The sequence below is a fragment of the Phycodurus eques genome, chromosome 11 (assembly GCF_024500275.1).
Source record: "Phycodurus eques isolate BA_2022a chromosome 11, UOR_Pequ_1.1, whole genome shotgun sequence".
NCBI lineage: Eukaryota > Metazoa > Chordata > Actinopteri > Syngnathiformes > Syngnathidae > Phycodurus > Phycodurus eques.
The window spans coordinates 20,656,878-20,728,966 of record NC_084535.1 but is presented as its reverse complement, the minus strand read 5'-3'; the positions used below and the strand labels follow the sequence as shown (position 1 = coordinate 20,728,966).

At 41.4% G+C, this 72,089-nt stretch overlaps 2 protein-coding genes and 1 long non-coding RNA gene across 6 annotated transcripts; 2 read left to right on the top strand and 1 right to left on the bottom strand.

Moving 5' to 3' along the window:
* Nucleotides 1–3,185: 3,185 nt before the first annotated feature.
* cdc42ep3 (CDC42 effector protein (Rho GTPase binding) 3) lies at nucleotides 3,186–11,263 on the bottom strand. The gene is made up of 2 exons (XM_061690150.1): nucleotides 11,082–11,263; nucleotides 3,186–4,856 (listed from the first exon to the last, which is right to left on the bottom strand). The coding sequence occupies exon 2, from the start codon at nucleotides 4,683–4,685 to the stop codon at nucleotides 3,615–3,617; it is 1,071 nt and encodes a 356-aa protein (XP_061546134.1). The 5' UTR covers nucleotides 4,686–4,856; nucleotides 11,082–11,263; the 3' UTR covers nucleotides 3,186–3,614.
* Nucleotides 11,264–24,457: 13,194 nt separating this feature from the next.
* On the top strand, nucleotides 24,458–65,163 carry LOC133409499 (regulator of microtubule dynamics protein 2). 4 transcript variants are annotated; one of them, XM_061689590.1, is made up of 11 exons: nucleotides 24,458–24,510; nucleotides 26,104–26,565; nucleotides 46,378–46,558; nucleotides 46,630–46,732; nucleotides 49,195–49,255; nucleotides 52,379–52,454; nucleotides 54,113–54,190; nucleotides 56,669–56,767; nucleotides 58,550–58,603; nucleotides 62,867–62,947; nucleotides 64,644–65,163. In XM_061689590.1, exons 2-11 carry the CDS (start codon nucleotides 26,114–26,116, stop codon nucleotides 64,722–64,724), a joined length of 1,266 nt encoding a protein of 421 aa, XP_061545574.1. In that variant the 5' UTR covers nucleotides 24,458–24,510; nucleotides 26,104–26,113; the 3' UTR covers nucleotides 64,725–65,163. The 4 variants fall into 4 exon arrangements, with proteins under 4 accessions (XP_061545574.1, XP_061545573.1, XP_061545572.1 ...); XM_061689589.1 differs by lacking the exon at nucleotides 24,458–24,510 and adding an exon at nucleotides 25,019–25,250; XM_061689588.1 differs by lacking the exon at nucleotides 24,458–24,510 and adding an exon at nucleotides 25,019–25,254.
* LOC133409500 (uncharacterized) lies at nucleotides 35,381–38,448 on the top strand. Its single transcript, XR_009769414.1, has 3 exons — nucleotides 35,381–36,966; nucleotides 37,310–37,366; nucleotides 37,443–38,448. It is a non-coding gene; the product is annotated as an uncharacterized LOC133409500 (long non-coding RNA).
* Nucleotides 65,164–72,089: the final 6,926 nt, after the last annotated feature.

Below are 72,089 nucleotides of genomic sequence, written 5' to 3'. Positions count from 1 at the left end.
CAGATGGCAGGTGAGACGCTGAGCTGGAGAAGCTTGGTTGAAAGGAGTTCAGGGATGATGGTGTTGAACGCTGAGCTGAAGTCCACGAACAGGATCCTCGCATAGGTCCCTGCACTGTCGAGGTGTTCTAGGATGAAGTGCAGTCCCATGTTGACTGCATCATCCGCAGACCTGTTCGCTTGGTAGGCAAACTGCAGGGGATCCAGCAGGGGACCTGTGACACTCTTGAGGTGGTCCAGCACGAGACGTTCAAAGGACTTCATGACCGCAGATGTCAAAGCGACAGGCCTGCAGTCATTCAGACCAGAGATTGCAGGTTTCTTGGGGACTGGAATGATGGTGGAGCGTTTGAAACAGGATGGAACTTCGCACATTTCCAAAGATCTGTTGAAGATCTGAGTGAAGACTGGAGCGAGCTGGTCCGCGCAGACTTTGAGCCAGGATGGGGACACATGGTCCGGTCCTGCCGCTTTGTTAATCTTCTGTTGCTTGACGATGCGTCTCACATACTGTTCATGGATGGTTAACGCAGAAGTCAGAGGTGTGGTTGTGGTCGCGGGTGCGGCCGGGTGGGTGTGTGGTGTGAAACTGTCCTTTTCAAATCTGCAGTAGAAGGTATTCAAGTCGTTGGCTAGTGTGCTATTGTTCTCAGCTTGGGGGGATCGTTGCTTGTAATTAGTCAGCGATTGGAATGCATGCCAGACTGATTTAGAGTTGTTCGCGCTAAACTGTTTTTCCAACTTTGCTGCATAGATCCTCTTTGCAATGTTAATTTCTTTAGTAAGCTGGTTTCTAGCTCGATTGTACAGTATGTGAATGTGTCTTTACACAATTCCAAATTTTTTTTGTGTGTAGTGTACATCAGGGACTTGTCACTCCAGCACGCCCGTGACCCAATTGAGGATAAACGGTATAGAGAATGGATGAATTAATACACAGAAAGTAAGAAAGACGATTCATCAGTGTTTTATTGACAAATCATTGATCCAGGAAATATCTTGGCAATTCTTTCATTACATGGCGCCATAGACGGCACTCATTTTGTCTGAGCTTATTTGAGGAGAAGAACATGTGGTACGTTGATGATTGAAACGTAACTTTTAAAATCCATAAAAACACCTTAATCTGACTGTGTTAGACTTTTCCTAAAACTGAATTGACACCCAGACTATTTGATTGGAAGCCAAATTCCTCTAGCACAAAGGTGTCAAACAATGCGGCCCGTGGGACACCCACCATCATCATTTTATGTGGCCCAAGAAAGCAAATCATGTGTCATCTTAATGTTTTTTTTTGCTAAAATACCATATTGCAAATTGTCTTCACTTTTAATAACATTGAGATATTGCATGCATGTTTGTTTTGTTACCAATCCCCCTTTCAAAATAAACTGTATAATAGTTGGAACAAACAACTTTTTACTGGCTTCTGATTACAAAAGTAGTTGTCCATAAATGTTTTTGTGTATATGTAAAAATATGAGGCGATTATATATTTATATGGATTCACTTCACAGTCACAACAGCCCTGCGATGGGAACCATAACTATGATGTGGCCCGCGTGTGCATGTACAGTATACACTTCCATTGAGAGCAGGTGAATAAAAGAGGGACTTTATGCCACATTTTGTGTCTCTGGCCAATGTGCAGGGAAACATCTTATTAAATGTTCCCCTCTCAACAGTCATTCACAGTTCAGCTCTACATGAAGGACTCCTTCACTAACGCCTCCATGTGAAAAACAGTGTGCACACTATGCACCTCTGTTCTAAGACTTGAGTGGAAATATTTGCTGTATGCTTTCTTTGGCTCTGGTGGCCCTTGGCCTGCAGCTTGTTCATCTGTGAAGTGACAACTTCACCTCAGACCGGGAAACTTAGGCACTGGATCTGTGGTGTGCTTGACAAACAGTAAATACAGTGTTTTTATTTGTGGAAGGTAATTCATTGGTTGGAAAATTTCGGGGTCAGAGGTAATAGTGACGTGCTTGTCTCCTGACATACTCTTTGACTAATGTGTAAAAGCTGCAGTCACTTCCTTGATTTAAGTTAAATTGGGGGGAAATTATACTAACATTTAATGACTAAATGAAGTATTTATTGACTCAAATGAAGTACACAAGGATTATTTTGTTGATGGACACTACAAGCAGTTAGTCACAGTTTCCTATCCTGTGTTGAAATGTGAAAATAGCCCATTATTGTTGAATAAACAGGCATAAAACAGGGACACGGTGTTCAGAGTCAAACATCAAATATTTGTACTGGATTTCATAAAACACTGGTATTTCCTGGAAGTTTGTGTCCAAAGATCTCTGACATACCCGCAGAAATTCTTCTGAAATGTTACACAACACACTACAGAGTTGTGGTGATGGCTTCTTTTTGAAACCAAAGGCAGCTTCCTTGGGGTCCATCTGAAGAAGGCTGTCATCAAGTCAGTGATGTACCATTGCCGGTGTAAAAATAGTAATTACATTGACAGCAAAGGTTTTCATTCCTCAAGCATGAAAGTTGTATGCCTGCTCAAACGTTTTTGCACTAATGCTGGGATTTTCCAATGACTTCGCCTGTGGTCTGTGATGACATCTCTAACGTCTGCTTCTATAACTGATTCAGATACCTTTAGTGTACTGATTGTAGTTGTTATAGAAACATGTCTTTATTGTGCGTGACCAAAGGAAAGGATGCATTTATCGCTCAGCACTGAACAAAATTAGCTTTTTAGGTTGTATTTGTGTTATTTACTACCCCCATGGCTCTACATTTTGCTGATGGATAGTGTGACTAGACCAAGCATTGAAACAGCTGATTTATGTCTGGTCCAGGGCACTTGTGCTCTGTGGCTGGAATGCAGAGAATGTCAAAGACCCCTCCTCTGCATGTCCCCTCTATGCGCAAACAAATGGTGCAGGCGCTAGCTGAAGACCCACCGGTGCTCCCACTGCAGGGCAAGGAGGCAGAATGTAAGGAATGTTAGAGGACAGAAAATAAATCCATTCTGTCCTTTCAGTCAATCTCTGCTTCTTTCCCAACTCAGTATGTTTCTAATTTTCCTTGTACGAGTCTTGTTTTTCAATTTCTAATTTGTATTCTAGTTTTCAGCCTCGTAGTTGTCTTGTATTCTCAAATATGCATCAATAAAGGGGGCATGATCAGACAAAACAATTTTATTTGTTTGTTTGTTTTCAATTCAAAAACACAATATGCATAATTTTCTGTCATAAAAAAGGCAGCTCAATGAAGAGACAAAATCAAATAGTGCTTTGTTAAACCCAATAAAAACAAACAACAGTGTTTGACACTCAAATCTGAAAAACACTGAGTATTGCATGGAAGAACTATGTAGAATATATTTTAAAAAAATCTGAAGATAAAAGGCACAATACTGTAACTTAGTACTACATGCATATGAACATGCCAGCATGGCCAAGAAGAAGAAGAAGAAGAACAAGAAAAAGAGAACACTCCACAGAAGCCAGAATAGTTATATGTTTTGATAATGAAAACATAGGCAGCTCTGTCCAACGGAGCCCAAATAGTCTTTTGTCTCCTAGCTAGAGGTTGTTCATTTGATCATTCCCTTTCTCCTCCGAGGGCCTCCCTCAGTGCAACTCAAGGCCTGCTTTTCACTGCAGGTTTATCCATTATGTTAAGGACATCATCCAGGATGGATGGGCCCAGATCAAGTTCAAGGGAGAGCAGTGACCCTGTAATTCGGGTGAGGGACTCCTGTGATGTGCTTTTCTCTTTGGAAAACTCAAAGTCAAAATCACTGATGCGGCCCTCCTCCACCCCACTGTCTCTGTCTACCCACTCTCCATTGCACTTGGAGACCTCCTGCTTGAATTCCAGGTTAATGTTGTTGTGAAAATGTCCTAAGCCATTGCTTTTGTCATTGAGACTACTGCTGCCATTGTAAATGTTGGTCTTGTAGTCCTCTTTTGCATAACTTTCAGAGCTGTCACTGCTTGTATTGCTGTGAAGGCTTCCATTAGCTTTGTAGCTGTTGTTGCTATGACCACTGATGTAATACGTAGATTTCTTCTCAATCCTGCTCTCTTTTTTGTTTGCTATGTTTTCCTTGATAAGTGCTTTAGAGTTGGGCTTTTTCATGTTCTCCAGGAGATCCAGAATGACATCAGGCTTTGAGTGGATGTCTCGAGAGGGAGGTGAGGGCTTGCTACTGAAGTTGTCCATTGAGTGCAACAAAGCATCCATCTGCAGGATCTCTACATCCTCAATACTGTCAGGGTTTACTGGGGATGTGGGCCCCATTATGTCTCCCAGCGGCTCTCGAGGCATGGAGAATACAGTAGAGGAGATCAGTGGTAGGGTAAGTGCCTGACAGCCACCAATGGTCGGGAGGGAGATGGCATTCTTGAGAACGGGAGATGGGGTCTCCGCAAAGGAGGCATCGCCTGTACTGTTTGCTCGCAGAAACTCACTTTGGACTCCATACTGGGGTTGGAAATCTCCCTTCCCAGGTAAGAGCTCATACTTCCCTTGGAGGAAGGACATATCTCCAAAGGCATCTCTCTCTCCACCTCGGCCAATATGAATGGTGTGCCGAAAATCGCCAAGTGGCGGACTGATCATGTCTGGTGACAAAATATCGCGCAGCCGACATTTTTTCCCTTTCTTACTGTTGGTGGGTTTCAGGTATATGGGTGCTTTTGCTGGCATGGCTGCAACGTTGGGGCTCAGATAATAGTAGTAGTTGCTCTATAATTTCTGGATTGCAGGTCCCCAAGGAGAATGTTGAGTTACATTGTCAGTTTTATGTTGTCCATGCAGGTATCATAAGTCTTCCAACAGGTGTAGCACAGTTCACGGGACTTCAATGAACACTGTTGTCTGAAATCACACACAAGAAAGAGAATGTCAGCATTTTTTGTCAGTTGTGAACGAATTTCTGACAATTTCAGGTTTCTTATAGAACTTGTTGCTACTTATACACAGCGTTTTAAAGTCTCTCAATGTTATATTTAATACAGAGAAAGCATTAAATAGCTAGGTCATTTGCATACATAAACCATCTAGTATTGCTTTGAAGCAATTTGATTTTGATGTGTCTGGCTGATGTTCTAGTCACTGATGGTGTAGTGGTACACTCGCCTGACTTTGGTGCAGGCAGCGTGGGTACAGTTCCCACTCAGTGACGGGGTGAATATGAGTGCGAATGGTTGTCCGTATCTATATGTGCCCTGCGACTGACTGGCGACCAGTTCAAGGTATAGTCCACCTTTCGCCCGAAGTCAGCTGGGATAGGCTCCAGCGTCCCACGACCCTAACCAGGATAAGCGGTGTTGAAAATGAATGGAAATGGATGGATGGATGTCTGATGTTCTTTTCCTGTACACTCTGTTCAGGGGCACAAAAAGTTAAGAAAGCACGAATATGTTGATCTACTATATTTTCTGAACATTACAGACAGTAATAATAACAATAACAACGTATAATCAAAGAAATATACTTGGGATCCTGAAAGAAAGAATATTCATGTCATTGCTCAACTTGAATCTACTGATCTTAAAACCCTGAAGAACAGAGGAGGATGAGTCTGCTTCTCTTTTCACGTGAGTCTCCTTTGGTCTACACCATTGTGGATGTGCTAATGTGGAACAGCTGGCCCACAGATTGGGAGAGGGGTAGTAAATGGGGACTTTAATAGGATCAGTGGAGGGCACCCTGCTTTAGGGAAAGCACCACTGCGCATGCACGCACAAGATGGACCAGAGCTGAGAAAAAAGGTTAAAGGGTTTAAGGGGGATTGGCGAGAGCCATATAATAAGGGCAAGTGAATTTTAAGAAAGAAGATGATGCAGATTGTGAAGTGATTTGGCTTTGATAAGCACAAGATTGACTTTAAATAAAAAGGCGCAAAGCCCATCAGAATCAGTAAACAATATTAAGGGGTACTAAAGTTGATGAAGGTACTGATTGCTTTCTGCCCTTTTGAGTCTTTTCCATTACAAACAAACCAGAGAATGTCACCACAAGCTTGGTGTGGAATGAACTCTGTCAAAGGGCTCAGAGCTCATTTGGTTTGGCCGATAGATTGAGACATTGTTAAGATGAAACACTGGAGCAGAGAAAGGGGCATATTCTATCTCTAGCTCTTGCTCTCTTTGCGTGTATGTGTGCATGTGATGAGTGGCAATACGGAGAGCTTGCCCATTTATAGACATTTACTTATGAGGTCTGTCAGCAGTGACCATCTGACAGTATATCACTGAAAACAGGTCTAGTCCAACAGAAACAAAACACAAGGTAATGAAAAAAAAACATCCACATTCCTGCTGCATTGCACGCCACAGACATGCTGCATCAACCTTTCAAAGACACTTTAAGTAGACCATGTTTATTCAGCATAGACATTAGTGTGGAGCCAGCAAGACCGTCTCTCGCTGGGACTCAAAACGTCTTGGTTTCCAGTGTTTCCTAGAAGTACTGTTGAAAGTGTGTCTATCATGTACAAGGTACGAAGTTTGCTCTTTGGGGAAGACCATTTTGACTCAATGCTTTACCAAACAGGGGCTATACTGTGGAGAGTCAAAACAAAAACGCTAAGTGTGGTGAACAACAAATCTGTGCTCAATGGTTTCTGTGTCTTGGAGTGCTTGTGTGATATGCATGACTGCACTTGTGACTGATAGCGGTTTTGAATGTACGCCATGTGTGAGAGGTAGCGTGTGTTTGTTTCTCCATAGTTACAAAGCAAAAAAGAAGAGGGAGGCACAAGAGGAAAGAGGCATTGTTTAATGAAGAGGTGAGCATGATCCGTAACTTGTTCAGTAAATACTTTCCTTTAAGATTTTCTTTCTCATTCTCACCCACCCACCATCCCTGTTCATTCTCTGCTGTGTAAACACATAAAGATAATCGGGCTGTTGTCTCGATTTTGTCCCTTCCAGACCTAGGACATCAAACTCCAGATTACATGAATACCCTTTAAGATTATCCTGTGGTCTGAGGTGTGTTGACAATGAATTTGTCCCGATAATAGAGTCTGAAACTGTGTTGCCATAGTTAGCCTTGAAAAAAGTAACTTAGTTACTTTACCGATTGCATGATTTAAAATGTAACTAAGTTAGAAAAAAGTAACTTTTTAGTTACTTTTAGCAGCTGCCAAGTGGCAGGAATATCACTTATCCACAGTACAAAAAAAAGTATTAGCTTAACCGTACCCATTACTTGGTAATGTACGCTGCACAAGTTACAGAATCATGCCATCAACATGAAGCAATATCTTAAATATTAGTGTACTTGAAGCCACATTAAATCAGCAACTTAGTGCAGACTTGACATGCCAACACAATACAGTAAGTTCCTAAATCTAAACAAGTTCACCATTCTCAGTACACGGCTGATTGTGGTCCATGAAAGCAACGGCGTGTGTGTGCATGCCTTTGTGCGTGCGTCTTCGTAAATGTGAAAGTGAGTGACACACACACCATTGCTGCCACCACAGTAATTTTGATGCGAAGAACGAGAAAAAGTTTTTTCTTACTACGTGACGTCAGCCGTGCAGCGCATTCAAACAGGTCACAGCCAAAGTTGAGAGTTCTCTCACTTCCCAATCACTATTTGTTGGAAAAAAGGGTGCTTTCTGTTTGAATCACCAGCTACAAATTACTGTTTGGTGAGAGACATTGATGATGCAAAAGTAACTATTGATGGATTGAAGTAACTGTAGTTTAATTACTCTCCCGGGAAAAGTAACGCATTACTTCGCTCGTTACTCAAAATGGCGGATTTCTTGAGTAACACGTTACTCAAAAAGCCCGTTACTTTGTAACGCGTTACTGGCATCACTGGTCTGAGACAGGTTGGGACCGTCAATCTTAAAAGTTAAACATGTTCAATATTTACAACCAAAAATCTTCATGTGTGCGGGGAAAGCTGACGACCCCCGAGTCATAACTCTGCGGATTGTGACTATGTTCCTGACTTTCTGGAAAAAAGGTTCGTTACAGGCATTTCCATCCTTTTGGCAAAGTCCACCATCAGTCCCTCTACGTTCCTTTCCTGAACACCAAACTTACCCATCACTTCTTCATCACTCCATGTATCATTCACCAACATGTCCATCTCTCTCTGCCTGGTATGAACTGAACATTTCCATCTAGCTCCTTCCAGAATGTCTCTTTCTAGTTTCTAGTATACATTTTACTTGTGGGGCATAAATCACTAATTACATTCTGTATAACACCTTTGATTTCATGTTTCAGCAATAACAAAACATCAATGATGTCATCGGTTAATCGACTTCAACTCTAATTTCATTGTGTTATAGTCGAGTGAAAAATCTTTAGTCGTTCAACCCCTACTCTTGGTGTATTATATTGCCAAAGATAAGCAAGAACTCAGAAAAAGCAAGCAGACAATAATTGAGACATTTTTTTCTTGATATACAGTATAGCCGAGGTTGATATTTTGTGCCCTAAAATTTTAATGTATATCTCAAAGCGCAACTGCGCCTCAATCCTTTCCAACCCTGACAGCTCAGTGCAGTTCAAGCCCAGGAGGCTAAACAAATCCTACAATCCAAAAACGGCTGTCTGTGGGCTAACTCTGGTTGTATGTTTCTCTCCATTCTGTATTCTCTCCATTCTCCTCCTGCAAGGTTTCAATCATAAAAGGTCAAGGTTAGCTTTTAAACTTAACTAGCCTGCAAAGAACCCTGACCTCAACCCCAGGAAACACCTGAAATAGAGCAGTAAGTAAAGCCATGCATTCCACTTCAACAGCAGAGACTTCCTACCTCACAAATGTTTAACACACATTTTGTCTTTCTGGAAGACCAGAAGCTGTTCTACTTGTATCGGGGGAACCAACTCCATATGTTCTCCCTGTTTTTGTTGTGTAATGAGCAGGTGTACCAGTAACTTAGTCTTTACAGCATACCTATGGATTATTGGTTAACCAGATGAAATGGCAAAATGCTTTGGCTTGCATGGACCTAACATGGTACTCTCACAGGGGAGAGCATCCCTTGTGCATCCCAGCCAAGGTCAACATTTGTGGTCTGTAAGAAGTCAGCTGGTGCTGTGTGGTGAAAGCCAGAGGCTCTGACCTTCACATCAGACATCCTGCTGGTAGCTCACTTTGGCTTATACGGCAAACATGAGAGGAATTCCTGAGGCCACACGCAATGTAATGGGAAAACAATCATGCTGCTTTTGGCTACTGCTGCCAATACACACCACACCTCAGTGTGGTGAGGTTAAACTGAACTCCCTGGAGATGATTCACACATTCAGAGAATCTCAAGAATCATAGCAATGCTCGTCAGGCTCGTTCGTGGTGAACGATAGGCTTAACGACAACAGATCATGGTACACAGAACTGGTAAAAATTTGCATATCAAATTAATCTAAATGATAAATTACTGCTGTCTTATTTTAGAGCAGTGCATCTCAAAGTGTGTTACCACTAGTGGAATATGAAAAAATCACTGCCTAGGTTGGGTTCAGTTGTGTTTAACATTTTAGTAGAATATTTAAGAAGTGTTTGTATTTAAAAGTTGTATTTAGTTAAAAAAAAAATTTTTTGCAATACATTTTAATGAAATCATTTTTTTAAAGAAAAGGTTTTAGTTTTCTTATATTTAAGTGAAAATTGTGCATAATGTGCAGTAAAAGTGGATGACAATAATATTAACTCTACTTTTAGGAATAAAACCTGTCTAATGTTTTACACTTAGGCCTACTATGCTCCTGTATTTTATTGTAAGCTTGGGAAGCTTAGTATTTTTTTTAATGTGGTACTTGGTGTAAAACACTCTGAAAAGGCACAAAGCCAAGCCCAGATTTGCACCCTGCTTTTAGCACTGGTTCCTACAGGGCTAGCGTGGCAGGTGTCGACCAGTCCGAGCCAAGCAGCGCCGCCACAATAGAATGCGGTCACGGTTTTCACTTATAGCTCTAGGGAAGTGGGGATATGATGGCCCCCTTCCTAAATATACTTGCCTGAGCATTCATCCAGCATGATAAACCACAGTGTCATTGGGTCAGCAACAGCTATCTGTGGGCATGGAGTCATCTGGAGCTGCTCCAGCCTCTTTAAATACTGAGCATTGCTTCATCAGTCCCTGCACAGGGACTTAGTTATTAGTGTCAGGGCAGCATAAGGAGCAAGGTGTTGAAAGATTTTGGCATCTGGCATTCAACGTGTGGCTCGTGATTCGTGTGGGCATTCCGGGGGCAAGTCACGTGCAATACAAATGGGTCAGTGTATTATTAGTGGTGGAACCCTAAGACAACATTGCATATTCCTGGTGGCACCACATCGAGCAAGAAGAGCAGCTGTTCAAAATGTGACCTGCATGTGACTTCCTGATTTGTCCAAAATAGAAGTTATGTACCCACTAAATATTCCTCTTGAAGATAGGATTGAGGTGCTGACACTGTATTTGTCTTGTTTAAAATGGATCTTGTTTGACATTTATGGTTAATTATCAGCATAAAAAGACCAGTTTAAATGACTGCCTTTGGTTTGATGCCTTTGAAAGGTTGAAAGAGCTCCTTCTCCCTCAAGTGAAATGGTAGCCTTAGAGTAGTCTGCAGTGTTTGTTTCATAAAAAGGCTCAATTATAGGCAAAGGGGCCTGGTGGCAATCTGAATAGCAGAGTGAAGTATTTTTTACTACCTGCATCATGTCAGCAATATCCTTGGCGTGTGATGAGCAGGCAACCCAAATCAAAGCACACAAAACGTGAAAAGAATTCCCACACGCACTGGTTAAAAATGCGTTATTTCTCTCCATTTGCCTGTTGAATATCACCGAACCAGTGCGTGTAGATTTATAGTGCTGATATTTATTGTAGATGTACATGCCTTTATATGTGTAGCTGGACTACTCTTGAGGGAACATATCATGTTGCCCTTGGCAGTCAAGTGTCTGACTTCAAGAACCTGCTTTAAACTGCTTGCTTGCATGCATTCATACGTGTCAAGTCAGCAATCTGCTTGAGAGATTTGTTGAAACATACACCTACAGCCTGCACACCCCAACTACATGATGACATTCAGCAGTTCAAATCATAGCTTAAAAGCAAATACTTTTGTGCTCACTCACCTTCCCAGTAAAGCTTGATCCTCCCCTGGTAGAGCGCTCTCATCGCGCTTCTGTTTGTGTGCGTGTTCAGTGGCTTCTCTTATGTCTTCTTGTTACTGCTTTGCCTCCGGTCTCTGCCTCGGCGCTCCACTTATTTCAACTGGGACGTAGGCTGGACAGCTGTTTTTGAATTGCTCTTCGGCTCCTATTCCTCTCTGAAGTAAGTCAAGTCTCCTCCTATATCTCCCTCACCCCATCCTCCCTCCTCTTCCTCTCTTACTCGTCTCATCACCCTCCCTTTCTCTCTCTCTCGCTCTCTCTCAATCTCTCTCGCCCTCTCTCTCTTTCTGTCTCTCTCTCTCTCTCTCTCTCTCTTTTTTCTCTCTCACCTGTGCATGTCTGTTGTCTCTCTCCTATCCACTCCTCTGTTTTACTTTATTGCTTCCTTGTGACATATTGGAACTGCAGTAATCACAAGCCTTAGCACTGCAACCAGCAGCGTGTGGATGTCTGGCTACCTCATTTTGTCTGTCTGACCGCTCACATCTGATAAGAGCTATTCTGTAAATTTAGCGGGCAGCCTGCAGACATTTGACTGGACCGGACATTTCTTAGCGTCTTTATCCTTATCTGTCTGTCGCATGCATTCTTTCCACAAACACCACCTCCCACTTTCTGTTGGAATCCAGTATTTGGCTGAATAAACTATATACATGCCTCGCACGGAAGCCTTTTCCTTGAAAGTTTCAGCAGGCTGAAGCGACACTGTGAGTGGACTAATTGCTGCAGAACACTGCAGCAATGCAGTATCTGCAGAGGGCAGTGTAGGTCATAGGACAGTGCTTAAGCCAAATAAAATACACCTGCTGTTTTCTTGCCACATGCATCGAAGTAAAGAACAATATGAATCTGTGTCTAATTTTAACCCTCAACCATAAAATCTCAACACCTTAATAACCAGTGTATCTCACAGATAATGTCACAAGCTTCAGTGCTGAGTACCCCAATGAGCCATTTTTTTTGCTTTGTAAAGTGGTGTGCAGCAGCTGAGACTAGACTATAAATATCAAGGGACATCTACTGCGTCTGTACAAACCCATAAACTAAAACGCCCCAAAATTGAAATCTGACTAGCAGTTAAAACTGAGCTTTTTTTTTTCCGTTTGTTTTGTTTTGTTTTGTTTTTTTTACATGGCAAAGGCACAATTTTCGATTTGATTTCTTTTTCATTAGACTGTACAAGTGTACCTAATAATTTGGCCAGTGATGCAAATGTACCTGAGAGATGGGTGAATACATGTACTCGCAAGTACTCGCATGTACTTGAACAATAATGCTTCAAAGTCTTACACATGATGAAGTACATCCTTATGCAAACACACTCACTCACCTCCCCGGTGATAGATTTTATCATTCTTTTCCTCCCCACTCTATCTTCTATATTACCCTTCGCAAAGTCTAATATGAATGACAATGAGACACCCAATAAAACCTTTGCAGGCCTTGTGACAGACAAGAGTTGTGAATGAAACCCTTTACTGCGGAGTTGCTATTCCTCCCCCGAAAGTAGTACCCATGGCCGGCACATGATCTGTAGGTGGAACACTCAACACTGCCTTCTCATTCAAACCATTTTACGGTACCATCAAAACTGATAACTCTCGATCACTCTCTTTTCAAATGTTTGGTTTGTTTGTTTCTCAGGCCTAATACTAAAACAGTTCAAAATCGAGTTCAAAGTAGAAAATTGATTGCATGTTGCAGTTGCATGAAATGATTTTTACGCCCCCCCCCCCCCAAAATAAAACTAATTAAAAGATCAATGGGGCGGCATGGTGCCTGACTGGTTAGCACATCTGCTTCACAGTTCTGATGACCCAGGTTAGAATCCAGCCTCACCTGTATGGAGTTTGCATGTGTGCGTGGGTTTTCTCTGGGTAATCCGGTTTCCTCCCACGTCCCAAAAACATGCATGGTAGGTTCATTTTAGACTTTAAATTGCCTGTAGGTAAAAACGTGAGTGCGAATGGTCGTTTGCCTATATGTGCCCTGCGATTGACTGGCGACCAGTTCAGGTTGTACCTCGCCTCTCGCCCAGAGTTAGGTGAGATAGGTGCCAGCACGGCCGCGACCCGAGTGAGGATAAGCGGTACGGAAAATGGACGGATGGAAAAGGTCAATGGGCTTCATCTTCCTCTTTCTTCCTCTCGTAGTTTGTTTCGCCAAATTTGTTGTTGTAACAAACATTGGAAGTGTCTCCTCAAGGTGCATTAAAAGCAAAAAACTATTTACAGATTTTGTGGCATCATACACCTCTAATATTGATTTCATCTCGGTGATATATATTGTATATTATCAGTAGACCATGTGATCTTAGAATTGGTGTCATGTTATTACACTCCAAGTTACAATTTATCTTTTGGCTGGAAATACAATGAATGATGATAAAAAAAATACTAAAAACATACAAAAAATGTTTAGCATTTTGAAAACTATTTCTATGCCTGGCAATTTTGAGAATACAGAAACTTTTGCAGCATTGTAAAAGATCCCAGTAACTTCAGCTATAAATTTAGAACATTGGATATGCATGCATTGAGAAATCATTTTGCCATAAATTAATATCTCTTAAAACAACTTCCCAGTGGCTTGTTACAGCCTTATCACACAACAACAAACCAATTCAACACATAATCAAGATCACATTAACTCTAAGGTTTGCCAGGGTATGAACATTCATCTATTTTTTAGTATTATCTTTTTTTTTTTTTTGTACTACTTATTTTGTCCAGGGTCACAGGGACCTGGGGCCTATCTAAGTGAAAGGTGGGGTACACCGTTGACTGCCATAACACCATGAACCAATAAATACAAAAGAATCTCTTCAAATTATAATAATTGATGATTACTAATAAATCAGTCAGTCCAGACTCCATTAATTGAGGACACTTATTGGCAAGTACACAAAAAAACTGCATGTTTTTACATTATGTTGTGTAGGCTACTAGCAACTAGCATGCTAGCAACAATGCTAAACAAGCTAATGATGTGTTTTTGGAAGGCATTTGACTCACTTATCCCTCTCGTTCAAGAGAATTCAACAATGAAGCTCTCTGTGAGGCTTTATGTCTAAATTGTTCCGCTGAAGTCATTTCTCCACACAACATACTGACTCAGGTCGAATAAGTCTATGGAAGTATGTAACTAAACAAAATATTCTTGTTTTTCTTTCAGTAACTAAGGTGAGCTGAAAAGGTATGGCAATAAATGCGGTTGATGACACGGTAACAGATTTAATTTGAATCATGTTAACGCCTGCCTCAGTTGACACATCAGCCCACTACACCCTTCCTCCTCCAGTTGCTACCATACTCGTTGACAACCAGCAAGCTTCATCAGTTTCCTTTCCTGTCTGAGGGAAGCCATGTGGGTGAGGTGTGGCGTTTTCTCACATTGGAAGTGGGGGAAAAAAAGGCTGTTGTTGGCTTTCCAATGTCAGATATTTGGAGGTATGTCCGGTCTTATTGTTAGGCGATAGTAAGTCATTTATCACATGAAGTACTGACAGACGGACAGACAAATATAATATATACAGTTTTGGTGCTTTGGCGGGAGCTATTTTCTAGGCCAAGTTTGGATACTGTAATATCATCTCATAAATTATCATGTTTAAAGGTAAGAGTTATTTTCCAAAGGGAGTTACTTTGAAATGATAAAAAAATATATACATCTTGCATTAGTGACACACTTCCCCATACTGCTTCATGAATGGGAGGCTCACTGCATTTGTCAACATGCGCGTACTGTATGCTATTTTAAAACGTGACGCCACATGCCGACGGTTTTGTCTGTAACTGCTCCATTTACGTTCTTATCAAGACGTTCTCCTTTTCTCATTGACAACGTTAGCATGCTCTGAGAATTTTGATACGGAGAGCATTGGACAGAGCCTGAGTGGATGAGTTGCCGTGTGGAGAGGATGACACTGTGGAAAGTCTAAACACCGTCTTTCTCTGTGGCTATATCCTAAAATTTATATATGTGCGTTGTGTGTGTTCATGGGAGTCATTGCAGTAGACCACACGCAGCAAAGTTACCGCTTTCATTTGAGTGTCTATTTTGGAAACTAGGAACTTGGCCAAAGGTGAAAAGGTGGAGTTCAACGGAAAGAACATTTTCATTCATGGTAATTATTTTCCAGGCAAACTTACTCAGCTAGATGGTTTGCTATACATTTTGAAATATTTTTTTAAGTACAGACCTTCATTAGCATGATACACTTTTGACAAATTCAACAAACCCCTCCAACTATTTTCAATACTGCTTATCTTATTCAGGGTCACAGGAAAGCTGTCAAATCTCTCTCTATGTAAATTCCTGGCGAACACAAATCAGGTGAACTAATCCATTTAGCTATTTTTGACTGCAGAGCTATGTCATTTCATCAGTCTCTGTTTCCAATGGCAACCTTTATACTGTAGGGCAGGGCAGGTATGCCTTGATAGAAAGATACATATTGCGTAGTGTTACTGCACCCTAAGGGCGTGTAGGTGTTTTTTCCAGGACTTTGTCCAATGAAGACTGAAAACACTTAACAATTGACAAAATGCAAGTACTGTTTGTTCCCCTCTCAAAGAGTAAATGTATGTATTTATTTAGTCTACATCATGTTTTGACTGAGTTGGTTGTTGGACATTATGCAACAGCTCAAATTTAATAATACAGATTAATACTTGGAATGCCTGACACATCACAGTCTGATGATAGTGTAAGAGAACACTTAGGGATTTTTGTATTTTTCAAAATCCTGCTGGAAAAAAAAACCCCTCACTTGTCTACAATTAAGCTGCCCAACCACATTTAGGCCGTCAATGTCTGTCATGCATCCTTAGAAAGATAAATGAGAGTCAAGTGACACATAACTTGGTAGCTTTCCCACTAGAATTTTGGTCCATGTGTTTCAGGCAACTGCGCAGCAATCAACATGTGGTTGTGGCCATTTTCAACAGCCTACATCCTGCTCAATCCCCAACCAAAGTGTTATTATGTCCTTGAGAATTAGCAGACCACCTTGCTCGCCTATATCACAGATGGACTGACCACAGTAGAAACCCATCTTGCCTCACCCTGACCACCTGGAGGCACGCAACAGAATTTTTCTACACATTAGCTTTCAGCATTTTATCATTAATTTTGCATTTCCATAATATACGTAAATATCCGGCGGCACGGTGGCCGACTGGTTAGAGCGTCAGCCTCACAGTTCTGAGGAGCGGGGTTCAATCCCCGGCCCCGCCTGTGTGGAGTTTGCATGTTCTCCCCGTGCCTGTGTGGGTTTTCTCCGAGCACTCCGGTTTCCTCCCACATCCCAAAAAAAATGCATTAATTGGGGACTCTAAATTGCCCGTAGGTGTGAATGTGAGTGTGAATGTTGTTTGTTTGTATGTGCCCTGCGATTGGCTGGCAACCAGTTAAGGGTGTACCCCGCCTCCTGCCCGATGATAGCTGGGATAGGCTCCAGCACGCCTGTGACCCTAGTGAGGAGAAGTGGCTCAGAAAATGGATGGATGGATGGATGTAAATATCCATAATGTGTAATTTATTTCTATTGAAAATAGGAAAAATTAAAACATCAGACAATTAGTGACAGTTCTGTAATTTTTCCTGTTAATTTAAAAATGCCGCTCTGGTGAGTTTAACAGATTGAGACTTTTTGCCCCCGGGCAATGTCTGTTCTTCCTTACTAAAGTATCTCACTCTCTTGGAAAATAATCTACCATGATGGAATTTGGAGAATGTATACAACAGACGTTATATAATGCTCCTTTCGTGTGGGAGAGATGTCTGTTATCAATGTTTGGATATAAATATAAAACAATTGCAACGCTCACAAAACTTTCAATGTTATAAAAGCAATGAAGGAGAAACACTAATGAATGCTAGAAGTGCAGTACAAAAGTGAAGAGCAACATGCTCCATATTACACAGCAATTGAATGCATGTTTGCATGGGAAATAACCACAACACAAAACACGTTGGTGTCAGTTTCCCCATAATCTTCCCAAATGATCACTTCCTGTTTTTTTTTTTACTTAGCTTAGGCATGGGGCGATAGTCCAAATGCGAGGTAGCTCTCATTTGAGCTAAAACTAATTATTTCCCCAGAATAATTTGTCTTAATAAGAATAACTCCGAAATACATATTTGATACATTTGCGATGCTAATTGATCTGCCCACATCAGTCTACTTCCAGCAGCTCCCCCTATTCAGCTAATGATTTCATGTAATGTTTTACTCACCTGCGATTGGCTGGCGACCAGTTCAGGGTGCACCGCGCCTCTCGCACAAAGATAGCTGGGATAGGCTCCAGCACACCCGCGACCCTAGTGAGGATAAACTGGACAGAAAATGGATGGATGGATGGATGGATGTTTTACTCAAAAAATTTTACTCGTGAGGGATGAGATTAAAGGCACTCTGCCTCTAACCTGGATAAAAATTTTAAACAGCCCTGACGAAACTGGTTAAAGGCCCACTAAACTGACTAAAAAAAATGTAAACCTGACACACCACAGAGAAGAGTATTGTTAACAAGCCGGATTGAATGAAAAAAAAATATGTGAAATCAGGCTTCATAATGGTCAAGAATTGAGATGTTCTTTCAACTTCCAGACGGTGTGGCGGTGTTGCTGAATGCTCTGAAAACCCCGCCCATTGGAACGTCAGCTGTCATTCAAATACGTGGCTTCACGCTTAAACTGGGAGAGGAGAATTCCCAGCAATGCACACTGCACATGTTCTCACCGGCCGCAGAGAGGCACTATGTGGCAACCAGGCAAATCTATTCTATTAAATGATGTTGATGGATTTTTTAGTTTGACAGTAAACTCCAATCGGTTGTGACAATCAATAGCTTGATGCCTCTTTTTTAAGAATATTTACTAATCATATCAGCCAAACCGTGAGTGGAGCCGCTCGCTAATAGAGCACTCGGATCTCAAGTTTGGGCTGGCAAGTCAAAGCAATAAGAATGGCTCGTATCTCGATAACGAATACATACAAATTGCTGTTTTATACTTTATCTGTCAACAGTATTATTCACTGTAGCTACTGGGATTACCCTTTGCACGCATCTGTAAATCTCCTCGCTGAAATCAGAATCAGAATCATTTTTATTTGCCAAGTGTGGCAGAAACACACAAAGAATTTGTTTCCGGTAGTTGGAGCCACTCTAGAAGGACAACAGACAATGCAGCAATCATAGCTTTAGATTATATTACTAATTGTTTGAATAAGAATTCCACTGGACATAGCATTAGATTTTATTCTCATTTAAATTTGTGGTCTTGTTTTCAGTCTTTTGTCTGTGATTTGTTGCTATTGGTTGGCAAAAAAAAAAAAAAAGGAAGTCTTATGTTAAAAATCTACACGGCTAAGGTAGATTCTGAGCCTTGCACCCTCATATTTTGGGTTGCTAGCTTTGCCTGATGTCAGCGTGTGCTCAGGTTTTGTTGTACCTAATATTGAGAGTGTTTTAAGCATTTTCTTAATTCTTTATCGTCATCATTGTTGTTACTTTCCCAGCAAGGACTTTCTTTAACCTTCTGATTGTCTAACATTGAATTGTATTATAATTTCATGTGGACATTGTTTTTGAACCACATTGCTAAGGACAAAGCTTTGTTTTGACTTTAGAGTGGGGTAAAATATTTATTTTTAAAATACCCACGAGGAGAAAAAGAAACATTAATAAAATGGTAGTCAGTTGCAGTTCAGCCAGTGGTCAGATATGGAATTAAATTCATCAACAAATCGTCTACCATCCATCCATTTTCTACCGCTTATCCAGACTCTGGAATTCGTTTCCCAGCGAGTGGAGGCCAGAGACTAATCTTAAATGTTTTTGTCAGGGAACTAAAAAATGGCTTAAGTCTGGCCAGAGCTGCTAAATATGGACTAATTGACTTGTCTGTACTCTACCAACAGTCCTGTATTTTATCTACTTTATATTATTTTTACCTTTTTAAAAGCCTCATGTGGACAAATGCTGAGAAATAGCGCTCATGGTAAAACACTTAAAGCAATTTATCTGGTTTGTCCACCGCTTATCCTGGTTAGGGTCGCGAGGTGCTGGAGCCTATTCCAGCTGACTTCGGGCGAAAGGCGGACTACACCCTGAACTGGTCGCCAGTCAGTCGCAAGGCAGTCGTTAAACTAAAAAAAGTTAAACTTCTCCTGACCATTCATTTTTTAATTAAGTATTAACATTTCAGGAAATCCCTATGTCTATCCGTCAGCTCTTTGTGTCAACTATATAATTGAATATACACCAATTCAGTGAGGAGCTAGAGGTCCAGAGCACACAAAACACTGCTCTCGATATCCTGATTCACTCAGCAGGTAGATCAAAAAGATCTACTTTCTCATGTGGTGATGCACACATACGTGTGTGTGTGTGTGTGTGTGTGTGTGTGCGTGTGTATGTGATGTGTAAAGAAGTTGGGGGGATTTTATCCGTTTTTCCACACCAAGGGTTAAATCATGTGGCCAGACACACCCGGCTGCTGATCTTTCTTTTTTGGGAGCTCCAACTGACTGTCAATCAGAGCCTTCAACTACTGATACTGGATCAAGTGTCACGGAAGGACAAGACACCAGGGACCATGATGAATGTCAAAGCAATTTTTACATTTCGGAGTGGAACCACATGTGTTGGTCACTTAAATATATGAAGTGAAGCTTGTAGCTTACACAGTTGTTAGTGTGCATGTGTCCAGTGGCTGTGAAGGAGAGGGAGGGAGGTAAAGGGAGTGAAGGCATGTGAGTCAGAGATAAGGAAAGAGTTTAAGTTTAAATTGATACATTCTTTACCACCAAGTAGTTTTTATGCTCGTGCAATAGCTGGGTAAAAAAGCCACATTATGGCCACACTCTTATGGCCCTTTGTGGTGAGCACTGCATATTTATTCAACACAGAAAAACTGAAGAAAGGTTAAATTAGGCTTGTGCTGAGCAATTTCAGTTTGTGCAGCTGAGGAATTCCCATGACCCTGATTAAATTGTTTTGAATTTGTATTTACCGTTGGGGGGGTTCTAAAACATGTAGATGTTAGACTTGAGGAATGCTTTATATATTTCTGCAACCAGAAACACAACCAGCAACACTCATTATGGCTTTAGTCTTAATCAGCTCCACATAATCTTGTGATAAGCAACAGTAAAACCACAGGAATGTCAGTGTTATCCTTAAAAGTCAATTTCTCTCTGATGACTGATGCCTTGTATGCATTTTATAATTTGTCCAAGAATAGCTAAAACATTACTCATCTTTTACTTTGATGACATTACTTGATCCACAAGGTTGCCTAAAATAATTTATAGCCTGCAATAAGTGGAAGGAACACAATAAAACTTTTCTTCCAAAGATGTGCCTCCTTTGAATGAGTATTTTATCATGCTTATAGGTGGCTGTGTGTGTGTGTGTGTGTGTGTGTGTGTGTGTGTGTGTGTGTGTGTGTAAGACAAAGGGAGTGAGAGAAAATGAAAGAAGACAGAAATAGTTGAGGGTGTGTAGGCATGGCTCTGACCACCGGCATGCATATGAGGAAGCAGCCTCCACTCCACAGACCAACGGACGGTTGAAAGACACTCCTCAACGCCGCACTCAGCAGGCCAAATGCAAGTCTACTAGCCCTCCCCACCCTCAGCTATTCTAGGCACTGTACTGGCTTTCAGTTAGCAACCACATGCAAAGAGGCAGGGATGGAGCAACAGGAGAAATTGCAGCTTTTGCAAACGAGGGGAGCGCTGGATTGTTGCGTGTTGTTTTTGTCGCGTGACTTTTTGGAAATTTAGATTTTTGTGTTCTGATCAAATTTTGGTGATTAGTTTATTATGATATAGAATTATGTTAAAACTACATAGAATTCACTGTATTTTGAAGAAGGGTAGCACACGAGGCAAATAATATGCTAAATTTAAGTGCGGATTCAGATGAAGGTGCCGATCAAAGGTTTTTCACTGTTGTAGTTTGCTTGTGTTCGGACAAACTGACTTTTCTATAAGAAAAGCTTCCACCAAGGAACAAACCCCACCCTGGACAAATATGATACAATTTCTAATAAAACAAAATTCAGAATGGTGTGCAGTATGCCTTTAAAGGTTTCATCCACTATTTCAAACTGACTCAAGAAAATAATGGAAAACAATGCATCAGGGGACGGTATTACAATCAATTCATTCATCCATTTTTTATACCACTTGTCCTCATTAGGCATGCGTTACGCTTGACTGGTTGCCAGCCCCTTGTAGGAGGTCTGTACAAACACTGCAATCAGTAGCTAGCTAAGGTTTTTTTTTTAAAAAAAAATATTTTTATTTTTTAATAGCAACACGTTAGTAGCATAATGCTAGTATTCTGACTAGCAACCGAATACTATTAATTTTTGGGATAATACATGTTATGCAGGTTATCCAAATACATTGTTCAAACATAATTACAGTACCTTTTAAAAGAGTAAAAAAATATTTGAAAAATGTTTATACTGCTCGGAAAGTGTCACACATCAGTATTCTGTCCTGTACTGTAATTGTAAGACTGAATCACCAAGCCACAAATTTAACTTATCAACAAGTGTGCAGATTGTTGACTCACAGTTCTGAGGTCCCGGGTTCAAATCCAGCCTCGCCTGTGTGGAGTTTGCATGTTCTCCCTGTACCTGCATGGGTTTTCTCCAAGTAGCAGGCCCAGAGTCAGCTGGGATAGGCTGCAGCACGCCCGCGAACCTAGTGAGGATAAGCGATACGGAAAATGGACGGATGGATGGTTTTGTCATACTAGTGTCTACAAAATTCCCCTCTGACAGGTACTTTTGTTTGACGGAGTTTTGTATCCGCTTTGTCCATGTTTGGCTAAGCCCCCTTTCCTCTGATTGGTTGCCTCTGTGTAGAAGACCCAAACCTCACTACTTGTGAGAGCACGCGTGTTGTGTTGACAGCCCTGGCTCGGGGCGGAGAGGTAGGTGGAGATCTTCACTAGTGACGTAGATAAGTGCGAGAAATTCAAATTACCTGATTTCAGGCCTCTCGGCAGAAAAATGTCTGTGACTCAGAAATGAGTGGATGATTTTAATTCATATTTCACATGTTTACTGAGGCACCCAAGAGCCAATATAACATCCCAAATACCAGAAAAAGTTGGTTTGGGAAAATATGGGACCTTTAACTGTTTGATCACTGCAATTTGACTAACGTATGGGCCAACAGAACTGACCTCTCATGTTTTGTTTGGTTCAACAGTGTTGTTGTCTTTCCACTGGCTGAAATGTTTCCACAATGATGACCCACTTTTACCTCCACCCCCCCCCCCCCTTTTTTAAGATGTTTTAAATACTGATATAATTTTGGTCTTGTCCAAATGTCCAACTGAGAATATAATTTATTTCCATCCATCCATTTTCTGTACCGCTTATCCTCACGAGGGTCGCGAGCGTGCTGGAACCTATCCCAGCTATCTTTGGGCGAGAGGCGGGGTACACCCTGAATTGGTCGTCAGCCAATCGCAGAGCAAATACTGTACAAACAAACACCCATGCACACTCACATTCACACCTATGGGCAATTTAGTCTTCAATTAACCTACCATTCATGTTTTTGGAATGTGGGAGGAAACCGGAGTATCCGGAGCAAACCTACGCAGGCACAGGGAGAACAGGCAAACTCCACACAGGTGACGCCGGGTTTGAACCCAGGTTCTCAGAACTGTGAGGCAGATGTACTAACGAGTGCCGTCAGATATAATTTATTTATTGTTATTATAGCACACTAGGAAGTAACAAATTATTGTTCTAATATTCCTAGCAGTATGAGTTATACTTTTTTAAAATCATGTTATAGCAAGCATCTTGGGGATCAGACCTGCTATTCATACTGAGACCACTGTGCCTATATTATCTCACATTTATTGGTTCGTTCATAGTTTGGTGATGCCTTGGAATTTACAATGATTGCAGACACAAGGCACAAAAATAGTGCGTAGTTTTCTAAATCACTTTCAATTTGAATTATACAACTAACCACTAAAACACTAAGAATTCCATTTTTAAATCAGGAGCAAAAAAACTCCTTTATTATTATATAAATTACTATTAAGTCACTAGGAGTAATTTATGAAATGACCTATATATGAAACAGATATTATTGGTTTTGATGAGTATTCATGACACCTTCCTTCTGAACTCTCTGCAATAGAAGCTAGGCTTGAGTTATTATGCAGAAATACAGTATGTCTTTGGGACAGAGTTATCATGGATGTTTGGTTGTTGCATATGATTATGTTTTGGTCTACTTGAGACAAGCGAGACATGATGAAAGTGCCCAAACAGATGCGATTAAGTCTTTCCTCACCTTTGCAGGCAAAGACACATATGGGCCCACTTGTGAATGGAGCTGTGGACATAAATCACAGGTGGGTGAGTCAGGAGTGTATGACCTACATCTTTGGCATATTCCACTCATAACCACAATTGGTTGTTGTGTGCTTGTTCAAAATCTTGACACTGCATCTTATTTCGTATATAAGCAGAGCCCTTGACACAAGATTTCTTGAAGGCTATACTTGTGAACAGGCTGTATAAGCAGGAAGAGTTCAAAATGTGTAATTTTGGTGCCCCCTGTTGGTCAAGTTACGTCATAGCAAGTATTTGGCACCAGTTTAAATCTTACGTTTAGAAGACTGATTCTAATACATTAGACTAGTCGATATCTGTACACTGCTTCTCTCTCTCTCTCTCTCTCTCTCTCTCTCTCTCTCTATATATATATATATATATATATATATGTACTAGGATAGATAAAAAACCCAAGAAATTATAACATTCACCACCAGCCAGTTGCTTACAAGTGATTATAATTACATAATAAAAACTTCAAATCAGTTACGATTTATTTTCATTGGGACACATGCGAAATTATAGTAAATCATCTTAGCGGCTTTGGTTTAAGTGGAAAAAGTGTAGGCCCATTGTTCCCTGTTGGCAGAATGCAAGTTGTGGGCAAAGGAACAAGACAGTGTTCAAAGTGCATGGGAGAAACGGCACATAGAGTACATCATTATGACATAAAGTAACTTCATGCTACATTGCAATCAGTATTGTCATCTCAAACATTTATATTTAAATCATTAAGTGCTTTTGGCACCCAAAATATACAGTGTACAGTATAACCTTTTACCTTGTAAAGTTACACATCTTGTGTGCTTTTTGTTTTTGATGAAAAAGCTCCTAAACAGGAAAATTTATTTTCCGCCAAGCCCTCTGTGCCATGGAAGCTATTTATAACTCTTAAATAAACCTCATTGAGGATAGCACTGACCACAGGTCCAAGGTTGATGTGATGAGTTTTTAGTCAGAACAGTCTCTGAAGAGAAAGTGCGAGGAGCAAATTCCGGAGGTAAGTTCCAGTGTTTTATGCTATCGATTAATCAACCTCAAATTCATGATGTTAATATTTGAAGATTGTCAATAACTCTTAAAAGTACATGCAGCCAGAAGCATAAAATGGTAAAAAAAATAAAATGTATTTAAACTGAAATGAGTAATAGTGATAATTTCATCTGCAAGCTGTGTTGTTGGTCTTGATAGTTGGCTTTGTACTTAATGGTTATATCCTCACATCTCCTGCTGTGAATTTCGGACAGATTCTTCTGTTACGGGATCACAACAAACTAAGACAATTCAAAGGCTCTCCATCAACGGATGACAAATAAATAATTTCATTAATAAATTTAATGAAATGGGATTTCTGACTTGAACAATTCCTCCCAAAAACAAACAAAACAAAACAAACCCCCCCCCCCCCCCCCCCCCCCAAAAAAAAAAGAAAAACTGTTGGGAAGGCGGAACTCTGCATTACTGCCGTTGAAACCGCACGGACTGTTTTGCTCGATACACTAGAGAGCTGTTAGAACCGCCTCCAGCCAGGCTTCTCTTTAATCTTCAGCAACAATAAGTTCCACAATAACGTCGACATTTGTTGTGCATTTGAAATCAGGCGCTATGTATTGAAATCGAATTGTAATCATGCTTCGTGTTCAACACAGCGGTACAGTATTATTGTATAACCTCGGCCAGCAACTTCGTTTAGGTCGTTGACTGGGAACGAAGCTAACAGCAACACGACTCATTGCAACTGTAGGTAAATAACAAGAGTGTATTTTTCTTTTTCTTTTTTTTACTACAAAGCTATAATACTGTCGCAGACAGACAGGCGGTTTGTTCAGGCTTCGTCGAACTGCTGTCTGCTGGTACGTGCTCCCTTGAGTGGTCAGTGTTTGGATTCAGAGTTTCATTCGTAACGCTGATATTATGCTGCAAGTGTGTGTCGTGCGCCTTCTCCTTTGCTAGTGACTTATTGACCTATTTGGATTTACTTCATTTGTGATGTTTTACTGTTACAGCCGTAATACTTAGATGTGTCTGCCAAGAGAGGTTAGACGTTCAACATTGATCTACCCCTGAAACTTTACTATGTCACCAGTTTAGGTTCTGCTCTTGGCATCCAAACTTGCAATGATAATGATAACCACACTAGCTTTGTTTCTGTTTTTATCAAAATGTTGAATTATTGATTGATTCCAGGTTCTTCAACAAAATATTAAATGTATGGTGCGCATGCTGATTAGTGTTCTTTTACCTCTAATATACTGTATTTGTTTTCTGTTTGAGCTGTTATAGGTGGTTATATAATTAAAAAGAAAAGCAATTTATGATGAATCTGAAAAACCTCATATTTGCATATATATGTATATATATGTACATGCATGGCTTTCCACTTTCTATATCTACTGTATTTGGCCACTGTTAATTTCAAATGCTGCAGTTGTATTGCAGTTTATAATGTTTTTACCAGATGTGTGGGGCTAACTAAGGTGGTTGCACATGGATTTCGATCCACATTACAACAATTAAACTTGCCATTCATTGATTTGATGTCAGTTCACCCCAACCCACACACAAATAACCTGAAGATTTCCTGTCTGTGCAGGCCTTCAAGGATGGCCCAAACAAACAGCAAAGTCCTGATTCTGGGCGCATTGGCTGGAGTGGCTGGCATTGGCTTGGCTGTGGCATGTTACCAGGGCTATAAGATGAGACGGAGAGCCTCATTGCCAGCGCGTTACCTCTGCACTAATAACGAACCTACACTGGGCATGACGTTAATGAATAGTCCCGGTCTACCTGGGGACCAGATTGAGGTGTTGGACCGCCTTGAGGCGCTACTTCAATGTGTGTCAGAGCTGAAGGATGAGATGAAAGCATTGAAGAATGCCTTGCCGATGCGGCATGGTCAAGTTGGCGAAGAGCTTGCGGGAGGTGATAGGACAGAGGCACATCGAGCTGCTTCTCTCCATAGGACCACACCAACACGGAGGAAAAGGGCTGGAGGCAGCATCGCTGGGGCCATACCAGGGGGGCGAAGCTCTGAAGAAGCGGAGAGTGAGGGAGGGTGAGTATTAACATATTGGGACATGATCCTTAACCCCATGTTAATTTTGTGCAAAGCTTAAAGCATAGAATTGTCCAAGAAGCCTTATTATTGGTGTGCCCTTATACTTTTGCCCATATAGTACACAGTATAGTACACGTTTTAGCAGTAATAGAAGATAATTCCAGTAATACCCTGCGAATGGGTATCCGGATTGCGCCCTATAGTAATATGATAGTGAAAATATGCAAGTAATTGACACCCCCCTAACATGTTTTTAATTGTCTATATTAAGAGTTTAAACCATACATATACAACAAACTATGATACCAAAACACTTTTTCATTTCAAACTCTTGCAAACATCCTACCACATTGCTGAACTCTTAAATATAAACGTCTTTCAGCTAAGCACGTATAATAAAGCATATGTACTTGCCTACAATTCTTTCAAATTTGTTAAAATTGCTGTAAAGAGAAGTTTAAAATTATGTTGTGATCAATGATGACGAATTGGCGGTACATGATGATGAAGATAATGACTGCAAACCAGAGAAGTTACATCTCCTTCCTTCTCAGGCACTAGGAGGCGCTATATGTTTTGACGCAATTTTCTTGAGGAAAATGATGCTAGGCAGCTACTTTTGCTGCTTGTCCATGCTGACAGAGGCTTTTATACATCTCTTCGACACTATCAGAGTAAATACGTGGGCGGTGTGACTTAGAGGGAAAGAGTATGCCCTGCAACCGTACGGTCACCGGTTCGTATCCCCACCCAAGTGCATGTCGTCGTCGTGTCCCCAAGGCAAGACACTTAACCCACATTGCCCATGAATGAATTTGGTGGGATGTTTGCTGGTGCTCGGAGGGGCCGTAGGTGGAGAATCGCAGCCACGCTTCCGTCAGACTGCACCCTGCAGGGCAGCTCTTGCTACACAAGTAGCTCACCACAAGCAGGTATGACTGTGGAGTGAATAAATAATGCGTACAATTGTAAAGCGTCTTTGAGTACCTAGAAGAGTGCTATGTAAGTGTAATGCATTGTTATTATTAATAGCAATATAAAATATAACATAATACAAGGTAATTTGTTAGTATAAAATGTTTATTACAAATGAAATTATTTTCATGACTGTGTTTGCAGAATAATGTAAGAAAAAAGTAGTTTTTACTTTGAGGCTGGAAGGGCATACAGTAATATTTTTAATTCACTTTTTGGTAGTATTGTGAGCTATTTTCCTTACGGATGGTGGGAACTGCACTCAATAGTCAATATACTCAATAAATAGTAAAGCCTGGGTTCAAATCCGGCCTCACCTGTGTGGAGTTTGCATGTTCTCCCTGTGCCTGCGTGGGTTTTCTCCGGGTACTCCGGTTTCCTCCCGCATCCCAAAAACATGCATGGTAGGTCGATTGAAGACTCTAAATTGCCCGTAGAGGTGAATGTGAGTGCGAATGGTTGGTTGTTTATGTGTGCCCTACGATTGCCTGGCAACCAGTTCCCCGCCTCTCACCCAAAGATAGCTGGGATAGGCTACAGCATGCCCGCGACCCTAGTGAGGATAAGCGGTACAGAAAATGGATGGATGGATATGGTGCGAAAACCATTTGCTTTCTCCACGTGTGGCAACTTCTTGATGCAACTGGGGTATAGTTTAGTTTTATTGACGATCGCTGTTACTCTGTGCACTATTGTTATATTTCCTGTTTGTATGTAATTTGTATGTAGTTAAACAGAATTTGTGTACCAATATTCATTATTTTTTAATTTTTTCTTTTATTTTTGAGAGATAAGTGATGCGCTTTCAATGCAAATGTTCGTTAGCTCGTCAATGGTGTTTTCATTCATTGTGTGTTAGCTTTGAGCTAGTGATTTTTGAGAACAAAAATGAAGAAAGAAACAAAGTCTGTGATGTACAGTCCCCTCCAAAAGTATTGGAAAGGAAAGGTCAATTCATTTGTTTTTGTTGTGTACTGAAGACATTTGTGTTTCAGATCAAAAGATGAATATGAGACAAAAGGTCAGAGTTCCAGCTTTTATTTCATGGTATTTACGTCAAGATGTGTTAAACAACTCAGGAAAGAGCACCTTTTGTTTGAACCCACCCACTTTTCAAGTGAGCAAAATTATTGGAACATGTGACTGATGGGTGCTTCTAGTTGCTCGTTTAGATTGATTGCTTAAACATTAGACATTAGTGCTTGTTTGGTGTTGGGTTTCACCTGTGAAAACTGCATTTGCTGTTAAGCAAACATGAAGACCAGAGACCTGTCTATGGGAGTAAAGCAAACAGTTTTGAAGCTAAGAGAAGAGGGGAAACCCCATCAGAGGTGTTACACAAATATTGTGCATAACCAATACAACAATTTGGAATCCGCTGAAAAAGAAAGAAACTACTGGTGTGCTGAGAAACAGACATCAAACAGGTCGGCCAAGGGTATCAACAGCAGTTACTGACAGAAACATTGTCAGAGCTGTGAAGAAACACCCAAAGACAACAGTCAGTGACATCACTGCCAAACTCCACAGGGCAGGGGGGAAGGTATCACAATCCACTGTTCGAAGAAGAGTTTGAGAGGAGGAATATCTACAGGCCATACCACAAGAGGCAAACCACTGGATTTTGAACGTAAGTACAGTAAGTACAAAGAAGAGCCACAAAGGTTTTGGAACAAAGTTTTATGGACTGATGGAACCAAGATTAACCTCTACCAAAGTGATGGAAAGACCAAAGTATGGGAAAGAAAGGATCTGCTTGTGATCCAAAACACACATGCTCATTTGTGAAGCATGGTTGAGGTAATGCCATGGCTTGGGCTTGCATGCCTGCTTCTGGAATGGGCTCACGAGTCTTTATTGATGAGGTAACTCATGATGATAGCAGCAGAATGAATTCTGAAGTCTACAAAAGTCTACAGAGGGGGATGGGAAGACATCTTATGAACTCAAAGGGATATATTTTAATATTAAGGCCAACAATTTCTATCTTGGTCTCATCGGACAAGAGAATCTTATTTCTCACCATCTTGGAGTCGTTCAGGTGTTTTTTTTTTTAGCAAACTCCATGCGGGCTTTCATGTGTCTTGCACTGAGGAGATGCTTCCGTCGAGCCACTCTGCCATGAAGACCCGACTGGTGGAGGGCTGCAGTGATGGTTGACTTTCTAGAACTTTCTCCCATCTCCCGACTGCATCTCTGGAGCTTAGCCACAGTGATCTTTGGGTTCTTCTTTACCTCTCTCACCAATGCTCTTATCCCCCAATTCCTCAGTTTGGCCGGACGACCAGCTCTAGGAAGGGTTCTGATCTTCCCAAACGCCTTCCACTTAAGGAATATGGAAGACGTCTGTGCTCTTAGGAACCTTAAGTGCAGCAGAAATGTTTTGGTAATCTTGGCCAGATCTGTGCCTTGCCACAATTCTGTCTCTGAGCTCTTCAGGCAGTTCCTTTGACCTCACAATTCTCATTTGCTTTGACATGCACTGTGAGCTGTAAAATCTTATACAGACAGGTGTGTGGCTTTCATAATCAAGTCCAATCAGTATAATCAAACACAGCTGGACTCCAATGAAGGTGTAAAACCATCTCAAGGATGATCAGAAGCAATGAGCAGCACCCGAGTTAAATGTATGAGTGTCACAGCAAAGGGTCTGAATACTTATGGCTGTGTGATAGTTCAGTTTTTCATTTTTAATAAATCTGCAAAAATTCAGTTCTGTTTTTTCTGTCAATATGGGGTGCTGTGTGTACATTAATGAAGGAAAAATATGAACTTATATGATTTTAGCAAATGGCTGCAATATAAAAAAGAGTGAAAAATTTAAGGGGTCTGAATACTACAAGTGTTTAAATGAATGTCTGGTGGTGACTGTAAATTAAATAAAGCAGAAACAAAAGCTTAAAGCAGTGTTGTCAGTGCCAAATGCGTCTTCATTGCAAAACATAACAAAAAGAAACAGCAATGTTGAATGCAATATGCGTGTCTGTATATCACCAGTCAAGTGCCACTTTGTCTTCGGGGCCGCCAGGAGTCAGCCCTAGATCGGGCGAACTGGGTCCCCCCACCATCGATTGCTACCATGGGTGCTAAAGTCTTGCCCTTTTATTTATCTTCTTCGGACAGTCTCTGATCCATTGTCCATCCAATATCCCTTTTTTCCACAATTAAAGCATCTTCTGCACCCTCCGCGTCCCCTTCCTTGTCCAGTATCCGGCCTCAGCCTCCTCAAATCTGGTTCAGCGGTGCTTTGCTTTCCATGAGGCTGTCATTGAGTGCATCCCACAAGGCCTGGCGGCGTGGGAGGTAGGCGGTTGCTCTTATAGTGACACAGCAGCAGGCTGTGTGAGAAGAAGGTGGTCGGGGGGCGCGCAGAAGTTCTGCGTGGCGAGGGCCGTGCTATAAGTCGCAGGAGGCGGTTGTGTTGTTGGTTTTCTTCCAAATTGCACTCTCCTTGATCTTTGTCTTAGGGTGATTGATTTCTGGAGGCCACTATGGAACCCAGCTCGCGACCACAACCTGACATCCTCGCCCAGGCCAACTCCCCCAGACTACAGGCGATACACCGTTATAAGTAACTTGCCCTACACATAGTTTTTGTCTTCTGTCCCTGTTCGCATCTAAATCTAACAGTCAACCACATTTCACAATTCTTAACTTTAATTCTTTTTTCTTTCTCAAACAGATTTATTTTTTCCCCTCAACCTGTTTTTTAGTTCTTGTAACTGTCAAAATAGGAGGTGATGGGGAGAACTTTTCTGCTCGTGTAAACATTTTTAAAATGCCATAAACACAAATTATTGTGTCACATTGTCTGTTGTAGATGCAACTTTGGAGCTTCTGAATGCAGGCGCAGGTTTCGAACTAAAGGACTTTAGTTTTTATGTGGCCCATAAAAGCAAATCAATTATGTCAACTTCCCTGATTCTTGCTAAAATCTGTACCACAATTTCAAATTTTCATATGTAATAAATAATAATGTTAAGATATTGCAAGCATTTTTTACAGTAAGTTGAACAATAGTTGAACAAACTATTATCCTTGACTTCTGATTTCAAAAGTATTCATCAATTTGCTGTGTATATTTAAAACGATGATGAGGTGGACCAGTCCTGACTTAGGACCAGTCACAAGAAGGAGTCATGCGATATCACTGATGACAAAACTCCTTTCATCTCTGTATTTCCGTGTGTCTGGGTAAATATATCAACATTAAACTTAATCATTGCATTTACAGTTAAATGTTTTTATGATGGAAACATTTCAACCTTGGAAGAGATTCATTTCCATTATTGGTGTGCAGTGATGGATTTTGTGGATAATATTGCAACAAGGCGACATGGTGAACGACTGATTAACACATCTGCCTCACAGTTCTGAGGACCGGGTTCAAATCCCAGTTTGAAGTTTGCATGTTCTCCCCGTGCCTGCGTGGGTTTTCTCCGGGTATTCCGGTTTCCTCCCACATCTAAAAAACATGCATGGTAGGTTGATTGAAGACTCTAAATTGCCCGTAGGTGTGAATGTGAGTGCAAATGGTTGTTTGTTTATATGTGCCCTGCGATTGGCTGGCGACCAGTTCAGGCTGTACCCCGCCTCTCGCCCGAAGATAGCTGGGATAGGCTCCAGGACACCTGCGACCCTAGTGAGGATAAACGGTACAGAAAATGTATGGATGCATATTGCAACAGCAATTGATAAGAAACAACATACTATAGTTGCATTTATTGATTTACCTAACACGTGTAATATAATTCACCATTCCTTACTTTTACAAAACCAATTGAATATTATGGAATAAGAGATGCCACTCAACATTGGCTGAAAAGTTATTTAAATAACAGGTTACAATGTGAAAATTAATAATACAAAGTCACATCGTAGAAGTGTAACGTGATGTACCACAAGGCTTGATATTAGGTCCTGAATGATTCATACTTTATATAAATGATATTTGTACAGTAAAGCTTTACACTTTAATTCCAGTATGCCACCATCACCTAGACGTTATGAGAGAGGTGTGCACTTTCTAATACACCACCGCCACCTAGAGGTTATGAAAAAGGTGTAGCCTACACTTTCATTCCAATATGACGGGTATAAATGACTGCATATATGTACAATTGTACTCATAAGTCTACATCCCCAGGTAGAATCTGTGAAATATTGTTGTTGTTTTTTTAATACAACTGATGACTGAACAACAACCTCCACAAAGCTGCAGTTTCAAAACTAAAGGCTAGGATGCATCAGAGCATAAATACTTAAACATTTCACTGTGAATGAATTTTCTAACTTTTGCCATTCCGATGTATAATATGCACTATTGACTTTTGAAGATTTTTTTTGGGGGGGGGGGGTGTATTATACACAAGAAATAATGGTAAATTATGGAATAGCCTTAGTAATGATCTGAAATTATGTTGCTCTAAAGAGAGATTTAAAAAGCCCTTACAAAGTAAAATCAGGGTTCTAAATCAGAGTAAGTCCTTGTTTCTTGTATGAAAATAGATTTTCTTCTTTTGCCTGTAGACACTGTTTTTTTTTGTGTTAAGAACTGTAAAGGATAGGCAATAATAATCATTGTGCTTCAGTTTATTCTTATTTTGGGTCGGATTTTTGTGGAGTTGTGTGATCGGGTGAGTGTCTGTGGTATGATGTCCCATTTTTGTGCATTCACACAACCTTTGTTGTGATTTATTGTAAGAATAACCAAAAATAAACTATTCATTCTAAAAGATGCATAATTCTATCAAATCGGAGGCCGACCAACACTCCACAGCAGCTTTCTTCAATTTCAGATGATGTATTACATAATTCAAGTTTAACAGGTCTCATGGTAGATATAAGTGCTTTCCTCAATGTCATCCTGACACACAAATTCCTGCACACTCCATTTTTTACAAAGTTGGATATGGCAAGCCTGTGCGCTGAGCACACTCTGGTCTAATGGCTGATAACAAAGACATTGGTAAACTGTAAACTCTCTCTCCTCAGTATCTTTATTTCAACTCTCTGAAAACAACCAGCTCTGAACCAATATCAGAATCATATTACTGTCCTAGATGGCCAACAGCAGGTTTTTTGTTAACACATTCACTGCCATTGACGGCCTTAGAAGTCTAATATCCACGTTAACTGGGAAGGCTGGCATTGAATGAGTTAATAATTATGTAGAACAAATCTCGTATGCCCACTTCTGGGTTGTGTGGTATAACTTAGTCAGGTGTATTTGTTTCAGATTCTTGTGTAAACAGCAGCCTAATGAAGGACCACATGCCCAGTTGACCTTTATCAACAGTCAAATGCCTTGAACTTATGCCAGTGTCTGTAACATAAATAACAGATGTTTCTATTTTAACAGACCACCATTTGAATATATTCTTCTAAAAACACACCTCACCGCTTGAATGGTGGCGATTGAGTCAAGGTTTTGTCTTTTGCAGTCGGGCAGACATTTTTTATGCGAGGGGATGTTTCTGCGAGTACTTAACCTGAATTGAACTGTCCTGCGTTGTTGCTGAACTAGCATAAAGCAGTGCCAAGACATCACAACATAGGTGTCACTGAATCTTAAATCAAAGTTGTACTGGTCCTCCCCACCCGTTACTGTCCTAATGCTCACACTATGATTTGTCTGTCATCTTGCAATACATTTGTACTAAAACAACACAGCGAAATTGAAAATCCAGTTCAGTAGGTCACTTTCCAATCAAGATAATATTGCCTTTTTGATCACTATTAAGTGACTGTAAACTTACTAGCAAACAGTTAAAACACCTATTCAATGACATTTTTGGAAAAATATTTGGGTCAGTCTTCTCTCCTGATGTTTCACCCTCCTTTGTGGTCTGAGAGAAGATATCAGATCTCTCTCTAGTTGCCATGTTACACACAGGTTTTGAGTGATGGGTTTTAACCGCATCAAATGCCCAGGTTATGAGATTTTAAAACAAATCACATCACACACATATAGTGCCGTGAAAAAGTATTGCCCCCCTTCTTAAATTCTTATTTATTTTGCAGTTTCCCCACTTTGTTTAAGCCCCTCAAACAAATGTAAATATCAGACAAATATTACCCAAGTGAACTTAAAATGCTGTTTTTAAATGGCGATTTTATTTATTAAGGAAAAAAAAAGTGACCCTAAACCTAATAACTGGTTGGGCCAACCTCAGCAGCAACAACTAAAATCAAGTGTTTTCTATAACTGGAAATGAGTCTTTCACATCTCTGTGGAGTTATTTTGGCCAACTCTTCCTTGCAGAATTGCTAGAATTCAGCAAAAATGGAGGGTTTTCGAGCATGAATGGCCTTTTAAGGTCATGCTACTGCATTTCAGTCGGATTAAAGTCTGGACTTTGATTAGCCACTCGAAAACCTTAATTGTTTTTGTTTTGTTTTGTTTTTTTTTGGGTTTTTTTTTTTTTTTTTTACACAGTTTTCAGACGTTGACTTGCTGGTCTGTTTTCGATTGTTATCCTGCTGCAGAAGTGCGCTTGAGCTTGAGGTCACAAACTGATGGCTGAACATTCTCCTTCAGGATTTTCGGTTAAATAGCAGAATTACAGTTCCATCAATCACAGCAAGTTGTCCAGGTCCTGAAGGACCAAAGCAGCCCAAGACCATCACACTCCCACCACCATGTTTAACTGTTGGTATGATGTTCTTTTTCTGAAATGCTGTGCTACATTTATGCTCGATGTAACGAGACACACGCCTTCCTAAAAGCTTAACTTTCATCACATCAGTCCATATAATATTTTACCAAAGGTCTTGGTAATCATTGAGATGTGTTGTTTTTTTGTTTTTTTTTGGGCAAAAGAAAGCCAAGCCTTTATGTTCTTTTTGGTCAGCAGTGGTTTTGTCCTTGGACCACTGCCATGGATGCAATGTTTGCCCAGTCTCTTCCTTATTGTTTTGTCATGAACTCTGACCTTAACTGAGGCAATGGAGGCCTGCAAGCTCTTTAGATGTTGTCCTGTGTTCCTTTGTGGCCTCCTGGATGAGTCATTGCTGTTCTCTTGGCGTAATCTTTGTTGGCCGGCCGCTCGTGCGAAGGTTCACCACTTTTGCATGTTTACTCCATGTGATGACAATGGGTCTCCCTATGGTTCGATGGAATCCTAAAGCTTTTGAATTGGCTTTTGTAAACCTTTCCAGACTGATAGATGCCAATTACTTTATTTCTCGACTGTACTGGAATTTCTTTGGATCGTGTCATTTTATTGCAGGTTTTTTGTAGATCTTTTTTTGTCCGACTTGATTTTGTTGGGGGCGAAACAGTGGACGACTGACTGATTAGCACATCTGCCGCACAGTTCTGAGGACCGGGGTTCAAATCCCGGCCTCGCCTGTGTGGAGTTTGCATGTTCTCCCTGTGCCTGCATGGGTTTTCTCTGGGCACTCCGGCTTCCTCCCACATCCCAAAAACATGCATGGTAGGTTGATTGAAGACTCTAAATTGCCCGTAGGTGTGAATGTGAGTGCAAATGGTTGTTTGTTTATATGTGCCCTGCAATTGGGTGGCGACCAGTTGAGGGTGTACCCTGCTTCTTGCCCGAAGATAGATGGGATAGACTACCCTAGTGAGGAGAAGCGGTACAGAAAATTGATGGCTGGATGGATTTTGTTGGGACAGATTCTGTTTAAGTGATTTCTTGATTGAACAGGTCTGGGTGTGATCAGTGGAAAATTCACCAAAAATTGCGATTAGCCACAATTAATTCATGATTTAATAAGGGGAGTAATTATTTTTCACACAGGGCTAATTATAATTTTTTTTCCATAACTCATTTAGAACCAAATACGTATTAATAAGTTTTCATAAACTCATCCATTTAATGCCAAAGACGTATTAATACGCTTCAGTGATTTTATTTATTTATTTTTTTGAAATGTATTTTTATTTTATTTTTTAAATAAAATTGTAAAAGACGGTTTGGCGCAGCTCCACAATACGTATCTAAGGCTTGGGAAGGATTTTGGTATGATAAATTGACACCAGAAGGCAGCAGTAGTTTTAATCAGAGCTTTGTCAGCACGTCAAAGGAAACCTTATCCGGTGAGGACCCATGTGACGTGGTGGAGCGTTGTAGGGGCGTGGTTGCAAGACAGAGACACAGTGAGCCACAGTTAGAGCGGAAAAACCATGGATACATACAGACAGTTTCCTCTAAAACAGAGTTTTACTTATGCCAAAAAGAATGACGATGTCATCCTTTTCCCAAAAAAGGGGAAAGAAAGGGATGACGCTACGACAACGAACACAGTGTAACGCTGGTCGCGTCGAGCATTCGAAGGCCAAAGATCGCGATCGGTCCACTGCCGATGGAGATTCGGACTCGGATTACAATGGGCCTTATCAGGGTTATCATCTGGTAGCAGCAGGGCGTCCACGTGAGCCCCCAGAAAGTCACAGAAGAGGTAAGAACTTGCTAACTTCAAAACTAACCTCCATAGCCTGAGCAGTTACTACGGTTACCATTTTTATCATGTAACATGCACAAATAAGTGCGACAGTTTGTCCTACGATACTGCACGTTTGCAAATCATGCATCTTTGAGACAAAAACGTGGCGCATTGATAGCTAGATGAACTGGATACATATATTTTTTATTGTTGTTCTTTTATTTATAGATGGTAGTGCACACAAATAAAATTTTCAGACAATGTGATGTGTGTAATGTAGATTTTTTTACCTTTCCTCATTGCGCTGTTGCAACAACAAATATTTTGTGGTAATTGTACATATTTCTATAAATTGCAGTTGGTGCAACCAGCAACAGATGCACTCCTACACCTGTTGGCAAGAAAGGTGAAAAAAGTAGGTTTTTCCACTTCACACTGCAGCAATAATATGCGTCATTGTGCTAATTGTTGATTTATTTATCATTTACAAGAGGTGCATCAAGCAGTGGTGGAGCTGTTCATGGCTGGTCTTCTGCTGACTGGGAACCCACAACAGTCCCATTCACGGCAACTCCCGGGGGCCTGGACTCTGACCAGCCAGCAGACTTCCTGGAGCTGTTCCTGACAAGGGAGCTTCTTCAACACATTCTGAACGAAAAACAAACGACTTTGCTCAGGATTATTTTAAGCACAAACCAACAGTCTGCCACACAGCAGAAGAAATGCATGGAAACTGATCACAGTGCAAGAGCTCAAAATATTTTGGGGAAACTATTTCATTACAGGATTTGTGAGGAAAAAAAAAAAACTCTTGCAATGTTGAGGAACGGAAAAACACGCACACAATCACACACAGCTGTACATCATCATCAAACTGGTATTTTGCAATCAAAATACCCTTTTTCTGTGTTGTTTATGTTGTTATATACTCAGAAAATGTTTAGATATTTGAGCTATCATAAAAGCAAAAAATAAAAAAAAAGCATCAAAGTGAAAGTTCTGCTTGAAATGCATTTCACAAAAGGCTCAGTTTATTTTCTTGGAAACAGTTATTTTCAAGAAACTTACCTATGTTCAACTGCTTTTTACTAAAGAATGGTAAAAGTTAGAAATGTACTTTTTTTGACTGATGACAGAAGAGGGTGACATCTTTCTTTTGGTGGGTTCCATGTTTCTATATCTATAGAACACGATTTTCTGTAGGCCTTCAAAAATCAGTCAAAAATGACTGGCTCCTGGCTCTTCCAATTTCTGAAAAACGGCTGGCATTAAATGAGTTTAAAAAATGAGATCATTTAAAAACAGCATTTTATGTTCACTTTGGTTATATTTGTCTGATATTTACATTTGTTTGGTGATCTTAAAGTAGGAAAACTATGCAAAAATGTAAGAATTTGAGAAGGGGGCCAATACTTTTTCACGGCCCTGTACCTCCTTGAATTAAAGAGTTTGTCCTGGCACTCTGTTATTTTTGTAGTACAAGGGCATGGGGGTGAGTGGGAATAGTAAAGGGATGAAGTTCGACCCCTTTAGGGATCATGCTGCTTTCCCACAAAGGAGCCAGTTGCACAATTTATCTATCCATTCAGTTCCGCTTAGATGGCTTTCACGCAACAAAAATGTACCCAAACATCAGAGCGTGGTTGAAACTATTGTAAAGTTATATTGTAATTCTCAGGGCCAATTTGAGTACTTTTTTTTAGTTTTTTGTTTAGTTAGTTTTTTAGGTTTTTTTGTTTGTTTGTTTTTTGTTACCGCAACGTCTTGAGTGCTAGCTCCCTCTCTTGATGTTAGAAAAGCAATACATCAGTCAACCTGTCTTTGTGCCAAGCTGTCAAAGGCTTCATTTAAACTTGTTTTGTGGAAACTTTCAGAACAGTACCCACTGCATTCATTCACATCATGCTGCTGTAGCTCAAGGACATTACAGCTTCCACCCTTTTTCGCAGTGCATTCGTGTAATTGGAGAACTGTTGATTTAAGCATAAAAGTATTTTTTTTAGTGACGGGCAAGTCTGATCAACATGCAGTCTCTTTTAAATAGAGCAAATGGAGTGGCTTATATAGTTTGTCTAACTGCAGTCATGGGAATGTTTGCTTTGTTAATATTCAAATATATGAAATAATGGATTGACTTAAGTAAAAGTACAATGATGTCTTGCTCACAGACCCCAAAACTGGTGTGTGATACATCTCAGACTGTGTTCATTTTTACAACCTTCTATTTGCCCTAATGGACAGAGGGGGGCACCACACTGTATTGATGGCTGAGGACTATATTTTCAGAAATTAAAACAGTTCCCACTTCCCAGGTGTCTTACTCATAGCTCTATGACACACTTTGGTTAAAAGCCCCCTAGAATCAAGAATCAACAGAATGAAAAAAGAACAGCATACTTTTTATTCACTTTTTACAGCCTTGTTGAAATCAACCGGTTTTGGGGGAACAGTTCTGTCTCAAATGCAAATGAGCCACTGCTCATCCCTAGCCCCCTTTACTGCTCAGTTTGCCAAAGTAAAAAATGGCTTTGTGTAACCATGAAAATCAGGAGTGAAGCTGTTTTGAGTGTTAAATTGTGTCAATCTGTGCATGCGGCACATGAACCAGACAGATCACCAAACGTGGCTAATTCCAGTTCTACTTGACACACTCAGTGTTTAAGAATATTTTATTCTGCCAATTTTCTTTTGAGCAAGTATGCATGACTTTCAAAATTAGCTCTTGCCTCATTCTGTTTTAGGAACAAAGGATTACAACGCCTACACACACATGCAAGTTGCAATTAAGTAACAGTATATTGATTGAGCAAACACGCATCATGCTCAATTACTGTCATTCTACGCCCGTGACAGAGTGTGTTTTATTTTCGCTCAACAATGTTTCCTTAGGTGGAGGGTCAGAAAAAACCCAAAGACGTTATCAGCTATGTAGCTCAGCAGCTGATCTGTTGGAAAGTAGATCCTGTCGAATCTGTCAACGATTGTTACTGATGGAAGGGTCTCATTGGCCCTGTCAGTGGCTACATGCTGAATAAGCTAGGCTGCATGCTCAAAGACCCGCTGATGTAGGCATGGTAACTCAGGTTTGTTTTTGTACAAAGTAACCAAGGAGATTTGTTTAGCTCAATTGAGAGCTCTCCATGACACTTGGGTTCTCTGTGCTCGAGCTCTTCCAATGAGCACATATCCTGTGGATAAACAAATGTAAAAGCTCTCAACAACTTTGGACAGCATTGAAGTAAGCTTAGTTTGAGGTTTATCCAGCACTGTGCACCGTGTTTCCATGTATAAAGTGGAATGCCAGTAGAAATGCCAGAATTGTCCATCCATCCATCCATTTTCTACACTGCTTATGCTCACTAGGGTCGCAGGTATACTGGAGCCTATCCCAGCTATCTTCGGGCGAGAGGCGGGGTACACCCTGAAGTGGTCGCCAGCCAATCGCAAGACATATATACCTACATTTACATACACACACACGCACACACACATATACATCTATACACACATACCTACAGACAATATAGTCTTCAATAAACCTACCATGCATGTTTTTGGGATGTGGGAGGAATCCGTAGTACCCGGAGAAAACCCATGCAGGCACAGGAAGAACATACAAACTCTACAACAGGCGAGGCCGGATTTGAACTGTGAGGCAGATGTGCTAACCAGTCGGTTATCATGCCGCCATGGCACCATTGTGTTTTGTATAATGGAATAAAAAGTCAAATCAAAGTCCAAGTACAGACAATCCCCCTCAAAGTCATATGTCCTTGACAGTGGTGTGTTGGTTTTCAGATAATGCATCTTAATTTAAAGGCAGGGTATCCAAATTGTCAAAATGCTAGGAGGATTTTATCCATCCATCCATTATCTACCGCTTATCCGAAGTCGGGTCACGGGGGCAGTAGCTTTAGCATGGATGCCCAGACGTCCCTCTCCCCAGCCACTTCATCCAGCTCTTCCGGGGGGATCCCAAGGCGTTCCCAGGCCAGCCGAAGGTTGCAGTCTCTCCAGCGTGTCCTGGGTCGTCCCCGGGGTCTCCTCCCGGTGGGACGTGACACCTCACCAGGGAGGCGTCCGGGAGGCATCCGAATCAGATGCCCCAGCCACCTCATCTGGCTCCTCTCGATGCTGAGGAGCAGCGGCTCTACTCTGAGATCCTCCCGGATGACCGAGCTTCTCACCCTATCTCTAAGGGAGAGCCCGGACACCCTGCGGAGAAAACTCATTTCGGCTGCTTGTATCCAGGATCTTGTTCTTTTGGTCACGACCCAGAGCTCGCGACCCCCCTTTACCACAACGGATCGATACAAAGTCCGCATCACTGCAGACGCTGCACCGATCTGACTGTCGATTTCCCATTCCATTCTTCCCTCACTTGTGAACAAGACCCCAAGATACTTGAACTCCTCCACTTGGGGCAGGAGAGAGGGCACGGCACCCTTTTCCGACTGGATGATTTTAATCAAGCTTCATTTCATGTCACCGCTCCCACCGCCTTGCGTGTCTACACAAAGAAGTGCCCGCAGCTCACTCAACAAAAACAACCAAGAAGAAAGTGGTTCGTCGTGCTTGGCTAGCCGCCACAAGGTGCTCCTCGGTCAGCCCGGCATGCGCGATGAGCTGCTGGAGGAATGAGACAGGGACCTGCGTCTCATCTGGCCTCTCTCAGACTGCACTGGCTGGCATGTAACGCTACACCACCGGTGCACTCATTTTATGAGCATCCATCAATTTTCTGAGCCGCTTCTCCTCACTAGGGTCGCGGGGGTGCTGGAGCCTATCCCAGCTATCATTGGGCAGGAGGCGGGGTACACCCTGAATTGGTTGCCAGCCAATCACAGGGCACACACAAACAAACAACCATTCGCACTCACATTCACACCTATGGGCAATTTAGAGTCTTCAATGAACCTACCATGCATGTTTTTGGGATGTGGGAGGAAACCGGAGTGCCCGGAGAAAACCCACGCAGGCATGGGGAGAACATGCAAACTCCACACAGGCGGGGCCGGGATTGAACCCCGGTCCTCAGAACAGTGAGGCAGACGCTCTAACCAGTCTCCCACCTTGCCGCCTCATTGTATGTAATGAAATAAATTAAATGCTTAATTTTTACCACTCTAGGAATGTGGAATGTCAGCTTCTATAATTTCCACCTTTAGTTTTACTTAATATGCAACAACAATAGACAAGCATATGTAATCCCCTAGTGGCAGCTAAAGTTGAGAAATTGCTTTTCTTTGCCAGTTTATAATACCTTAGTTACAACTAACTAACTTCGCAGACTTAAAAAGTATTTCTTTCTGAGATACATGGGTTAATAGCTATATTTTCAGACAGTTAGTGTTCTTGTTAGCATAGCATTGTGCCTCCATTGATGTTGTTGACTTATTTAATTATGGTGCACATCTGTGTAGCTCAAATGTCCTCATATAACGCCTGTAATCACACCACACCGGGTGGAAGGTGTGTGTCGTGGGTGGAGTCGGGGTGGAGTCAGGATGGAGCCTGCGGCGCAAGGCATCTGTTGGGTCATTGATGTTTGTGTCTGCCGCAACACGCCACTCGAGAACCGTGGCCAACAGCCCAAAATATTCCCTTAACCACCACTTTATTTTTTCTACTTTTGTCTGTCTTTCATGTCTAGCTCTACTATTGATATAAAATTACACTTTACTACTGCTTTCTAGGTCTCATCTTAAGGTGATAGTACATACTCACAGAAGTTGAAAGGCTTCTATAAAACATCTAATGCGAGTGTTGCGTGCCTCACCCTGACAAACAAGCCTCCCTGTGTTTATACAAAAGAGTTCAGGTATAAATGTAAAACATCAAGAATGTCTTATTCGCTAATATATATATATAAACAAATGGGAAATTGCACATTGTTCTTTCACATTCTGTGAGGAATTGACCAACAAAATACTTAAAACCAAGGAAAACAACAGCCATTGACAACAGAAAGATTTTAAAAGAAAAACCCTCATATAACTGTTGACGACATCAGCAATACCCTACAGAGGGGAGGAGTGAGGGTCATGAATGTGGAAAAAATTTACAGATGCTACATCACTACTACTACCACTATAAGTAAGATTTATTTTGCGCCGTTAAAGGAACCCATCCATCCATCCATTTTCCGTATCCCTTATCCTCACTAGGGCCGCGGGCATCCTGGACCCTATTCCAGTTAACTCTGGCCGAGAGGCGAGGTATACTCTGAACTGGTCGCCAGCTAATCGCAGGACACACATAAGCAAAAAAACATTCACACTCACATTTACACCTACGTGCAGTTTAGAGTCTTAATAACCTACCATGAATGCTTTAGGAATGTGGGAGGAAACCGGAGTACCCGGATAAAACCCCTGCACGCACAGGACGCAAGGATAAAGTAGAGGATGGAAACCACTCATCAGCAAGAAGGGCAGGCTGGAATTTGCGAAAAAGTACAGAGACGACAAGCGTCAAAACGTTTCATGGCCTGATGAGAGAAGATTGGCAATTACCAAAGTGATGAAAAGGCTAAGTTATGAGAAAGAAATGATCTGCTCTGAATCACTACGATCCATCCGTCCATCTCGTTGCGTTCCCAAGCCAGCTGAGAGACGTAGTCTCTGCAGCATGTCGTGGGTCGTCCCCGAGGTCTCCTCCCGGTGGGACGTGACCGGAACACCTCACCAGGGAGGTGTAGAGCTGGTTCACTGTTCCACGGCCAGGACGAAAACCATACTGCTCCGCCTGAATCTGAGATTTGACTTCCTGACGGACAGTCCTCTCCAGCACCCCTGAATAGACCTTACCAGGGAGGCTGAGGAGCGTGATCCTCCTGTAGTTGGAACACCCTCTCCGGAACTCCTTGTTAAAAAGGGGACCCACCACCCCAGTCTGCCAATCCAGAGGCAGTGTCCCCAATGCCCACGCGATGTAGCAGAGGCGTGTCAAGCAGGACAGCCCCACAACATCCAGAGCCTTTATTTACTCCGGGCGAGGAGCTTTTCAACAACCTCGGTGACCTCAAACCCAGAGATAGGAGAGCCCGCCTCAGAAAACCCAGACTCTGCTTCCTCATGGGAAGGCGTGTCGGTGGAATTGAGGAGGTCTTTGAAGTATTCTCCCCACTGTCTCACAACACCCTGAGTCGAGGTCAGCAGTGCCCCATCCCCACTATACACAGTGTTGATGGTGCACTTCTTCCTCTCCTGAGATACCGGATGGTGGAACAGAATTTCCTCGAAGCCGTCCGGAAGTCTTTCTCCATGGCCTCACCGAACTCCTCCCATGCCCAAGTTTTTGCTTCAGCGACCACCAAAGCTTCATTCCGCTTGGCCAGCCGGTACCCATCAACTGCCTCAGGAGTCCCACAGGCCAAAAAGGCCCAACAGTACTCATTCTTCAGCATGACGGCATCCCTCACCATTGGAGTCCACCAATGGGTTCGGGGATTGCCGCCACGACAGGCACCGACCACCTTACGGTCATAGCGCCGGTCGGTCGCCTCAGCAATGGAGGTGCAGAACATGGTCCACTCGGACTCGATGTCCCCCGCCACCCCTAGAACATGAGCAAAGTTCTGTCGGAGGTGGAAGTTGAAACTCGTTCTGACGGGATTCTGCCAGACGTTCCCAGCAGACCCGGCCGCAAGTCCGATGACACGACCACAAAATCGATCATCGAACTGCGACCTCGGGTGTCCTGGTGCCAAGTGCACGTGTGGACACCCTAATGCTTGAACATGGTGGACAATCCGTGATGAGCACAGAAGTCCAATAACAGAACACCGCTCATGTTCTGATCGGGGGGCTGTTCCTCCCAATCACACCCTTCCAGGTCTCACTGTCATTGCCCACGTGAGCATTGAAGTCCCCCAGCAAAACATGGAGTCCCCAGCAGAAGGGCTCTCCAGCACCCCCTCTAAGGACTCCAAAAAAGGGTGGGTACTCTGAACTGTGCATTGTTTGGTGCATAGGCACAAACAACAGTCAGGACCCGTCCCCCAACCCGAAGGCGGAGGGAGGCTACCCTCTCGTCCACCGGGGTGAACCCCAACATACAGGCGCTGAGCCGGGAGGCAATAAGTATACCCACACCTGCTCAGCGCCTCTCACCGTGGGCAACTCCAGAGTGGAAGAGAGTCCAACCCCTCTCGAGAGGACTGGTACCAATGTCCAAGCTGTGTGTTGAGCCGAGCACGACTATATCTAATTGGAACTTCTCGACCTCATACACCAGCAAGGGCTCCTTCCCTGCCAGAGAGCTGACATTCCACATTCCTATAGCCAGCTTCTGTAGCCGGGAATCGGATCGCCAAGGTCCCTGCCTTTGGCCACTGCCCAGCTCACACTGCACCTGACCCCTATGGCCCCTCCCACAGATGGTGAGCCTATGCGAAGTTAATCACTACCATGCAAAAATATATGTTAAAATTCAGCAGAGGTAATCTCATGATTTCTTAGGAACGGCTCACTAATCTTCATTGATTAACAGCTAGATGACAACGGTGGCAAAAAATAACTCAGAAGTCTACAATAATGCCAATTTTAAGAAATGTCACCAAATTAAAGAAATGTCACCAAATTAATTGGGACATCGTTCATCATGACCAAAAGCACACTGCCAAAAAACTAAGGAGTTCATCAGGGGAAAGAAATAAAAGGTTGTAGACTGGCCAAGTCTATCTCCAGAGTTAAACCCTATAAAGAATGTATTTTACTTGCGAAAGAGGAAACTGAAGGGGGTAACCTGGAGAAGTGTCTCATTCACTTTAATCTATATTTAAATTTATCTTTTACAATGCTTTAGCTTGCCACAACAATGCTTCTAAGTTATACATACGATCCTGAGTAAATATCAGGAAATAAAAGCTGTGGATCTGCAGTATTGTCTCATACCTCTATTTGTGTTTTGATGTCACACTCAAATGTTTTAGTTCGACAGTGAAACTAAAGGAATTGGGCTCAGTGTTTCAGTACATTTAGAAGGGAGTGTATTACTTCAACGGAGGTATACATGAGCTACTATGGACCCAAGTCTCACTTGCTACAAAATTATATTCGTAGATGTGTTATTAGTGAATCCATAGTGTGTCTGACAAAGCCCAGAATATTTTGAGACACAACAACGCGATTACGGCACAGTTTTTACATCAGATACCCTTCCGGATGCAACACACCCATTTTTTTGTCCGACTTATGCTCTGTCTGCTTGGAAGGCAGCAGGATGTACCACTGCACTACCATTGCCTTTCCCAGCAGAAAAGTAATTTCCATATTATGGGTACCATATTTAATTAGCTTTTTCAAGTGCAAAATGTTTGTCATGTTCTGTTTTTGGTACGGCGCTAATCCTAGTTACACACACAATAATTGCACACAGTGATAGCAAATTGTAACTATTTGTTTTCTACATTCGTTATTACAGGTATATAACTGCACTGACTGACTCAGATGAAGAGGAACAAAGCGATGATGAACAGTGGGATGAAAGGCAGGAGACAAGAGACAAGTTAACTTGCTTACTTGAGAGGATCGACTCTTTGCATCAGGGCACAGACTCTGACAAAAGAGAAAGTCTGCACATCTTAACAACACTACGAGAGGAGGTTTGTTAAATCACCAGAAATTACCTTCGGATCCATTTTTAGATGTTTTCACTCAGTTCATATGTTTCTAGTTTGGACAGAACTCAACATTTCTTTGGCGTCTAATCAGAGCATATTGTGACGTTCATGACATCAGCACCACGCTTGAAGAAAAGAAGAATCATGCAGAAACTGGTAATCTTATATTGTCTTTTTGTATACCTTATCTACCATCCTTTCTTCTGTATTGTGTTCTTCCCACTGGATATGTGGCATTGAAATACAACCCCAATTCCAATGAAGTTGGGACGTTGTGTTAAACATAAATAAAAACAGAATACAATGATTAGTAAATCCTGTTCGACCTATATTTAATTGAATACACTACAAAGACAAGATATTTAATGTTCAAACTGATAAACTTGATTGTTTTTAGCAACTAATCATTAACTTAGAATTTTATGGCTACAACACGTTCCAAAAAAAGCTGGGGTCACGGTCATGTTTACCACTGTGTTACATCACCTTTTCTTTTTCACAACATTCAATAAACGTTTGGGAACCGAGGACACTAATTGTTGAAGCTTTGTAGGTGGAATTCTTTCCCATTCTTGCTTGATGTACAGCTTCAGCTGTTCAACAGTCCGGGGTCTGCGTTGTCGTATTTTACGCTTCATAAAGCGCCACACATTTTCAATGGGATACAGGTCTGGACTGCAGGCAGGCCAGTCTAGTACCCGCACTCTTTTACTACGAAGCCACGCTGTTGTAACACGTGCAGAATGTGGTTTGGCATTGTCTTGTTGAAATAAGCAGGGGCGTCCATGAAAAAGATGTTCCTTTGATGGCTGCATATGTTTCTCCAAAACCTGTATGTACCTTTCAGCATTAGTGGTGCCGTCACAGATGTGCAAGTTACCCATGCCATTGGCACTAACACAGCCCCATACCATCACGGATGCTGGCTTTTGAACGTTGCGTCCATAACAGTCTGGATGGTTCTTTTCCTCTTTGGCCCGGAGGACACGACGTCCACAATTTCCAAAAATAATTTGAAATGTGGACTCGTCGGACCACAGAACACTTTTCCACTTTGCATCAGTCCATCTCAGATGAGCTCAGGCCCAGAGAAGCCGGCGGCGTTTCTGAGTGTTGTTGATAAATGGCTTTTGCTTTGCTTTGTTTCAAGTTGCTACGGATATAGCGCCGAACTGTATTTACTCACATTGGTTTTCTGAGGTGTTGCTGAGCCCATGTGGTGATATCCTTTACACATTGATGTCGGTTTTTGAGGCAGTTCTGCCTGAGGGATCGAAGGTCACGGGCATTCAATGTTGGTTTTCGGCCTTGCCGCTTACATGCAGTGATTTCTCCAGATTCTCTGAACCTTTTGATGATATTATGGACCGTAGATGATTGAATCCCTAAATTCCTTGAAATTGTACGTTGAGGAACTGTTCAACAATTTTCTCACACACTTGTTCACAAAGAGGTAAACCTCGCCCCATCTTTGCTTGTGAATGACTGAGCAATTTAGGGAAGCTCCTTTTATACCCAATCATGGCCCCCGCCTGTTCCCAATTAGCCTGTCCACCTGTGGGATCTTCCAAACAGGTGTTTGATGAGCATTCCTAAACTTTCTGTCTTATTTACCATCTGTCCCAGCTTTTTTGGAACGTGTTGCAGCCATAGAATTCTAAGTTAATGATTATTTGCTAAAAACAAGCAAGTTTATCAGTTTGAACATTAAATATCTTGACTTTGTAGTGTATTCAATTAAATATAGGTTGAACAGGATTTGCAAATCATTGTATTCTGTTTTTATTTATGTTTAACACAACATCCCAACTTCATTGGAATTGGGGTTGTATATACAGAGCAATCTATTTTTGGGGTAATGTGTCACTACATTTGGCTGTTACGAGTAATGTTCTCAAGTACTCTTCCTTAGTGACACAAATACTGCAATTGTCATTACTTTGACACTGTTGAGAAAAGTTAGAAAGAAATAACACAAATCTAATCCACTGTTCAAACACTCATATGGCTCAACCCAGAATTGACTACAAATCCTGTAATTGGCACTAAATGGAATGAAAAGCCTACTTTACACCTTCTTAACATTCCGCAAGCTTACTGATATATTTGGCATTGAAAACCAATATTTACAAATTATAACACATCCAATTAAAACATTTATCAGTAAATCATATATGCTGACTCTGCCCTGGCAATCTTTCCCTGGAAACAAATGCATTCTTCCAAATACAGATAAAACATTCTCATTAGGCAGACATCCCTCATTGAACGTAAATAGTAGTTACATTAACGATTAAATACAGCCAGGAAAATAAACTACTCAACAAATCTTGTTCACAAACAATACAAATCCTTGAAACTGAAAAAAGACCTAATCCACTCCTGGATCTGTTTAACACATTTTCGGCACGTTTGCAACGCATTTAATAAGATCAACTGAAGCTACAGTTTTTGGAGCCATTTCAACGTATGTAAAGAGAAAAAAAGAAAGAAGAAAATTGTCCTGACTCTTTCCCCAACTCAGCTGGCATAGGCTCCACCACCCCGAAGCGGTATAGAAGATGGATGGATACATTATCATAATTTTCTGTCGTTTTTGTTAAACATTTCTCTCTTAGGAAAGAAGGTTGGTGAGGATGCAGTGGCGCTGAATCCTACATGTGCTGAAAGTCACCAGTGGTAGGCTAAATTGTTTATTTCTTCCTGTTGTGTTCCATTATCTGTTCTCAAAGGTGTTAAACCTTCTACATAAAACACAGACCTACAAAACAGCAAAAATTTAAAAACATCAAATCACACAAGACACAGTTTGATGGCCTGTGTTAAATCATACAAAATAGTCTTTTCTAAGAAGACATTAACAAAAACAGCACAGGTACCTTTCCTTTAATGACATTGTCAAGGTGGCAAGGCTTTTTGAGTGCGCGTCAGCCTGGAGCACTGACCTACGGTTCAAATAATGCAAATAACTAGACATGCTCAAAACGTTAAAAAGTGGCTACATTTAAAAACAACATCTAAGATCTAAGTGGTTGCAAAGTAAATTGTAAAAGGAAGAGGCAGTGACTGGGAAAGGTACCAGGCAGTGTCACAAGGAAGTTTATCTCTAAGGTAACTGTTTACAAAGTGTACTGATGCCGTGAGAAAACTTGTCACTTGTTTTCCTATGTGCCGCCCAGCCTGTCACGATTTGGCAGATGTTGTTTAGAAGAGGATTGGCTGGCAACCAGTTTAGTGTACCCTGCCTCCTGCCCGATGATAGCTGGGATAGGCTCCAGCACTCCCACGACCCTTGTGAGGATAAAGCGGTACAGAAAATGGATGGGTGGATGGATGGATGTTTGGAAGAGCTGCCTTTCAGTTTCTGCTTTGCCACAGAAACTGCTACGGAACATTCTTCGCCCTGCCGAATGGAGGGCTTTTGGAACCTTTCCCTTGGCATCAATCCTTTTTTTTTTTTTTTTTTTTTTAACTAGATAGATTTTGTTGTCTTTAAAATGGGGTAGGGAGGCAGCTCAATTACAAACTTGTCAACAAACTACTTCACCAAATAAGTTTTGTTTGAGTCTCAAAAAAACAAAGGCTTACTTCCTTCATAATGTTAATGGTACATTACAAAGCAATCCTTCTTCACCTGGATATCGTCCAAATGTTGACTTTGAAACGTCATTCAGTAAATCCAGTTGGGTTACAACACAAATCCAGTTACGTCAAACCAGTTGTACACCTCTCTTTTTATATGTCCAATTACTGTCTGTGATCTGTAAATATTTGCAGCTAAATTGTTCCATTCACAAAACTACTCACTCAATTCACTCAAATTATTTTATTTTATTCTAGTTTATTTTAGCGCAAATTGGCCCGTAGCGCCATGTAATGGGGCCCGTTGTTGGACCTGAATCCAAATCTAATTTCAACAACTGCATGCATTGAGATGCACCTTTGGATTTTATTATACCACATTAAACAATAGCTGTGTTTGTTATAAATAATAATAAATAAAACGCTTGCAAAAACTCTGACGCGTAATATAGCACCAACTATTCCAATGAGTAACCAGAACCTGTTGTTTAAAATGATTGATAGGCACATACGAGACGTTTCTGAGTCTCACTTGAATTCACCTTTTTGCACCCACATTTTGGATCACTGGGCTCCTCTCAAGTTAAATAATAGCACAGTAGTTGAAAGTCAATTAAAATTACAAGGAGATACTCTGGCAAATCATTCAGTCATGTAACAATCTTGAGTTCAGTCTGTAAGGACTTGGACTTTGGAGCCAAAGGAGACTGGTTCAAGAAGTCCCACTACAGACAAAAACAAAAAGACATCTAGTTGTTGGGAGAGATGCTAGTCTGTGTGCTGGCTACTGAATATGTTCTCTTGAGGAAGGCATCGTCCCCACTACCCGGCTCAAGTAGTGCTGCATTCTTTGCGCGCCTCTTTCACTCTGAATCTCTCCTTGCATGCCTGCCTGTGTGTGATTTATTTTTCTGTGGCATGGAAAAGGAAGTATACATCTGAGTGGTAGTTGAATTCCCCCTTGAACGACATGAATAAAACAGTGGCTCAAACAGACCTGAGCCACGGCGAGGGATCATGATGATTAAAGTAAGCCTAACAAGAAGCGTTTTGGCAGCAGGCTTTTTCTGGAGGGAAAATGTGCTCGCCGCCCGCTTTCTTTACGTTGTCACTCAATCTGCGACCTCAAAAGACTGCACACAGGATTTAAACAGGGGGCTATAGATAGTTTTCGGATAATGGAAATAGAAGACAAATAGCAATATCGATTGGGGTTTCAAGTGGCCAAGTGTTCTCAGAAGGCTGGCAGTTGGGGATGCATTTCCATTCTTAAGCCACCTTGTCAGGGTAAATTAATGATCTCACCATGCAAATTAGCCCTGCCTCTCGCCCAGAGTTAGCTGGGATAGGCTCCATCACACCTGTGACCCTAGTGAAGATAAGCGTTATGGAAAATGGGTGGATCTGCCTTTGAGGCCTCTGTGATGGTAAACAGGTGTTTGACCTCTGTAAAGTTTTATTTCAAGCATGTGCTTCTGTTGCCTCACTATTGTCACCATGGCAGGATTGGCTTGTCCCCGGGGCCTCTTCCCGGTGGGATGTGCCTGGAACACTTCACCAGAGAGGGGTCTGGGGGGCATCCTAACCAGATGCGCGAGCCACCTCATCTAGCTCCTCTCGATACGGAGGAATAGTGCCTCGACTCTGAGCCTCTCCCGGATGACCGCGCTTCTTACCCTATCGGACGAAACTTATTTCGGCCGTTTACATCCCCTATTTGGTTCTTTCGGACGTTACCCACAGGGTAGGAACATAGATCGCCAAAACATGCACTGTTAAATAAATCAGTAAAATGTGTTTATGTGGCTCTGTCGTGTTTGACAGAGTACCAGCATCATTAAAGCAGCCTTGCAGTGAAAATACTTTGATCAGCTCCCTCCACTCTTCTTCACACACACTGCTTCATTGTGACATACAAATCCCAAAACTCAAACATTTCTTTGTTTCACGTCCCCAACTGCCCTGTTGTCAAAGTCAGTGTGTTAATTTGCGGGAATTAGGAAAAAAGTGAACCGTTTGCTGATACTGTCGAATAAAGAGTCTTGCAAAAAGGATTGTTTTTGGAAAATGCTTAAGGCTGTATTTCCATTGTAGTGATGTTGATGAAACACCAAAATGTGGTTATTGGCAAACCGTTTGGCCACAACTGTAGGTTGACCAGTGCTTCAGCAATACAATGTAATTCAGTAGTAGAATAACTTTCTGAATGGTACCTTGCAGGTATGCCATCATGTGTGGAATTATGGCCGAATATGACACAGTGCAGAACAAGATCAAGAATGGCTACATTTTTAAGGTAAGTTGTTGTAGTCATTGCCCTGTTGCTAAATTACATTGAAATGTTTGTACATTAAGAGTGTACATTTTATTTTCGGTGTGTGTGTATGGTATGAAATGTCTTGTCTTTGGAATAGTATAGATAGTAAATATATGCAGTGATCCCTCGTTTTTCGCGGTTAATGGGGACCAGAACCCCCCGCGAAAGGTGAAAAACCGTTAAGTAGGATTTGCCCCCCCCCTACGAATTTTCGTGTATGTGGGTACCGGAATGTTTAAAATATGTAAACAGTATTTATACTTTACATATTTGAGACAAATATTACAACAGTACACATATTTACTTAAATATTTAATTATAAAACCTTATACAGTAATTAACATTCATCAACATTGCCTTCTGAGAGAGGTGAAGAGGCTTGCCTTGGTGGCGGAGGAGAGGCTCTCACTTGACTCGTAGAGGCTTTAGGTTCAATCTGAGACTCTTCTGATGGTGTAGCTGGGGTTTTGCCTTGGAGAAAAACATGGTGATGGGTAGTTGTTGTCTTTGTTTTTTCTTTTGTTTCAAAATTCCCCTGTACAAGGACATAATCCGTCTCTTATTACGCGGATTTACCACGTTTCGCTTCCTTATTGAAGCAGTTTTGCGGATGTTTGCTTCCTCTTTTCTTGATGTACCGCACTGTAGATGCATTCACGCCATAATGGCGTGCCACAGATGCATAACTTCTGCCCTCTTTGATCATATCTAAAAGTTTCACTTTTTCGCTGATGGTCATCATCATCATCTTCCTTTTGGGCGCCCCGAAGGAAGCTTTCGCAGGGGCACAGCGCTTAGGCGGCATCGTAAGGGCTTAACTAATCAAAAAAAGTTATCGCTTAAACAAAAAAAGTTATCACGAACACAACACTAAGATACAGTATGCGAGAATACAGCGTGGACGAGACTGGCGAGCCACAACAAGGGAAGATGATGGGCAAGGCTGCGATGATGCGCAGCCAATCAGCTCACGGGATAAATCCACTCGTGCTCTCATTGGTCGATGTCGCGTCGGGAACCAATCACGCGCCTTGTATGAGTCCCCGTGGCATGTACAAAGCCTCTTGAGTCAACTCATCTCTCTGTTTGGCATGCATCAACATGAAACAACGCGTCTTTCCGCAATATGGCTGCTGATATGGCTGTATTTTTTTCATTTAAATTTTTGGATTAATTTTTTTTTTTCGCACTGAAGCCGCAAAACGTGAAGCGCGAATTGGCGAGGGAATTGGCGAGTAATAATAGGAAATACTCACTTAAGCCAGTGAACCACTCCTGCATCCTTTATCCTTTAACGTTGCATAAGCATGTGTGTATGTGTAATAACGGCGTGTAGCATTTTATCTTCAGCGGCCTTCCCAAAACACAATTTACCTGAAAAGGTATTTTTGCAGGTGAGCAAAAGGAGCGAAATATCTAAAAAATGGTAGAGAGGGCGTGGAATAGCAGGAGGGGCGTCTGTGGCCGAAGTATGCGGCTGCTTGCCACGATCGCGCGTGTGAGACATGTAGTTGACAAATAGTTGTGGGTTCGTGAAGCGGGACAGATCAGGTCAGAACAGAAGGTGATGGAAATAGCAGCCGTGTCATGAATAGACAGTAAAAATATTCCCCTTGTCTGTCTGGTGTCCTCCTCAGGATCATCTGGATAAAGCCATCGAACTGAAGCCTCAAGACCCCCTGTCCTACTACCTGCTGGGACGCTGGTGCTACGCTGTGTGTGACACTCACTATCTCTCATCTCTCTCCCACATCCATGGGCACTTTCCGCACTGAAAGCTTAATCACTGCCTGTGTTTTGGGTTTCCTCGAGGTTTGTTATTCCAGGAGCAGGCTACAGGACAGCAGCTATTGTTAGATTTAAAGGTCCTGTATTTTGGCCTCCCCTGAGTGAGTCTCTAACATGGTATAAAAGTAGTCAATTTCATCTAAAAAAACACCTTGATTTCTTTTCATACGAGTGTCCAGAAGAGGCCCCTCTGACAGCTTTTTCTGTTTGAGCCAGTTTTGTATCTGCTTTGTCCATATTTGGCTAAGACCGCCCTCTCTCCTCTGATTGGTTGCCTCCGTGTAGAAGACCCACATGTGAGAGCACACGTGTTTGTTGTTGACAGTGCTGGCTCGAGAGCGGAAAGGCGGTGATTTTTGCTAGTGACGTAGATAAGTTTGCAAAATTTGAATGACCTGATTTAAGGCCCCTTGGCAGAAAAATGTCTGGAACTCAGGAATTTGTGGACAATTTTAAATTATATTTCACGTTCACTGAGGCATCATTGAAACAGTATTACATCCTAAATAGTAAAAATACAGTATGTGCCCTTTAAATCACATTGTAAGCTAGAGCATATTTTCATGCAGCTTCTGTTCTTTATGTTGATGCTACGGCAGATTGTTTTCACAATGGCGGGTCAGCCAGTCATTCAGCTACTTGCAGTTTATTTGGAGCATTGCATGACTCATTTATTTTAGTAGTTATTTTTCTAGAGTTGCTGTAGTCAAAATGTCATAAAGGAAATGCGTTTTCAGGAGCTGTCCTTAAAGTCAACAACACGCAAATTTACTAATCATGTTAGGAGTCAGAAGCGGTTTGCTAACAGCTGTGTTCACAGTCTGAGTTTTATAGGCTCTCTATTGTGTTTGCATGTCCCACAATGATCTATTCTTTGCACTCGGCAAGCGCCTTTGTTTGAAAGCTTCCACTGTGATGCCATGGCAATACTACACCTGTAATTAGACGGTACTCAGACGAATGGTGTGGAGCAGACACATTAATTACTGTATGTACTTCCTGCCATGTGACAGAAGAGCATTTATTTGTTCTGTCTGTCACTATGCCTCACTGGCATAAATAGATGAATAAAAATACTTTATTTCTTGGAAATAAATAATTTTTTGAGCAATTAAGTAAAATTTGATAATTTTCCACGGCACACCTGAAGAGCGCTCACGGCACACTGGTTTGGAATCACTGCTGTAAGTCATTAAACTGCCTTTTTGACAATTGGACACATTAATAAATGATAGGGAATACAGTCAAATTGCAACAAGAAAGTAGACTCGACTGGCTATCATTAGCTGCAGCGGGAGAGAAGCAAAACCAACCTTTCACTTTGATTGTGTTCAAGGTGTATTCAATGATCGCCAACAAAACAGAACCTCTCAAACCAAGACGGAAAAACACTATCAAACCTAATAACAAAGATTTCACAAGATGGTACCAAAGTAATACTTTAATTGCTTACCAAAGTAATACTTGTATTGCTTAGCCCGAGCAAAAAATAGGTAACTAGCTGAGTGTTTTGGGTCAGAACAGAGAATAGGTTCCCCCCCAAAAATGTGCATGCGAATGCCAAACAGTATCTGGGGCTTCACTGTACTCTTAATGAATCATTTTTTTGCACAATACACAACAATGTGGTTATATTATCCACCATCCATCATAGGTTGCATTTACATTCATTCTTACATTAACTACAATACATAAACCTAAAAAGATCACATATCTATTTGACCTTTATATCACGAATTGGATGGAGGCTGAGAGGTTGTGATGAACACTTTATTGAAAAAGGGAAATGTAGATGGTCCTTGAGGCAGGGAATGCGTGCCAGGCGGTGACGAGGGCAGGCGGCTGGCTTGGCGGCGTGGGTGCAGGGAACACGGAGGGAACACTGAGGACAAGGAGAGACACGGAGGTCAGAAAGGACACGAGGAATTGAGTAGGCTTATGTGTAGACCGAGGAGCCGTGATACCGCTGTAGAAGCTTCAATACTCTGGCAAGGTTTTCTGGGATCAGGCAGGCTTAAATGCAGGTGGTAACGAGGACTGATTGGAGACAGGTGCGCGGCCAAGGAAGGTGCTGGACAGAGTGAGGATGGGAGAGGGAGAGAGAGTGCAAAGCGCCACCCAGGCTCCAACAGAAGAACTGCGGGATGGCTCATGACACTTTAGCTATAAAAGCTGTAGTAAGAGATAGTGTGTCTTTATGGACGTTGTTTGTAGAGTTGGATTCTGTAAAAGCAAAAATCGAGAACTCTTAGTCTTAGTCTTGAAAATCTCACTTGGTGCTGCACATTCAAAATTGGTCAGTTATCTGGCTTTTAGCCAAGCAGGATTTTTTGTTTGTTTGTTTGTTTGTTTGTTTTTAACAAATAAGATGCACTTTTACTACAGTCTGGTGTCCCTTTTTGCAGGTAGCCCAGTTATCTTGGCTTGAGAGGAAAGTTGCTGCTGCATTGTTTGGAGAACCTCCCAGCGCCACAGTTGAAGATGCACTGAAGAATTTTCTCAAGGTTCTGTTTTTCCCCATACATACTAATCTACTTGGCCATATCCATTTGATAAAACAAAAAGAAAATGTTCTTACACCTTTCCACTCTGGCCTCTGCCACTATTTTGAGGGTGTTGTGATTGTCCATCCATCCATCCATTTTCTGAGCCGCTTCTCCTCACGCGGGTCGCGGGCGTGCTGGAGCCTATCATTGGGCAGAAGGTGGGGTACACCCTGAACTGGTTGCCAGCCAATCGCAGGGCACATACAAACAAACAACATTCGCACTCACATTCACACCTACGGGCAATTTAGAGTCTCCAATTAATGCATGTTTTTGGGATGTGGGAGGAAACCGGAGTGCCCGGAGAAAACCTACGCAGGCACGGAGAGAACATGCAAACTCCACACAGGCGGCACCGGGGATTGAACCCCGCTCCTCAGAACTGTGAGGCTGACGCTCTAACCAGTCGGCCACCGTGCCGCCCCTGTTTCCCATCATCAAACAAATTTAAATATTAGTCAAACACAAGTAAGCACAAAATTCTGGTTTTAAGTGTTTTTTTATTATTAAGGGAGAAAAAAAATCCAAACCTATATAGCCCTGTGTGGAAAAAGTGATTGCACCTCCTTTTAAAACATAACTTAATTGTGGTTTATCATCCCTGAGTTAAATGTCTCTAGTGACACCCAAGCCCGATACTGCCACAACTTTTCTCAATCAAGAAATCACTTAAATAGTACCCGCCTGACAAAGTGAAGTTGACCAAAAGATCCTCAACTATAGAAATTCAGGAACAAATGAGAAATAAAGTAAATGAGATTGATCAATGTGGAAAAGGTTGGAGAAATGCTCCCAGTAAGTCAAGCGGTAAAAGTGAGTCAAGCGGTATTTAAAAAAAAAAACAACAACAAAAAAAACTCTCTGGCGCTATATACCTACTGGGGGCGTGGCTTTAGCGTCCGACTTCACGCACCCTTCCCCTGTCCCCAGCTGCGTCCGCTTTTCCTCTGTGTCAGCAGCGTGTCAGCAGGAAATGCTAAAAAACAAAACAAAAAAGTCAAGCGGAGCGCTCATCACACAACAACATTTATAGATGTTGGAACTCGGTGCACACATAAGGCGCGCCGCATTATAAGGCGCATTTTGGAGAAAATGTAAGACGAAGTGCACCTTATGGTCGTGAAAATACGGTACACTGTTGGGAGCTGCGCTCATCATCAGCCTGCGTGTGTGGCCCTGCCAACCAGACTGCACGCCACATAATCTATGTGTGCCCCACCCTTCGATGCCAGGGGATGCAAACCCTTGATTTAACCAACCCTAATTTAGAGCTGGCTGCAACGACTGACCGAAACTGAAAAGCTGCACGCCTCATACAAAAAATTAAGACAACTGATTCAATACTTAACTGAATAAACAAAGACGTTCCTGTGTCCCATTTGATAAACGCTCTATTTCAAGTTCCTCCCAAATCTCTCCTGTGCCAAGTTGTCAGAGGCCAAACCCTTGGTGTTTAGAGAGGCTTAATGTGTGTTCTCACGTTTTGATTGTTTATATAGAGACATGAATTTTGCTTCTGGCTAATATTCCTGTGCGTGCCTCTTCCTCGCGTCTTGTGTATCTTTACCAATCCATTTATGCTCCTTGTTATAACATGTAGTGCACGACATGGAAGCAAAGCTGCCAGAAATGGCATTTGTGCTTGGAGAAATTCATACTGCAAGAGCAAAGACAATATCAGGCCTCCAGAAATCAACATATTTTTCTCTGAAAGCTGACCTTAACATTTCTCTCTCGCAGGTTGAAGACATCCATCCAGGATATTCCAAACTCAATTATGTTTTCCTTGCTAAGGTCTGTTATCTTATACTCATTTGGAGTATTGGAATGTTTTTGCTGAATGCTGTGAATGATATTTTATACCAAAATTCCTTCTTGGAAGAATACCTTCAGATTATCCATTTTCTGTACCGCTTATCCTCACCAGGGTCGCGGGCGTGCTCGAGCCTATCGCAGCTATCTTCGCGCGAGAGGTGGGGTACACCCTGAACTGGTCGCCAGCATATCACAGGGCACATATAAACAAACAACCCTTCGCACTCACATTCACACCTACGGGGAATTTAGTCTTCAATTAACCTATCATGCATGTTTTTGGGATGTGGGAGGAAACCGGAATGCCCGGAGAAAACCCACGCAGGCACGGGGAGAACATGCAAACTCCACACAGGCGAGGATTTGAACCCTGGTCCTCAGAACTGTGAGGCTGATGTGCTAACCAGTCGGTTAAAATTCATCCATCCATCCATCCATTTTCTGAGCCGCTTCTCCTCACTAGGGTCGCGGGCGTGCTGGAGCCTATCCCAGCTGTCATCGGGCAGGAGGCGGGGTACACCCTGAACTGGTTGCCAGCCAATCGCAAACAACCATTCGCACTCACAGTCATGCCTATGGGCAATTTAGAGTCTCCAATTAATGCATGTTTTTGGGATGTGGGAGGAAACAGGAGTGCCCGAAGAAAACCCACGCAGGCACGGGGAGAACATGCAAACTCCACACAGGCGGGGCCGGGGATTGAACCCGGATCCTCAGAACTGTGAGGCTGACGCTCTAACCAGTCGACCACCGTGCCGCTTGTTAAAATTCATTATTATTATTATTATTATTATTATTATTGTTGTTATTATTATTATTATTATTACTACTATGGCACTTTTTGTCCATTAACTACTTCCACATTCTTCATCCGATTCCATTCCAGCTTCAACATATTCCAAAAATTCACAGGAAGGGTTCTTTTTTTTCTCTCTCTTTAAAAAAATTACCTACATTTCCCACAATTCCACATTTTACACCCCACAATTTCCCATTCATTCCCATTAAGAAATTAAACAAAATTATTCCACATAATTCCCATTCCACGTTCAAAACATTCAGCTCATTTAGAACTTCTTCAAAACACATTCCCACATTACTCACATTCCACATTTTCACCCACATTTCGCATTTTCCCACATTCCGCTCTATTCTCTCTACCTTTTCCCTCCTGCCTCAACATTTCTTGACTGATTCAAACCTTTCCAACTTCAAAATATTTTCCACCTTACCCAAATCCCTCATTCTTCCATATTCAAATTCCCACATTTTCCCCCACAATCAGACATTTGACATTTTTCCTTCCCCCAACATTTCTTGACCGATTCAAACCATTCCAAGTACAAAATATTTTCTATATTCCCCACATTACACAAATTCCAATTTTCACCCACATTTCACATTTTCCCACTTTAAAATACCCACAAAATGTAGACTTTTAAGAAAAAGTCTACATTTTTCTCTCCCTCCACGTTTCTTGACTGATTCAGACTATTCTAGCAACAAAATATTTTCCACATTCCCCAAATTCCCACATTACCCCAATTCTAGTCTTTTCAACATTAAAATACCCACATTAAGAAAATGTCTTAATTATTCTCTCCTGCTTCAACATTTCTTTACTTATAAGAATCATTCCAACTACATATTTTTCCACATTCTCACATTACCCAATTTCCACTTTTAAAACCATATTTAATATTTTTTTCACGTTAAAATACCTACCGTATTTTCCCGGCCGCAAGGCGCACCGTACTAAAAGGCGCAGTCTCAGTTACGGGGGTCTATTTCTGTATTTAACACATACATAAGGCGCACCATATTGGGCACAGGCATGATAAAACATATGCTAGCTTAAAACACACGGTAGCATGCATGCACGCTAAAATAATGTTTTTAAAAAGGCAGCGGGAGCAAAACTGAGTTCGGTTGTACTTTATTGAAGTATTCAACAATGTACTCACGTTATTTTTTGATCAATCCTCATCCACAAATCCATCAAAGTCCTCATCTTGAACAGCTGGGCAAGTTCTCCATCAAACACGCCAGGTTCCCTCTCGTCATTGTCGGAGTCAGTCTCGTTGCCATGCAGCTCCTCAGAAATGACGCCGGCTTTTACGAAAGCTCGAACAACAGTGCAAGCAGACACGTTAGCCCAAGCATCCACGATCCATTCACATATGGTGGCGTAACTCGCCCGGCGCTGCCTCCTAGTCTTAGTAAAGCTGTGTTCGCCATCTGTCATCCATCGCTCCCACGCCGCTCGCAACTTCAATTTGAACGCCCTGTTTACACAAGTGATGATGGCAAGCTCCGAGTTATTGCTCTCAGTCGAATGGTGACTGTAGAGAAGCTTCTCCCGGCTGTTCTTTGCTCATTAATCCATTGCTCGAGTTGGTCTTCCAACTCGTGCCACCTCGCCTTGTTTCCGCGGAAAATCGGCTTCGTCTTCTTGACTTGGCGAAGGTCGTTTTCCTGGTTCCTCCACTTGCGAACCATGGATTCGTTGGTCTTGAATTATCTCGCGGCTGCTCGATTCCCATGTTCCTCCGCATAACTAATAGCTTGCAATTTAAACTGTGCTTCGTAAGCGTGTCTCTTCGTTGGTGCCATTTTCGGGGGTCCTTAACCAAAGCAATGTTGTTTTCCACAATGCACATACCGGCGTTATATACCTACTGGGGGGGTGGCTTTAGCGTCCTCTGTCACGCGCACCCTTCCCCCTTTAACGGCCGCATGCTGTCCTCAGCCACCTCCGGTTTTCCTCTGTATAAGCAGCGTGTCGGCAGGAAATGCTCCCAGTCAGTCAAGGGGAGCGCTCATCACACAACAACATTTATAGATTTTAGAACTCGGTGCACACATAAGGCGCGCCGCATTATAAGGCGCCCCGGCGTCCATTTTGGAGAAAATGTAAGACTTTTAAGTGCGCCTTATGGTTGTGAAAATACGGTAAATGTTTTTCCCACATTAATAAAAATTCTACATTTTTCCCTCCTTCCACATTTCTTGACCGATTGAAACCATTCCAACAACAAAATATTTTCCACATTCCCCAATTTACCACATTACTCAAATTCTACACTTTTCCACATTAAAATACCCACCTTTCCCACATTAATACAAATTCTACATTATTCCCTCCTGCTTCAGCATTTCTTTACCGATTCAAACCATTCCAACTGCAACGTATTTTTGACATTTTCCACATTGTCACATTACCCAAATTCCACTTTTTCAGATTAAAATACATTAACTCAAATTCTACATTTTTCCCTCCAGCATCATCATTTCTGTACCGATTTAAACCAATCCAGCTCCAAAATAATTTTCTCACTCCCCAAATTCCCTCATTAAACATATGGCACATTTTCATCCACATTTCTCATTTTCCCATGTTAAAATAGGGTTTGGGTTATCCCCACATTTTACCCACATTATGATCTATTCTACAATATTCCCTCCTCCTTTAAAATTTCTCGACTGATTCAAGCTATTGCAGCTTCAATATGTTCAGCTCATTCGAGCCGTCATGTGAACCATTCCCATTCTCCAAATTTTACAAAATCTACTCCTAATTGTACAGTAAGTGCCCCAAAATGAACAGGAAGTGACTCGGAATTGCCCAAAAAGGAACTTTCATGTCATTCCACATTATTCAACGTCATTCCACATTGTTCTATAGCATTCGATATTATTCAATATCATTCAATACCATTCCATATCATTTCATTCAGCATTTCAGTATTCACTCATATATGTTTTGACTATTTTAACTTAAGTGTGGCTAAATAACAGTAACAACCATCCATCCATTTTCCGTCCAATTTTCCGTACCGCTTTATCCTCACAAGAGTTGCGACATTAGAAATGGTTCTTCGAGATGCAACTTCAAAGACAGGTTGCTCGCCAAAAGTGAATATGAACTTTGATTTGCTGTCTGTTTGTTTGGCTGTTAGTTAAACAGGCTACATGAAAGGGACAAAATATTAGAAATAGCTCTCAGTATGCAACACTGGAAGCTATAGCCACTTTAAGTAACCTAAATTGATACCTTTGACAGCGTCAATCAAAACTGAGCATTATTATTTTTGTAAAGGCAGCATTTTGAATGCAAGTATTGTATTGATCTTATTATATTAGAGTGTGGTTTTAAATCATATTTGTATTTTCAGAATGTATTTTTGGTATCTTATATTGGAATATAGCGCTCCATAAAGTCATTCTTCTTCTTTGTGCCAGTGTTACAGAGACGTAGGGTATAGGAAGAAGGCGAGGGAGATGTGTGAATTGGCTGCGTCAATGATGTCGGTTTCAAAAGAGGTAGGAGCTGTCATATTAAAAAAAAACAAAAAAACATTTTAACTTGTTTGGCCCTGTGCCCCTGCATGGTACCTCTTGTGCTCTTAACACTTTTCAAAGGTAGATACTGTACTAACTGGTGTTTTGTGCTATGAAGTAATATTTCCGTGACCTGGTCAGATCCAGGAAGCTAAAAGTAGCAGGCCAAATATTCACACCTGTGTACTAAAAAAAAAAATTGGATTTTAAGATACAAATCTAGAAATTACAAAAATAAACACATATGCTAATGTTATCTTACGGTTTTGTTGTGCTTTAGTGTTTGTGCTTTAGTGTGCGTGTTTTGATTTCTTCATATTTAAAGCAAGTTATAGTGGGGCAAAAAAGTATTTAGTCAGCTAACAATTGTGCACGTTCTCCCACTTAAAAGATGGGAGAGGCCTGTAATTTTCATCAGGGGTATACGTCACCTATGAGAGACAAAATGAGAAGAAAAAATCCAGAAAATCACATCAGAAGAATTTATTAGCAAATTATGGTGGAAAATAAGTATTTGGTCACTGACAAACAAGCAAGATTTTTGGCTCTCACAGACCTGTAACGTCTTCTTTAAGAGGCTCCTCTGTCCTCCACTCGTTACCTGTAGTAATAGCACCTGTTTGAACTCGTTATCAGTATAAAAAACACCTGTCCACAACCTCAAACAGTCACACACCAAACTCCGCTATGGCCAAGACCAAAGAGCTGTCAAAGGACACCAGAAACAAAATTGTAGACCTGCACCAGGCTGGGAAAACTGAATCTGCAATAGGTAAGTAGCTTGGTGTGAAGAAATCAACTGTGGGAGCAATTATTAGAAAATGGTAGACATACAAGACCACTGATAGTCTCCCTTGATCTGGGGCTCCATGCAAGATCTCACCCCGTGGGGTCAAAATGATCACAATAACGGTGAGCAAAAATCTCAGAACCACACGGGGGGGCCTAGTGAATGAACTGCAGAGAGCTGGCACCAAAGTAACAAAGGCTACCATCAGTAACACACTATGCTACGAGGGACTCAAATCCTGCAGTGCCAGACGTTTCCCCCTGCTTAAGCCAGTACATATCCAGTACATATCCAGTACATATCCAGGCCCGTCTGAAGTGACAGTGATCCCAAACACACTGCCCAGGCAACGAAGGAGTGGCGTCGTAAGAAGCATTTCAAGGTCCTGGAGTGGCCTAGCCATTCTCCAGATCTCAACCCGATAGAAAATCTTTGGAGGGAATTGAAATTCTGTATTGCCCAGCGACAGCCCCAAAACATCACTGCTCTAGCGGAGATCTGCATGGAGGAATGGGCCAAAACACCAGCAACAGTGTGTGAAAACCTTGTGAAGACTTACAGAAAACGTTTGACCTCGGTCATTGCCAACAAAGGGTTATATAACCAAGTATTGAGATGAACTTTTATTGACCAAATACTAATTTTCCACCATAATTTTCTAATAAGTTCTTCAAAAATCTGATAGTGATTTTCTGGATTTTTTACTCTGATTTTGTCTCATAGGTGAGGTATGCCTATGATGAAAATTGCAGGCCTCTCTCCTCTTTTTAAGTGGGAGAACTTGCACAATTGGTGTCTGACTAAATACTTTTTTGCCCCACTGTATGTTCCAATGATTAAGTTACTGTATTAAACTGCAGTGCACTAACATAAAGGATCTGTTAATAGGATGAAGAAGCACAGAAGGAGCTGGACCTTCTCTGCCCCGAACTTGGAGTGTTAGACCCTGAAGACCAACTGGATCTGTAGCTTCTACTGCTATAGACAACGTGTGTATGCAATGAGTGCACTGAGACCATTAGAGTTCTCTCAGTGAGAGGCAAGTTTGTTGAGTTGCGTCATCACTGGGAGCAAATTGACTGAGTCAGTGTTCAACTGAAGAAGAACATGATGATCTGCAGGAATATAGTCAGTTTATTGTTATGGTTGGTGTGGCTGGGCCCTTGTTGGATACCTGGGGTCATCACTATATTTCACATAATAATTAACTCCTTCACAGTGTGGAACTTGTTGCTACTAACTGTTCCGTCCTGTTTGTTTGTGAACAACATCAACAACAAAAGGAGCAATTACATAACCAAAACAGTCGGTGACTACTTGTTGTCCTGTCCTTGCTGATACCTGGCTTTCTTTTCCTGCAACCAGCTCTTTGCGCCTATCTGACTAAGGGTCATATTCTCCTCTTCATGTGTCTTTTTTTTTTCTTAAGCGCCTGACTTGCACACCTTCCAGGTACGCGCATTCTCCTGTAATGACTTCTGGCCCACCCACCGAGAGTAAGCAGCTCATGTGTACACAACCACTAAAGAGGTGTGAATCATTGAAGTCTGAGCCTGGCTGTGTGGAGTTTTCCTGAGACATTTATCATATTATATATTATAGAATATATTGTCTTAGTAGTATTGGCAAAAGTATTCGGTAGGGCTCCACGTTTATGGCCAAAATAATAATCACGATCATTTTTATCAGTATTATCATCACGATTATTAATTATGATTATTCCTCATGTTAGGGAAAAGTCTTAATTTTTATTGCATTACTTTTCAACAAATAATATTTGTTTTCAGTGAAAAATTAATCTGTAAATAAGAATAAATGATAGATAATAATAACAAATAAATGTACCCCAAAGTGTTCTACTTTACCAAGGGGTAACTGAATAAATATGCTATTTACAAAGTGCAATCACGAATTGCAAATTGAAAAATCCCCGTCGTCAATATCCGGAATTTTCAAGGACAGTTGTGATTTCCCTCTCTATTTACTTCTGCCGTTTTTTCATTGCGGTCTGGCCAGCCGAAAAGTTGAACTCATGCAGCTGCTACAGTGGTTGTTATTAGTGTCTTACCTTGACACATTCAAAATAAAAGTTTCATATTTTACAACATTGGACATCAATGCCATATTTTATTTTATTTTTTTTAATTTTGAATTTGGCCTCGGAGCGCGGTGCCAGCGCTTCATGAAGCCTTAACCATATGTTCGCTAGGTTGCGGGTATTGCTGCAAATGAACCACTTTTCATGTGCAGCGGTGCCCGCTTTTTATATGTAAAAAATCTTCTGTGCACCAGTGCACAAAGCAAGGTCCATGAAGGCATGGATGAGAGAATGTGGTATGGATGAATTTGACTGGCCTGCACAGAGTCCTGCCTTCATCCTGATGGAACACCTTTGGGTTGATTTCGAGGAGACAGTGAGCCAGGCCTTCTTGTCGAACAGCAGTGTGACCTCACAAATATGTTCCTGGAAGAATAAGCAAAAATTCCCATAAAATCACCCCTAAACCTTGTTGAAAGGCTTCCCAAAACAGTTGAAGCTGTTATAGCTGCAAAGGCTGGACCAACATCATATTCAACTAAATGGATTTAGAATGGGATATCACTTAAAATCATATGTAAGTCAAGGCAGGTGAACGAATACTTTTGGCAATATAGTGTATATCACACTTTAAATGTGAAATTAACTCCTGTCGCGGATACGGGAGTTAATCCTCACCAGTGATACATGCACTGCTCCAACATACTTTGTTGGATAGCATGTGTTTTTCTCTGTATAAAATAAATCCAATAAAAGTAACTTAAGTAGAATGCTGTGCTTATGACTGAACGCATGTTTGGAGGTCCATCATAGGAAAGTGGGTGAGCCAGCTGTTTTTTTTTTTTTTAGCAGTGCCCTGCAACCACCTTGCGCCACAGACCGTCACTTAAGCGTATTTTACGACCGTAATAGCTTAAATAATTAATTATTCAAAATCTAACCCACCATTGCGGCATTACGATGATTGCAGTTGATGTGAGCGGAACTTCCAGATAAACTCCAAGCCGCACCAGCAGAAGCTCAAATGTTCCTTGCCTGTGACAAGAGTTCCATGCATGGTGCGAAAATCTTACACCAGTTGATTGTATGTCGACGTTGACCCGTCTGCCTAATGTGGTAGGGACACATTACGGAGCATTGGGCAGTCGGTGAGTGTATATGGGCCAGGTGTGTCTTACACCGTCAGCGCAAGTCGCAACTCAGCACGAGGGCTGTCGAGGCAGTTAACTCAATCAAAACGTGCTGTATGATTCTGCACCTTCATGGGGCACTAGACCTACAACAGCGTGTGGGAGTGTGGAAGAAGAAATGTGCTTAAGTCCGCAGGAGAATGCGCGAAGGCCCCGATTTTACACAGAACGCCCTCAAATCAGGTTTGCTCCACTCAGAGCGCGTAGCTGGCAGGAGGGTGCAGTCCAGATTTTAGTTGATGGGAGTGCTCGCGCAGCCAGAAAAGCGCGCAGCCGCATGCCTTTTCTGACTTACGCGCCCGGGAGAATATGGCCCTTCATGAATTAGCCCCAACGTGTAATGATCACAAGGTGTTGTTTTATGAACAGTAATGAGACCTATTGATTGACATTGTTGATGCTGAAATGTATTCAGAATTAAATGGACGGCATTCATCATTGACTTTCTCGCCAATGACACACTTCCTGTGATTCATTTCCTGTGATGGCATGTAATTCCTCTCACTACCATTTATCAAGTGAATACAACCTCTGTGCACACCTAAAAGCTATTCCTCATGGGCAGAAGAGAACCTACAGTAGATATAAAAAAAAATCTACACACCTGTTCAACTGCCAGATTTTTCTGATGAAAAATTTGACCAAGAAACAAATGTTTTGAAACATTGAAACAACACCTTTTCCCCCATTAATTTGATGTATAACCTGCACAGCAATTTTTTTTTTTTAATTAATGGATGGATTCATCTTTTAGAGAAGGGAAGTAAAAATATACTGAGACAATGTGGTTGCACAAGTTTGCACGCCCTCTTATAACCGGGTATGTGGCTGTTTTCAGAATTAACCAATCACATTCAAACTCAATGTAAAATGGGCGTCAGAACACATCCACCATTTAAAGTGCCTCCAATTAACCCTTCAGATGTTAGGCTTTCCTTGACTTTTTCAAGAACAGCATACCTACAGTCAGTGGCAGTGGCAGCGTAGGGTATTGGGGTTCTTTTTCTCTTGCTGAAACTGGGGCCTTAGTCAATGTTGAGGGATTTATGAACAGTTCCAAATAGCTGTCTTCTGCTAGAAGAAGAGAAAAAGTCTGGAAAAGCCTTGTAGAACAGCTGGAATTTAATTTAGGTTAATCAAAGGCCCTTCAAATGGTGTTAGGTGCTGACACCTCCTGTTTAACATGGGTTTGAATGTGATTGGTAACGAAACACAGCCATAACCCGAGTTATAACAGGGTTTGCAACCGCATTTTCTATTGTTTGTTGAAATACTTAAAGGTCCCGTGTTTTGGCTATTTAGACCTTCATATTGTCTCTCTAACAGGAACTTAGTATCAAAGTGTCAATTTCATTGTCATACAAGTGTCCAGAAAAGAAAAGGCCCTTATGACAGCTTCTTCTGTTTGACCCAGTTTTGTATCCGCTTTCTCTACACTTGGTTAAGACCACGCCCTTTCTTCTGATGGGTTGCCTCTGTGTAGAAGACCCACTTGTGAGAGCACACGTGTTTCTTATGTTGACAGCGCTGGCTCGGAGCAGAAAGGAAAGGCGCAGATCTTCGCTAGTGATGTAGATTAGCTTGAGAAATTCTAATTACCTGAATTCAGGCCTACCAACACAAATAATTTAATTCATATTTCATATTTACTGAGGAACAATTCAGACAATATTACATCCCAAATACGAGAAAAAGTTTGGTTTGGCAAAATATGAAATGCTTAATTTTTTGGACCCTGACTGTGATGACACGTTATGCTATATGAAACACAGGATAAGACCGGATGGCTCGTTGAAGAGAAAAAGGGCTCCCACTAATTACAACAACTGCAGTGCCGTGAAAAAAGTATTGGCCCCCTCCTCAAATTCTTAGATTTTTGCATCGTTTCCCCACTTTAATGTTTAAGATCATCAAACAATTGTAAATATCAGACAAATGTACTTAAAACTTAAAATGCTGTTTTTAAATGATTTCATTTCATCATTAAGTTGGAAGGGGCGGGGGTTGGGGGGCTATTCAATGTTACCCGCCCCTGAGTGAAAAATGGCCCCCTGAACCTAATAACTGGTTGGGCCATCCTCAGCAGCAACAACTGAAATCAAATGTTTTCTATAACTTGCAACGAGTCTTTCAAATCTCTCTGAACCTATTTTGTCCTACTCTTCCTTGCAATTGTTTGAATTCAGCAAAAATTGAGGGTTTTCGAACACAAACGAACATCTCTTTTGAAGGTGCCACTACATTTCACTCGGATTCAAGTTTGGACTTTGACCGAAATTGTGAGTAGCCACAATTAAGTCATGATTCAACCCAAGTTTACTTGGGTTATATTTGTCTGATATTTACATTTGTTTGATGATCTTAAAGTGAGTAAACCTTGTAAAAATATAATTTGAGAAGGGGGCCATTACTTTTTCAGAGCACTGTACATTGATGTTGAGTTGTATTTGTAATAATTTGTTTTTATTTATTTCCATGCCGGTCAAACAACAAACTGCTTTACTGTGCTGGAAAATATCAATGATGCCATCAATTAATCGACTGATTCTACTTTCGTCACATTATAGTTAAGTACAAAAAATCTGAAGTCATTCAACCCCTGCAACAGCGGTGTGTAGATTTTTTTATATCCCCTGTATATTTAAGCACAGACATGAATTAACACTTTACATTTTTAATTTATATTTTTAAGTTGGAATTGCTCAAATATTTTAGAGACCGGTTCAACAACGAATATTGACGAGAAAAAAAAACCTTTTAAGCACTCAATGAAATACAACAGTGTCTCAATTAAACCTTCTTTTTTGTTTATGTATTTATTTAATCCAGACATAAACAAAGTGGTTTTTCACAAAGTGGTTTTAAATGTGTTTTTATGACTTGTGTGGTTAAATAGAGCCATTTCAGAGCAGGTTTTGTAATATTTTGTGTATGTAGCAGAAACTTTGAATCTGTGACAAATATGTGAAAATACTGAATGTAATTTTGGTGAATAATATTAAATTATATTGGTTGGGGATTTGATTTTACCACTTGTATACATTCCTCATTGCTCAGCGCTACGCGAAATGTAGACCTGATGTAGGTTTGACAAGTATGTATTTTTCATTCTTCATTTGTTTTATGTATTTTAAATCATTTTACGTCTGATTTTTATGGGAAAAAATCTTCTTAATTCTCACTTTACACAAGTACAGTCCCCTCCAAAAGTTTTGGAATGGCAAGGTCAATTCCTTTGTTTTTGTTGTATACTGAAGACATTTTGGTTCGAAATCAAAGGATGAAGGTGAGACAAAAGTGCAGAATTCCAGCATTTATTTTGTGGTATTTATATCGAGATGTTCTGGACTGATGAGACCAAGATGAACTTCTACCAAAATGATGGAAAGGACAAAGTATGGAGAAAGAAAGGATCTGCTTACCATCCCAAACACACAAGTTCATCTATGAAGCATGGTGGCGGTAATGTCAGCTTGCATGGCTGCTTCTGGAACGGGCTCACTAGTCTTTATTGATGATGTAACTCAGGAAGGTAGCAGCAGAATGAATTCTGAAGTCGACAAAAACCATTTTGTCTAGCATTTTACAGAAAAATGCATCCTAACTAATCGGGAGAAGCTTCAACAGGCAACAAGACAGTGACCCAAAACGCACTGCCAACACAACAAAGGACTTCATCGGGGGGAAAAGTGGAAGGTCTTAGACTGTCCAAGTCAATCACCGCACCTTAACCCAATAGAGCATGCATTCTACCTCCTGATGAGGAGACTGAAGGGAGAACCCCCCAGAAACAAGCAAGAACTGAAAGAGGCTGCAGTAAAGGCCTGGAAAAGCATTTCAAATGAAGAACGCAACAGTATGGTGATGTCAATAGGTCGCAGGCTTGATGCAGTTATTGCGAGTAAGGGTTATGCCACCAAATATGAAATGTTACTCACTTTAAGTCAATTTAAGAATGTCCGTTGCAATACTTTGGCTCACTCGAAAAGTGGGCTGCTTCAAACAAAAAGGTGCTCTGTCCTGAGTTGTTTAACGCATCCAGATGTAAATACAATGAAATAGAAGCTGGAATTCTGAAGTTTTGTCTCAATATTCATCTTTCGATCTGAAACCCAAATGTTTTCAGTATACAAGAAAAACTAAGGAATAAATCTTGCCGCTCCAATGCTTTTGTAGGGGACTGTATACTGGCAAGGTGATGTGGCATGTATGTGATTTTGTTCTGTTGAACGCCAAAGCAATTCTGATGGTTGTTGAGGTTATAAAGATGCAGATACCCTGCATGGAGGCTATACTGTACCCCTCATTGACTTGTGTGAAATGAATCATGGATGGTACTAGAATCAAGATTAAAACTGCAAAACAGATAGCAGTATTCCAGTTCTTTTGTGTGCTTTTATTGGAATTTGTTGAAATATTCAATGAATTGCATTATAACATTACTTCTCAGGGCATATACTTTTTGTGCCAGGAAAATATTGACATTTTTCCAGGTCTGATTCGACCGAATAGCCCGTTAGGTCTCGTCATGTTTCAGCGTTTCTGTTCATGTTTGAAGTGCATTTCCCTCCGAAATGCTTTAGAATGACACGTAAGAGGATACGATTATGAAGACGTCTTCCTCGTCCTCTTGCGCACATCACTCAAGAGGGCTGCAGAATGATATGAAATATGTGTTCACCAATGACTTTGAGTACAGTACGTCGGCAGGTGTGATTGCCTCTAATCTTGATTTTGGTACATGCAGGCTTTAAGGAATTAACCTTTACTTGCATAAGAGCATGTCGCATTTTACCAGTGTTCTTTCTCCTCAAGCTTGAATTTCTAAGGAAGATTGAGTTGATTCTTTTATTTGAAATCACCTTTACGTTCATGTACGCTTTGTTTTGAGTAACGCGACATCATTGCACTTCTGTTCTCCACTCGAGCAAACATTTGTGGAATTTCCCATTTGTTTTCCTTCTTATGTCTCAGATGATTTACTGGCATTGTTTTAATGTTATGTAATGTTAATGACTTAGCATAAAAGTGTCAATTTCATTTTTTAAAAAGACACCTTGGTTTTGACAAACGAGTGTTCAGGAAAGACCTTTTTGACCCAGTTTT

Coding starts and splice junctions, on each gene's coding strand:
- cdc42ep3 (XM_061690150.1), bottom strand. CDS start 4,685: ATGCCAGCAAAAGCACCCATATACCTGAAACCCACCAACAGTAAGAAA.
- LOC133409499 (XM_061689590.1), top strand. CDS start 26,114: ATGGCCCAAACAAACAGCAAAGTCCTGATTCTGGGCGCATTGGCTGGA. Junction 46,733..49,194: donor GAAGAATCATGCAGAAACTG/GTAATCTTATAT, acceptor TTTCTCTCTTAG/GAAAGAAGGTTGGTGAGGAT. Junction 52,455..54,112: donor AGAATGGCTACATTTTTAAG/GTAAGTTGTTGT, acceptor TGTCCTCCTCAG/GATCATCTGGATAAAGCCAT.